General features: G+C 40.6%; 1 protein-coding gene across 1 annotated transcript; it reads right to left on the bottom strand.

The window, feature by feature from the left end:
- Positions 1–40,136: 40,136 nt before the first annotated feature.
- LOC135700058 (uncharacterized) lies at positions 40,137–46,016 on the bottom strand. Its single transcript, XM_065220448.1, has 2 exons — positions 41,905–46,016; positions 40,137–40,857 (listed from the first exon to the last, which is right to left on the bottom strand). Exons 1-2 carry the CDS (start codon positions 46,014–46,016, stop codon positions 40,137–40,139), a joined length of 4,833 nt encoding a protein of 1,610 aa, XP_065076520.1.
- Positions 46,017–68,426: the final 22,410 nt, after the last annotated feature.

Here is a 68,426-nt window from a genome sequence, read left to right as displayed (position 1 = left end):
AACCGCTGATCGGATGCAGTTGCTCGTCGTGATTCTGTGATTGAGGTGTTTTCCCTAATACATATTTCATTTCCACACCGCTATCATCTCCAAGAACATCGAGGACAATTTTCTACAGTAGTGTTCTAAGCTGGCTTCCAAGCTTCCAACCTACCGGTCCTTTAAAGGACCACAAATGACTGATAAAAGAGTTAACTAAAGAGTAAGAGCTTGTATGCAAGACAAACCGTCCAGGACCGTCATGGACATCGATAGAGCACCTCACAAACAGAAATCTCAAATTGCTTCCGAATTTCAACCAATCAACTTTTTCTCTGATAACGAGTTAAGAAATCAATTTAATATATATTATACTTTTGCTGTGACATCAAAAGTACCTTTCGTAATCCTACATCAAATTTACGGTCGTGTCTTGGATATAACCTTTTACTTTTTTTCGTGTTGTACTTCGTACAACCGACTACCGAAAGGTTAAATTTGTCAAGTACCATAAATCTGGAAGTATGGAAAACAAATTATCAATAATTTTTTATTTCTGCAAGCTTTCAACTTTCTCCATCTTCTATTCCAAATAATGGTTATAAAGACTTCCACACAGTTCTCTCATTTGAATTAAACACAACTGGTAACTAATAATCTTCTCCGTATGAATGCGATTGGCACGGTTCCACATTTATTCTACGCTTTGCGCCAACAAAACTGGGACATCCCGTCGTCTAAATTCTTTTATCGATTGCTGTTCCCAAATTTGTACGTTATCGGCATCTTATTCAAAAACGAAGTTTTCCGTTCCCCAGAAGTCAGCGAGAACGTTAATAAAATTCATTTCTCCCAAGCGGCGGAGGGGAGATCGTCGGCGTCTGATAGTCTCAGCCGGATGGAGGAAGGAATTGAATTATAGTAATATTTTTACAGCATCCCGTGATGGTGATGCCTTGTCTGCCAACTATAGAACAGCTACTCAGCCAGAGCAGATAGTGAGAAGAAAAAGAACTGGAGGATTTTTGGCAGTAGACTTTTCGGAGATGAACGCCTATTGAATACTGGTAGGGTAGATAGAGGACAAATAACTAGCGCCAGACTTCTTGACTAGACTTGCTAGTTTGCGACTTGCTGGCGTCACCATAAAAGTGCGGACTCGATTTGTTTTGTTTTGTTTATTCTCAGGAGTTTGAATGGGAATATGGGTATTTTTGGCTAGGGAAGCTCTTGAGAAATCAATAACCCTGGTTTACTCAAGGCATAGCGCGCGCTGGTAGTATTACAATGGCACATGTTTCCAGCTTGAACAAGAAAAAAGATTCTGATTTTATTTGGATCTGACTGTTAATCAATGTATTTTTTTTCATTTAATAAATATGCGTTCACAAATTCTATCTGACATTTGCATAATCGCTTCAAGGGGCGAACTTTTTTCTGAACTGCTTTTGAAGGCGGTGATTACGACCCACAATAAGTATCGCTCTTTATTGCATTTTGCTCTTACTTTGCAAGAAAGCAGAACAGTCAAAAAAAAAGATCCCACATGAAAGGACTCTACCACCCAAGCGCAACCGACAAACTGAGATAACATCCTTCGCGGGGAAAGTTATAATCGGATTTGTCGAAATGATAACTTGCTGGTACTGCACATTCTGGAGCTAACGAGCCAACAGTAGCGGGTCGAGTGGGAAGCCACAAACTTTTCGCATGCTGTTCATAAATTTAAACTCATTTTCTTGCATCTCACCGAAGACCCATGTCGCATTTCCGCAAAGTGGAAAGCGTTGAAAAAAAATGAATGTGATTATGGCTACATTTCGAAATGGAGAATAGGGAGACAAATCTGCGAAACAAAAACTTATGAACCATAACCGCATGGACGACGGTGGCGACGTCCTGGCTTTACTGCGTGATCATAAATTCTATGACGAAGAAGAGTGCTTTTGTTTCATTACCCAGCTCTGTGGTTTGCAAACTGTCAGTGCGGGTTGATTGGAGAAACTGCTCGTGTGTGAAATTGGATCTCCGACGATGGGGCGGAATGATGTCGGGTAGTCTAGTGGAATGAAGTGGTCATGTAGATAAATCAGTGCTATTTTAAAGAATTTTTGAAAGAAAGCATGTACAAGCATTTGACCGGTCCAACAGGATTTCAACATACCATGCACATTGTTTGAGAATATCGCTTAAACTCAGCTCTGAAGCACGATCGCCTGATATTACTACTTAAACAAGACTAATGCAATATGGGACTCTATTAGTTCAGTTTGTAAAGGCACAGCAATAAAACAAGCCTATGCTGGAGGTGGCTGAGTTCAATTCCCAACCTGGGCCAAGATTTTTTCCAACTTCCTTGGGCATTTAGCATGGTTGTATTTGCCACACAATTATACTGATGCAAAAATGGTACTGGCTTAGAAAGCTTAGAATAATAGCCATGGTATTCTCGACAGGATTCGTTGAAATTTGGTAGGAATTCTCTACAAAATTGTCTTGGATGCTCTAATCAGATTTAGCGTCGGTCTTTGTTCCGCAATTGTGAGCCAATCACCAACGAGCGTCGGTTACCAATTTGGTAACTATCACTGACGGCAATCAACGACCAGGGAGGCGACTCACAGTGGTCCAGAACTGTTTAAAGACGGTCAAAAGTCATTATCTCGTGAATCTTGTATTTTAGACACGTCGTGTCTTCGGGATAGTTTCTGGATCTGGAAATAGTGAAAAGTCCGTTCTTTTGAAATTATCAGATCAATGATTAATTCCCGTAGAAGTGAGATCCAATTTTTGTTTTGAAACTTCATATATAAAGTCGGTGTCTTCGGCAAGTATTTGAAAATTTCAAAAAAAAAAAAACTTTGCTGATCTCACTTCGCACTTTGTAGAAATCATTTTAATAAAAGTTTTTACTTTATAGTCATGTTCTGCAAAGTAGTTCAAACCATCAATATACATAAATTTAATGATTATTATAGCACACTAGATCGCAAAATTTGTAATTTATCATTGATTTTTTTCTAAATAAAATATAATTTTTTGCCAATGAATTACGATTTACTACCATTTTCCACCATATCCCCCGTCATAACTAATAGGACTTGAACTTTTTAAGAGTGTTTTCTTCAAAACATTAAACATTTCTTATAGAAACATGTAGTAACATGATGTAAATGTGAAATACTGCATGATATCTCAAGTAATATTGAAAGTTTAATCGAGGTTTTAAAGCATTCTACAAGTCATGGGTTACAGAACCCTCATAAAACCAAAATTGTTACTTGGGATGTGGTGTTTTATTTAAGGAAAACCCCTTAAAAATGATATTTCCCTACATAAAATATAATTTGAACTGCTTTGAAATAGTGCCCAAAATTGTTCAAAATATCAGTAGTCACAAATTTCCGGCAAGTTGGTAGTTGGTCCTTACGTTCCTCCGGGTGGACTGTATTTGGATTAGTTGTGGTGAATACCTTTCTCCAGGTGGACTTGAGTGGGGTTTCCTTTGGTTCTCCTTGGATTCACACACATCACGTTTACAAGCAAACAAAAAATTTATTATATTCAATGTTAAATGCATTTCCTATCATTCTCTGCAGAGAATTATATAGGTTGGCCATGCGATGCCAATGATTTCGACTAAACCGCCAAGCCTTTTATTCATAACATTGTAGAACAACGAACACACTTGCTTCTATTCTCTCCAATTCCTCCAACAGACAAAGCATGTGAAATCAAATTATCGTATCGTATGAGCGCTTCTTATTCGCTTTTAGCCTATCCATGCTCCGAAGCATGGAGAGAGCAGTGGAGAAAGCACAAATCGGACAACCGCAACGTTCGTGGTTCGAGTTCAGTCGACAATTTTTTACCCGTCATAATTAATATCTCTCACTTAAAGGTTGAACACGAAAAAATCCGGACACGAAAATCTTGTTGGGGCTTAAAAATGCGTTTTATTTTTCATAGTTCAATGCAGTGTTGGGAAAATATCAAAAACTCAAATCTCACGTAGACAAAAATCAACAAGCAAACTACTGCGGTTGATTTTGCAAGCTGTGATATCACAGCTCGGAATATCAAAATAACAAAACTCACCAACTGAAAATCTCACCAAACTGTGGTGAGATTTAAACTCAATGATTTTTGCTTTACACCCGAATGCAACCGAAACTTCCATAACGGCTTGTAGCAGTCCCTTCGCGTCTGCCATCGGTGAAGATTAAAAAGAGATAGCAAACTATGCTTTCTCTTTCTAAAAAAAAAAACGATGTGCAATGGAATCATTTTTGTGTCGAGTCAACTCTCAGCTTGATTTTTGCACATTGTGAATAGTCTCGCAATATCAAAGGAGCTTGTAAAATCAATATCAAGCATGATATTTTGTCCCAATATCACGCGTGATATTGCGAGCGCATGAAAATATCAATTATTGTAATTATTGTAAGACCATTGTTTCAGACTTCCTTCTTACCATAGGCCATTGCTCGAACTTTTCTTCGTACACGAGCCCTGTTCCCACTTGTTTGAATGCCAAATTCCATTTCCGCATGAAATCCTTCAGCTCAGTTGCAGCCCCACCCTTTTTCTTCAGTATGTGCTTCACAATTGACCAGTGTTCCTCAATTTTCGCGCAACACGAGAAAAGGGCCTATTATTGTTGATCGATTCTGTACATCGATTTTCTCTTTCGCGAATAACCCGACTGCAAATGAATTTTCCATTCTGTGTGTTTTTTTCAGGCGCAAGCCAACATCATCTTCTGTCGAACTGTGCTAGGAGCTTAGTGAGAAATTCTTCCGGGGAACTCTTCCGGTCAACCAAGCTATAAAATTCCTGCCCAGGAATTTGATCGAAAACTGCCAGGATCGGATAGACCAGGATTTACTTACTTACTTTTCCTGGTCCGACGTCCTTCAGGATTGCACCTGCGTCACTATGTTACCCCAACTAACTCGGATCGTGGCTGCTTGTCTCCAATTTCTTGACCGTCCCACACTTCCTAGATCTTGCTCTACTTGGACTAACCACACGGCCAACCATACCAACTCAGGGAATTTTCTTTCCATACGAAATTTACTCAGATTTGGAAAAAGTGCGGTTACTCATAAGCTATGAGTAATTGCACTTTTTCCAAATCTGAGTAAATTTCGTATGGAAAGATAATTCTCTGAGTCAATTATTCTCAGTCACTGAGTTGGTGTGGTTGGCCGTACACCTTGCTCGCAGTGCTCCTCTCTCAAGTAACAATTTGGGTTTTATGAAGGTTTTGTAGACCATGATTTAGACTTGTAGAATGCTATAAAACCGCGATAAAACCTGCAATGTTACTTGGGTCTGCGTCTTCTACCGGCCGGATTCAAGGCAAACACCATTTTTGCGAGGTTGTTGTCTGGCATTCTTACAACGTGTCCCACCCATCGCTACTTTCTGTATACTGGATTTGTCATAGAGTTGCACCTGCTCGTGGTTCATCCTTCTCCTCCATACACCGTTCTCACATACCCCGCCAAAGATGGTCCTAAGAACTCGTCGTTCGAAAACACCCAGTGTTTGCAGGTCCTCCTCGAGCATCGTCCACGTCTCGTGCCCGTAGAGAACTAACGGTCTTATCAGCGTTTTGTACATGGTACATTTAGTACGGGGGTGAAGTTTACCCTACCTCAGGGTCTTGTGGAGTCCGTAGTAAGCACGACTTCCAGCAATTATGCGTCTACGAATGTCTCTGCTGCAGTTATTATCCGACGTCACCAATGATCCGAGGTACACAAATTCATCCACCACCTCGAACTCATCTCCGTCGATTGTCTCGCTTCTGCCTATGCGAGCCCTATTGCGCTCGCTTCCTCCAGCTAACAGATACTTTGTCTTCGACGTATTCACCTTTAATCCAACCTTCTCTGCTTCATGTTTCAGCCTGGTGTATTGCTCCGCCACGGCCAGAAACGTTCTTCCGACAATGTTCACGTCGTAAGCGAAGCAGATGAACTGGCTAGAGTTATTGAAGATCGTGCCCCGTATGTTAAAGGCCGCACGTTTCATAACACCTTCTAGCGCAATGTTGATCAGGAGGCAGGAAAGACCATCGCCTTGTCGAATTCCTTTGCGAGTTTCAAACAGGTCCGATAACGCACCCCATATCTTCACGCAGCACTGTACACCATCCATCGTAGTCCTGATCAGTCTGGTCAGCTTCCCGGTAAAACCCTTCTCGTCCATAATCTTCCATAGCTTTTCACGGTCATAAGTAGTATCATAATCGGCCTTGAAATCGATGAATAGGTGGTGCGTAGGGACTTGACATTCAGGACAATTTTGGAGGATCTGCCGCAACTTAAAGATTTGATCCGTTGTTGATCGCCCGTCCACAAAACCGGCTTGATAATTTCCCACAAATCTGCTTGCTAGCGGCAATAGCGACGATAGACGGTGAAAGATGATTTGGGAAAGCACTTTGTAGGCCACGTTGAGAATACTCGATGAACATTTCAAATGGTCCTATCTGCTTTGATCGATTCTCTTCATCCTTTCTCTTTTCATAACCACTGCTATGAAAACAGATTTCGCGCTAATTCTACCACATATTTTGATAAAGGAGGTTCTTATCTAGCGTCCAAAACGTGCAATACAACAGGGAAAGGTTTTGCAGCTGAGTTATTGACGAAAGAGAAAGTCGATGAAGATAATGCAGATAGGACTTTTTGACATGTTTATCTAGAATAGTGATCGCTCGATAGTTCTCACATTCTAGCTTGTCACCTTTTTTTATAGATTGGGCATATTACTCCCTCCTTCCATTCATCCAGTAGCTGTTCTGTATCCCAGATCCTGGCTATCAGTCTTTGCCCATTTTAATAAGTTCCGCTCCGATACCATCTATACCACCTGCTTTGTTGTTCTTAGGCTGTCGGATAGCATTCTTAACTTCACCTATCGTGGGAGCTGGCATGTCACCCTAATCCGCTGTACCGACGAAGCCATTCCTCTGCGCCATTCAGATGTTCATCGTAGTGCTGATTCCACCCTTCAACCACCTCACGTTCGTCCGTGAAGATACTTCCTTCCTTATCCCGACACATTTTGGCTCACTGCACAAATGATGCGTTGAGTTTCTCGTAGAACATGCGCGTTTCGTGAGAACGATACAGCTGCTGCATTTCTTCACAGTCCAGCTCTTCCAGGCGGCGCTTCTTCTCCCGGAAAAGATGGTTTTGCTGTCTTTGCTTCTGTTTGTATCGCTCCGCATTTTGACGGGTTCCTGCAGCACCCTCACCCGCACTGCGTTCTTCTCGTCCAAAACCGTCGGTCCGTCGGTGAGCTCTCCTTCATCGGGCAACGCTGCGTCGAGGCATTGCGCGTAATCAGTTGTGACTTCGGGCAGGTTCAGTCGCTCCAGATAGTACCGTGGCGGCCGTCGGTACCGAATGTTATTGGCAATGGAAAGTTTTTGGCGCACCTTAACCATTAGAAGGTAGTGGTTCGAATCGATGTTTGCGCCGCGATTGGTTCTGACATCGATAATGTCCGAGAAGTGCCTTCCGTCGAACAAAATGTGGTTGATTTGCAATTTGGTCTGGTGATCTTCAGGTGTACTGATATTAGAGGCTTTGGTGGAAGTAGGTACTACGTATTGCCATGTTCTTAGAGGCGGCGAAATCGATGAGTCTGAGGCCTTTAGCGTTCGTTAGCTGGTGAGCGTTGCACTTTCATATAACCGGTCTGAATTCCTCCTCCTGGCCGACCTGAGCGTTAAAATCTTCGATAATGATTTTGACGTCATGGCTTGGGCATTCCAGTTCCAACTGCGCGTAAAAAGCTGACATTGAAGAAACGGCCTTTGATCCTCAACTTGCACATTCTGCTATCGATTGGCCACCACCCAATCACGCGCTGCTGCATTTCGCCCATCACGATGAAAGCTGTACCCAGCTCATATGTATTGCGGCAGCTCTGGTTGATGGTTTAACCATCCCTATACGTATGTACCGACGATCCCTTCCAGCAAACCTCCTGCAGCGCTACAATTTAGAACTAGCGAACTCTAAATAAATCGGAAAGAATGCGGGTACTTCCCAAGAAATTGAGAGACGCGCAGTTCCATGTTCCATGTTCCGAGTTTAGAAGTTAGTCCGTTTTCGTTACCTGTGTCTATGCCGATTGTTCCGGTCCGTATTTACATTGCTTGCTTCCTGTACTTTAGTTTTTTTACGGCTGGCATGTACGGCCTGCACCAACCCCCATTGACAGCACTGTTTAGAGTCCCACGCTGGCACCAGGACGTTGATCAGCCGCTCCTAACATGGAGAACAGACGCCGTTTTGAGCCGCGCCTGTATGGTGAACAGACGCTTGAAGACTGCACTCTCCGGAGAGAGGAGTCCCCCCTTCCCTGCCAGCATACGACCAAGGTCCCACCGGGGTTGGCTACCCGATCTTTCCTATGGCTACTCGTACCTCAGCCAGCACCGCGGGGAGGTAGGGATAGAAGTAACTGGACAAGAGGCTAAGTGACCACGCCCACAGAGGTGTTGGGGTCTATTTTAAACCTGTAGACACGCGAAGTATCGATGGTACGCATTGTCCAGCCGTTTACCAGCCAGGATTTATCAGGAAATGTCACTTTTTTTTTATCAGGAAATGTAGAACATTTTGACACTAGTTTCAAACAAAAGCGGAGCATCTAAGATTTAGTTTGGTGGGTGTTTCAGCGATACTGTTTTTAGTATATATTTTGTTCTACCAGAGGCACCGTGGGATTCAAACACGATCACTGAGTATATCTCAGTGAGAGAGTCATTTTTACTCATGTAACCGTTTGGTCACAAATTCATAGGTTTTTGTCATGTATGTTATATATTCAGAACCTTCACGTTTCTTGTGCAAAAACAGCAGTATACCACAGAAGTGATAGGGTTCTGTACCGCTGTGAAAATGTTGTGCCGTTACGTTATGTCCACAATAGAACTACAAACAACCATAGAAAACTAGGATGACGGGATGAAAGAAGATTGGGGAGAAGAACGGCCATTGCCCAAAATCGGCCTCTTTTAATATCAGGCGTCCGTGTGCTAAGACGCAATTGTATTAGCTAAGTGCAGTGGTTGGTGTTTTAGAACGTGAACCAGGACCCCCCCCCTAGCAGCAGCTAGGTGCGCTAGGGCAAGCTAACGTTCAGGACCTCTTTTTTTATATTGGACCTTAAAAAGGTTATCCACAGCCGGCTCGTAAACTTGGAAACAGGTTCCGAGCCCAATTGTCAAGGGCCAAACATTATTATCTGGCCAAACGTAGGCCATAATCGTAAAGGAGTTTTCCCTTCTCGGCTTGACCAAGGTGGCCTTGCCACGGTCGGCCGATCGTGCCAACGAAGGACGACGCCTGCCATCCCACCGTCCAGCAACGCCCGCTGACCTTTCATCCGCTCGCTTCGCCAATCTGGCGAGAGTTCCGGCCGCACAGTAGGACAGGAGTCACTGTGTCGGCCATCCCGATTCACCATCAACGGCAGCAGCGGTATGTACCGGTACAGTAAACAACGCGATTAGGCTACACGACACATATTACACGAAATTATGAACACAGAACAACACGCACACAACACAGAAAGTGGCAAATAAACGCATTTAAAGAAAAGTGAAAGTTCTACGTTTTTGTATCGCGAAACCCTCTGATTACCCGGTAGCTAGCCGACCCTGGGTGTTCCGGAGTTTGCTCTTATCGCCTGAGTCGACCGGGTGCTGTATGTTTGATCTCCGAGTAGGTAGTTGGTGAGTGCTGAGTTCTTACATCAGTTATACTCAGTTGTAAGAGCAATTTTTAAAAACACAAAGTCACTCAGCTCTGACTGACATGGGTTTTAACAAATATCTCATGCAACTGACTAAACATTACTGTCTCACTGAGTTAGTCTCAGTGGCAGTGTACAAGTTTAAGTTAATTGTTATCATCTTCTTGTTTTAGTTTAATCATACAGATTACACCGACGCATCAATGCTCATTTCAAGTCAGTCTGTTCCCACCTCCAAATCCCATCAAACAAATTTACATAAGTCCACAATTGATCCCGGCAGCGCACTTTTGTCTGCTCGTGCATAAATTAAAACAATAAATCCTCATTTTGGATGTTTCAATTTCAACGATTGCATTTTAAACAGGTTCCACCCTCTTACCTACTATCTCCCTCAATTGGACCCGACGACAATGAATGTGATAGGACCACGGTCCAGTCAACAGGCAAGTCGAAAGCAGTCCCACTGACAACAAACAATGTGTTGAGTTTTCCCCATAGGGGAGAGAGAAGGAGAGAGTGTCGTCACTTAATTGAAATTAAAAGCCAGAACATAGAATCTAATGCTTAGCCCTATTTTCATAGCACTGCACCGGGAGAGTGGGGCGCTGTTGGTTCGGTCGGCGTGGCACCAAGATAGAATAGGCCAGAGCAGCCTTTCAATTGGGGAACGAAACGGAAAGTGCAGAGAATCGCTTCGCAGAACAATACAGAAAGCTTATTCAGCACAACAATAAAATCCATTAACATGATTAAATTGCTTCGGTTGTTGAGATTTTTTTGCTTGCTGCCTACTACCGGGAGGGCGGATGATGGGTGCATGGATCTAGAGTTGCTGGTGCTTTGGGATGCTGCAGACAGTGTGTCTGCCAGGGTGCTCATATGGGAGGATGTTCCATCTGTTGTCTAAATTGTACAGTGCAGACTGCTGCGGCATTTAGATAATAACAACGAAAAGGGTTTTGTGGTGGTAATGGCGACAATTATTGCTATGGTTACGGCCAGTTGAGTACAGCTGAAATGGGCGTTAATTTTGATTGTTGGGTAATAATGATTCTTGATCAAGAATTTCTCTTTAGATCAGATAGTAGATTTAGATTTACATTATTCATATGATACTATCTGTCCTGAATTAAATCTTAGCTCTGGATTCAACCCCACGATTCAGAAAAGTAACCCTGGTGAGAACGGCATTCTTTGCCGCAACCGACCATTCAACCGTGGCGTAGTACGTCATTCATTCAGCCACCCATCGAGCCAGTCAGTCAGCTAGTCATTGATACCTTGCTCCTCAGCCAGCGTGTCGTGAGGAGATGGCTCGTTGAATTCTCAACGCTCGGTTTACAGCATCAACCGCTTCATCTCGCTCGGTGTCGCTTCTTCCGCACAAATGCCATCTCATATCTCTACCACTCTGTACTACGTTGCCTTTTTTAATGCTTTTCCACTCGAACGCTCATCGTCCTCCCTCACTTGGGTGTAAAGGACACTTCTGGCGGTGGAGTAGCGCTGCATATTTTTCTTCGCTTTGTGATATGGATCTCCTCTCGGGGAGGTGTGGGATGATGCTTAATTCATCCCTGCTTAGCTACCTTCCTTACATTTTGCCACGCTCTCATTCAAAACGACCACATGCTGCTCCATTCTTCGAACCATCGAACGAACGGCTGTACTGTTGTGCAGAACAGCTTCAGCAATCTTTGATATGATAATCATTCGATAAATGGGAGTAGGGAGCGATTTTAACGGGAAACTGAAACAGCTACCAATCCGACCATGGCGATGGAGAAGGTTGAAGGGAGGTTTTCCATCGTGACGGTTTTTCTTTTGATGTGGTTTTTGGGCTTTAATCAGTGGTTGCAAACGATTTTTGACGGTAAATTAGCAACGTTTGGTGTTCTTTTTCTGGATGAATTGATTTTCTCAATAAGTATCGCTTCTGTTCAGGTAGAGGTGAAGTGATATTTTTCGGTCTGACATACTTAAATGAGAATTAACCCGCTGTACAATGTAACGCCAATTTTGGCGAATAAATAATGATTTTGGTGTTTTCAACGCCAATTTCAATTTTGTTTATGGAGTAATCAAGACCAAAAAATCTTGCCCATACTTTACTTCTTTTCTAGACTTTATACGCTTATTTTGCGAGCGTTTTTTCCACGCTGAAGTAATGTTCTAGATTCACTTCCACATGGATTATTTGAGAGCTTTCTATGTCACCCAATGCATGAAGTTGTATATTGTGTGGCAAGCACAATGATACGCTGTGCTCTGAAAAGTCGAGAAAATTATCAACTCAAACGATTTCCATAACCGGACCGGGAGTTGCACCCACCGCCTCCGGCTTGGTAATACCGTACATTTACTGACTAGGCTATCTGAGCAGGGCTGTCGTGGTGGTTACCAGTGTTGGAAAAGTTCGCGATATTTCTCGAAGTTCTCCAAGGGAAAAGTTTGCGAGTCATAGTGATTTTTTGCGAAATTTTCCATCACTGGTGGTTACTCATGGTTGCTCCAAGAGTAACCAGATCCGAAAACCGTTTATAATTATTCTTATTATTTAATTAATATTTACTGGGCGCAAATATTTCAAACAACTTGCACCCTTTTTATAAAAGCCACTCACTAAAATGTACAAGGTAGTTTTTGGATGCCCATCCAGATTACTATGCACTCATATGAGGAAAATTGCACTACAAACATACGACATGAGAAATGTTCTGACTTCATCCAAATTCAATTTGCACCTTTAAATGTGGAATGACAACTGTGCCTTAAAATATGAGAAATATGAGCGTGTATCAGACATAAATTGTGATTCGTCCACCAGATACAAATTGTTTGGTTTCTTTTGGGTCACCATATGTGCATATATGCTCAAATTTCCAATATTTTCAGAACAGTCCCAAAGATTTCGGGAACATTCTTTTCAGTGAAGACTACTACTTTTATTACAACTAAACCAGGGATCGGGTGCTACTCAAATTTCTGCGAGTAAAATACACGATGTTAGTAGAGAGCACATTTATTTCGAAAGAGATGGTAAACCGGATTAATATTTAAGTGCGTCACGCAGTGTCCAATGCGGTTGATTAACCAGCTTTCATGTACCTCGGGGGTTTCTTAACTTAAAGTTAGTTTGGCGGCTTACATTCTTTAATCGGGTGATTTTAAAATATTCAATCGGAACAAAATCAAAGAATGTTTCGTAATATTTGTAAGATAAATTTGAAGTGAATAATTAAAATTTTCCTCATTAGAATATTTTAAAACCAATAGATTAAGGAATATTGGTACCCATACTAATTTTTTGTCACGAAAAAATGAGTTACATGAAAATTGAATAATCCGCAACTTCGGATACGTGTGCAGGTGAAGTAAACAGCGGAGCTTCAGATAGCCTAGTGAAATTGTGTCAAACAACCTTTAATTTAATTGCTGATACTGTTCTGTATGCAAAACTACAGTTTGACAGCTTTAAAACCGTTCCAACTTCCGAATGGCTTTGGAAATTCTCTACTATTTTATTTACCGCAAGGACCGAAACTAGTTACATAACAAGAATTAAATGAACATTACACATCGACCTTATAAAAATGCAACATTATATGAAACACATAATTTGGAATTTTGTCACACTATTGAACACGATACAGCCACCGCAACATATTTTACATGAGTATCTATATTATGCACCCAGTCTATCGTCCGTAGTCATTCATGTAAGGGATGGTCCATTAATTATGTCACGCAAATTTTGCCCATTTTCAACCCCCTCCCCCCTTTGTCACATTTTTTGTATGAACCTTAATTTTTTTTGTATGGCTCGTCACAGTTTTCAAAACCCCCCCTCCCCCCTAAATGTGTGACATAATTAATGGACGACCCCTAAATCTCTAAACCACGTCTCTCCGATTGAATAGTGCTAATTTCGTCAACACATAGTGCACTACTCGATTGTATTAAGCGCGAGTAACACCCGTGAAGTCCAACTATTCTCACCAAGGTCTGAAATCTCTCTCCTTTGTATCTTTCTCCTACTAAAGATGAGAGAAACGCTTCCGCATTTGAGAGCAGCACTATGCACTCTGAGTTTCTACCCCATCCTTGTACAAAACTCCCTTAAGTTTGACAAAATTTCCTCAACTTCTACGAAATTCTCTGAATTGATTTCAAATTTCACATTTTTTTCCATCCCTCTTAATTCTACTGAACATCTTAGAACTTCTGGAAAGACCCCCATCTTCTACACATATTCTTGAACATTGTAACGATAAGTTTAGAACCCTATAGATTGACTTTAAAGTTTGAATTAGTTTGCGCCTTTGATTAGCCTACAGACGGGATAAGCAACATTCTCCTTGACCGCTTTTTCCCATTTCCTTTACTGCTTGATTTGTTTCAATTTGATTATCACGGGAGTTGATATACTTCTTTATTAATAATCCACAATATTACGACGCAAAATATTTCAAAAGGCCAGCTCAAGGGCATAACCAAATTTATTCATCTAATAAAAATCAGGGTTCTTTGTGAACAAAGAACTATGGCTTGCCTCACTTTTAGTTGAATGTCAGTTCATTAAGACGTGTTTTCAGACAATTTAAAATATTAGAAGAAGTGAGTTCTAGTGAAAAATTTTCATAAAAGATTTGTGCCAAAGCAGTGTGGAATAAGTAAAATCTATTGAAGTTGTGAAAGTGTAAATGTGCATTAGTTTAAATCTTATTTCGTAGATAGTTTATCGATAGCTTTTGGAATTCGAATTATGAGATCGTCATAACTACACAATGCCATGAAATTAGCACTTTTAATGTTCATTGTAACCTGTTGAATTCTAATTTGAATTTTATAGTACGCTAAAGTTAGTTTAGTAATACTCGCTGAAAAGGGCAAACCGCAAACTAAACCTAGTGAAAATCGCAGATAAGAATTCACATAGTAAAACATGCGTCAGTACGGTAAGGCAACATATTTTCACGTTAATAGGAAACCCGTTAATGTGGGTGTCGGTGTCGGCGTCTGGTTCGACGTCGGTGTTGGGAAAAGTGGGACCTTCTTCTTCTTCTTTACTTTATTTAACGTCGGTCTCTGTTTCGAAATCTAGTGCCAATCATTGACGTACATCGATTGCCATCCATTGACGGCAATCAAATGTGCAGGAAGGCAGCTTCCACACCTGCGTAGCATATCGCACCCATTTTAACACACATGGGCCGGGACTGAGACCTTCTTCAACAGACTCTTGTTGGATGAGTTGACATGAGAAGATCTTTCCGTGTACGGTGGGCAGCATACGTATCGAGAAGCCAGCATGGTAGTGGCTGAAACACAAACATTCCTTGCTCGACCGGAGACAACTCTACTCCTGGAATTCGCTTACCACTTCCCCCCCCCCCCTCTCGGAAAATTTCTAGCTCGAATTAGCGTAAATTCGAAGCTAGTCGAGACACCCACCATCCATCCTCGCTAAAGCGTTACGCTCTCGAGCTTGAAACACATTTAAGGTTCAAGCCTCGGAAAGCGGTACAACGGGAACATCGTTACATGCAGGTACTCGGCGGTCGCAATAAGAAAGGTAACGTTACCACACAGCACAGTGGTTCCCCTTAGAACAAACCTCAAAATTGTTGCTAATAGGCAAAAAACAGTTGAAATAGATGTTTTTTAGCTGTACGAAGAAAACTTGACAATCAAGACGTCACAAAAAGGAGTATAGTAGAACCAAAACCAATGCACAATGGTCCCAGCCGTATTTACCTAGGAAGACAAAAATGTTTGCACCCAAACTGTCAGTTTTAGGTATATGGTTTCTTAGGGAAAGTTGCTTCATATTTTTTGTTCAATCTTTTTATGTTCGTAAAATTAGGGTGGTCCATAAAATTGGTGAATTAAAAATACAAACTATTTATTATTTGAAATAGACCAAAGCAGTGTTCTAAACAGTTGTAGAACATTAAATTCAAAGCAACTTTGTAGAGTACGCAACGTTTTTATCTCTTATGGTTCATGAGTTATGATTTTTCAAACAAGCAGGTTAGAGTGGCCACTAAAATCGATTTTTTTTTTAAATATCTTTTCATGCGTTAATTTCTTGCAAACACATTGTTCTGATTACACTTAGAACTTTTGATGACGCATATTTTTGCTCAAGCAATTAGGTTTGATTAGAAAGCTAAAGGCTGTTTTCTTCGAAAAAATAACTCTTTTCAATTATCAATATCTCAAAATGGAGCAAACCGATTTTCAAACATTTAACTTCATTGGAAACATCGGTTTTTATTTATTTTTGGTAAAAAAAACTGCAAGAGCTTTTTGTGTTTATAGCATTTATTTAAATTTAAAAAAAAGTAATATTTTTCAACAAAACTAGTCATAACTTTTCAAATAAAAGAGATAACAACTTAGCAAAAATATGCGTCATAAAAAGTTCTTAAAGTATATGGTATGAAAATTTCACGAGAAATGAACGTATAAAAAGATATTTAAAGAATGCTGATTGTCTAGGGGGCCACCCTAACTGCTTGTTTAAAAAAATCATAACTCATGAACCATAAGAGATAGATATATGGTGCGTGTGTGTATGTGTGTGCGAATTGGTGTGCTTTGAAAAAGGCATTGTGAAGCTTGCTACGGTATACACCGCAGATTATATAACTTAGAAACAGATATTTTCAAAGAACACTTGACTTGTTATTCATAATTTCAACATGTTTCGCAAAAAATCGCAAAAAATCGTAAAACACATTAAAGCTTATCTGAAAGCTAACTTTTCTAGCTATCTTTTGGTTACTAAATGATAGTGGGTGGATGTGTCCGTCATATGTTTTGCTTAGTTTAAATGCGAAAAAAATATATTTTTGCTAATTTTTATATCAGAAACTGTCACTAAAACACTAAGACACTCTTTTTCACTATCCATTTGACGTGAAATAAGCCGAGGAACATTTCTTCTGAAGCAACCAAGTTTATAAACACATTATTTTTTGCTATATTTGAGCAAAACAGTAACAAGAAACATTCCGTTTTTTTTTAAAAAATTTGATATCTCTACACTATAACAGCCATAAAAAAAATTAATCAACAGAACTGCACAAATCATTCAATTTAAGATACTCTTAACACGTAAAAATGATAAAAAAATATTGAAATAAAAAAATATCAACTTTAATTTTTGTGGTTTTAGCCAGCCAGGAACCACTGTGCACAAGTTAGTGCACACCTGGTGTTAGGGTAAGAACTTTTCACCCTGAAAAGATAATGAGCTCGAAGATAAATAGATCTAACTCTCTTAAGCTGAAATTCGCTAGGACTTAATTCTTTATCAGTCGATAAATCTTTCCTTTACGATGAAAGGTTTTGTTTTTACTTTCCACTAAGGGTAACTCAAGTAAGTCGGTTAACTTTTTAATTTACGTCGTGTTTGAATAGGTCCACAAATTGATTTTGAACTGGACTCAAGATTTTTGTACGTTGTAGAATTCGGTTTGGTAACAACAATAACTCGCCTTGAGAATCAGAGTTTCAGGTCGGGCATCCCTGAAACAAACATTCCTCAAAAGACCTCCAAATCGGAGTGGCGCTTAAGTCGTTTGTAGACTAACATAGGTTAAACCAAATTTCAACGGCAGGGACTAAGACAATGTAACGCTCAAATCGGATTTCTTGAGTAAAAGCTAAGCATTACAACATCTAAAAAGTTTCTTGCAATTTAACGAAGTTCCCAAAATTTCCAAGTTCATTGAGCTTTTTCGAAGAAAGATCTCTGACAAATTGCAACGAAGTTCTCTAAACTGAAGCGAGGATTCCTGAAGGTCTTAGAAGTTTGCTGAATTATTTTTAGATCTTCTACAACACTCCCCGAACGGTTTCTAAATTCCGTACACTTATATGAAGTTTTATTCAGCTCCTCAAAATGCTTCGAAATTCAAAAACTTCTACAAAGTTTTCTGTACTTCTAACTTTTCTCGTTGATTTTCCGCGAAATTCCACGAATAAACTTTATTGAACTTTTACGTAATACCCAGAACCATTCTAGGCTCACAAGGCGTCAAAAAAGTGTCCTGAAATTATATGAAGATTCCTGGACAATAATGAGGATCCCTGAAATTAAATGATGTTTAACTTCTAAGAAGATCCCAAAGATAAAATAAAGTTCCCACTTCTACGCAGTTCTCTGAACTTTTCCAAAGCTCCCTGAGTTTCTTCAAATTTGCATGAAGCTCTTAAAAGTTCCCAGAGTATCTACTAAGTTTGTTTATTTTTTTACGATGTTCCCTGAAAATTTTAGAAGTCCTTGAAGTTTTACGAAGTTGCCTGAGGTTAAAGTAAAATCTCTGAACTCTTAATCAATTTGTAGAGCCTGAAGACGTCTCATTATGCTATCGATTAAATGTCAATATAAAATAACTTGATAAAGTTCAGCTGTTCAGATTTCGGTAAAAATTACCGAAGTCGGCGATAATTTCTAAGTGTGTAAAGATGCTTTGAAGGACTGGCAATTTTTGTGTAATATTAGATTAGATAAAAGATAGAAATTAAGTAAATTGGGAATCGGATCAAACGGCAGCTCGAACCAAATTGAAATAAGTTTAAAGACAGGGTAGACCCAAATAACTGACGCACTTTTTTGCTTCAGTGTAATAATTCTTCTGGATTATGCGAGAGATCCACACTAACTAACACATGAAAGAGTGACTGATTAAAATGTAATCAAACTATTGTGCGCTATATTACATTAACACTGTTATTGTTATTATTAATATTAAATAGCGCACAGTAATTTGTTTACAGTTTAATCAGTCTCTCTTTCATGTGTTAGCCACCAGATAGCTCTCGCATAATCCAGAAGAACTTTACACTGAATCCGATTCCTAATTTACTTAATTTCTAACTCTAGCTCTTGAAAGCATCATTGGCGTAGCTAATGGGGGTGCCAGGCCCCCTCCAGAATTATTTAGCCACTCCCCCGAGGAATTTTGGGTGTTTTTGGGGAAGTGCCTTAGATAGCGATGGATTTCAAAAGAAAAAGGATTTTGCAGTTGCATTTGAAGGGTAGCGTCCTAACCAGATATTGGCTGAGACAGGAAGGAAGACATATGTCGCACATTAATCGACCGGACGTTGAGAAGATGGAGGACGGAGGAGACCATCGTTCTGAAGAAAAAAAAACTGGTCGTCTGCGCAGCGTACGCACTAAACAGCTTGTGAAAGTAGCACGAGAACGGATTCGACGAAATCCTTATCGTTCATCATATAAACTGGCTCAGGATCTGGCGGTTTCCAGGAAAAATATCAGATCAGTTCTCAAAGACGATTTGGGATTGCTGCCGTACAAGAAAAGAAGAATTCATGGACTTTCAGAAGCCAACAAGAAGAACCGAATTATTCGCTGTCGTGAACTGCTTCGCCAGCATGGTGTTTCCTAGATCGTATTTTTGGACGAAAATAACTTCGTATGGCAGCAAAGTTTCAACGCTCAAAACGACAGGGTCTATGCAGCGACGATTCAGGATATCCCTTCTTCAAGTCGCGCAGTTCAACGATTCCAAATCATACTTCTGTCATGGTTTGGAAAGCGATTTCTGCAGACTAGCGACTACCACTGCCTTCTTTTGACAAAGGAGTGAAAATCAACGCGGCTCACTATGTAAGAGAGGTTCTGGAAAACCATTTGAAGGAGCATGCTTCAACGATGTTCAGTACAGGGGTTGAAACTGTCGACGTTTTTTAATACACTCGCTTCGTTGTCATGCGCGACAGTCTGTTTTTATTCCTACACTCATGCTCTACCGTCGTCTCTCTCACACAACACAACCGGTAGAATAACATTCGAGAGAAAAGAAAATGATCAAATAACTATCATATGACATGAGTAATTTCGTTCTAATTCCTCAATTTGGTGTAAATTAAACCATTTCTGATCAGAAATGTTATTCCTAGGACATCATTGCTTGCTATTTTCAGAATTCACACAGGCACAACATCAGCAGCTCTTATTATGAGAAAAACTAAAATACATACATTCGTGACGGTCTTCGGCGAAAGTTTCATATGACAGAGCCTGTCGTATGACATTTGAGTTTGGTACTGTACTATGATAGCTTGTTTTCCAAGTGTCGGAGGCAAAAGCAGTCGATTATCACAGAAAATGTGTCGACTACCGTGACCGCTTACAAGACTGGTTCAGTAACCACAAATGGGTGTTCCAGCAGGATTCTGCCCGGTCCCATGCAGCAAAAATTACCCAAGCATGGTACAGAGCAAATTTGCCAGATTTCATTCCTAAGAAGTTATGACCAGCTTCTTCGCCAGATGCAAACCCTCTGGATTTCTCTATTTGGGGAAACATGGAAGCACATTTTGGGGATCTTAAACCAATGGGTGTAGAAAAATTCAAGGCTACTATACAGCTTGCGTGCCGCTTGTAGTATTTTTTTTACAGTTTAACGTATAGTATTCTTTTACAGTTTAACGTAGAAAATCCGAGATCCGATCAGTCGTAAGCCAAAGAGCGGATTTTTGATCTCACGCTACTCATTAGTTTCAGAACAGATTCCTTTCCAATAATTTTGGATACTTTTTCTCAGTCTTTCGCATACTTTGTAACGGAATCCGCTGCCTTTACCTGTTTCCGCAAATATGCTTTGGTCAGGACGAAAAAAGTTTCGATTGACCTGGCCTGGGGACAGTTTGGCGGATTCATCTCCTTGGGTACGAATTGGACCTTGTCGGTTTTATACCAGGCTACCGTGTCCTTGGAGTAATGTTCCGACGCCAAATCCGGCCAAAACAGGCGTCGTGTTTGCGGATCATGGGTAACATACGCTTGTTTAAATACTTACGCACGGAAACATCGGTTGTCTTTGTCTCCGCTGTCACAAACGGTTTGGAAAGCATACCACACTCACAAGTGGCTTGCCAACCCATAGTCTTTTAACCGAATTTTTCGGTAAAAATCGACTTATCCGCGTCGTCAACAAGAGTGTTGTAGTCAAATTTAACGTATGATTCATCGTGATTCATCGTCCATAATCATGCCGATTTTCCGCACAGCAATTGGTCGTATAACTTCCAAGCCCTCGGTTTGCGGGTGCGGCTTGTTTTTCATTCCGCTTCGGCTTCTTTTGCTTTGTATACGTCTTTAGACCCATTCTTGCCTTGGCCCGCTGGACGTTACTCTTCGAGGATCCCACTTTTTCAGCCACGTCTCGAACCGAAGCACTTTTCTTGCAAGTGAAAGCTTGCACGATTTTCCGGTCCAGATTTCGGTCAACAGGGTTCGGTTAACGTCCAGATTTTTGCTTGTCCTGGAAAGTTGCTTCATCACCATACTTCCGAATCGCGTTTTGAATGGCTTCGATGCGTACACCTTCCAATTTCGCTAATTGACTCAGAGAAATGTTGGGGATAGTACACCATTTGAACACGATCTGTTTGCGCTTTTCCGGAGAAATGGTTCGCATTGTCATGGAAATGTAAAGAACCGATACTTGCGATACACGAAACTGTTGGTCGAAATGTAAACAATGATTCAGCGTGATAATCAGCTGTTTAAACGTCATCTGAAACAAGCAGGGGTGTTCCAAAGTCGTGCTTAGATATTCTGGGACACCCTTTACAGTACTTGTTCGCTAACTGGGCTAAGAGTGAAGGCCAGTTAGCGAATTACACTCGCTAACTGTGCTGACTTCTCAAACGTCAAAAAAACACTTAGGGGAACTGCAATGAATTGTTTGAGCGAAGTTAAACAATTTTATGTGTATTTAATCGAAACAGTGTAAAGTTTGATATTTTTACTTTCACAGTATTCAATTTTGCGAGTTTAGAAAGGCTTGACGCTTTCGCTAAAAACACATTCAAGTCCAGATTTCCGTGTGAAATAAAAATGATTTCAAGTTTATTTATATTAACAGTTTAAATTCCATTCAATTGCCCCTCACCAATTTTAACAACAAAATGAAAATTTAATTGTGACGGCATTTTTTTTTTCGTAAGACTGCTTAACGAACACCCAGTTAAAAAGCAGCTCAGTTAAAGAACGCCCAGTTAGCGAACAAGTACCTACAACTTGCAGACTTCATCTGTAGTGAAACTATGTCAATCTGGTTGCTAATGGCAACATTAGTTTGCCAAATTTTTCACATTTGCCAAACTTTTCAATTTTATCAAAACCCCAATTAGTAAACAATACTGAAGCCCTTAAAAATATCTATGTGTGAATACTATCTCTTACTATCGTTTACCTATTTGGTCAGCGAAAAACATAGCTCCTGCAAATTTAAGAAAAATCGATTGCTTTCTTGCCAAGTCCGAGCACGCTCCAGACAAGTGGCTTAGCACTTTTGCCACACTGTAACTGGGTGTCGGTCGTGGAATGCGATGACGCCACGCGCTTCCACCATTCATAAAGTCGCGACCACATCAGCCACCCCCTTCTTCCCTCAGCCAATTGTGCCTCAATGGACCGGGAAATGCACGTGCCATCGAGGCCAAGTCGAGATTTCCCTCCACAGAGTCACTGAACGAAAATACTGGCTGGCTGGAGAAAGTGTAACAACATTCTTTCCCAGATCTCTTCTTTCCGGTCGAAGGTGATGGTGTTTTTTTTTCGGTAGTGAAGGACAACCCCACCGACCGGCAAGGGAAAGTCTGCCCGTACGCGAGAAATGACCGAACGATGGGATTTACCTAAATTAGAGTGTATTTACAAACATTCGAGACGATGCTCTCCGATGTTTGCTGGTTCTCGTGTGCGGTGCGGGCTGAAGACACATTTACAAAGTGAGGAAAAGTGTCCTGCATACCAAAGATGACGACGCCGGTCGTCGGTGCAAATGAGGCCAACTAGGGTAGGGGGCAAATATTTTCTGCCAACTTCCTCGACAATTTTGTCTGGGAAAACTGAGAACTCGGTCGCACAAGTACTTTACCGGGAGCACAACGAACAAGGGCAGACTGCGGCTGGTGGTGTCTAATGTCACTTGTGTGGTGAGTTCTTTGAAGGCATCATACTCTGTTGGCAGACGGGCAGCATCAGTAAGTAGGACGAGGGAGCATCGGCAAAGGTCGTACATCATGATTGCTATTGATTTCTTCATTAGCGGGTGGATCAAGTCATATTTATGGGAAAATTTAGGTCATCGATCGGGGAAAAGAAATTTTTCGACTGCTCCGGAAGCTAGACAAGTTTTTGCCGATTGAACATCTCTCCCTATTTTGCAATTGTTTTGAGCAATTCCATGTTGACAGTAAATTGTAAATCTTCTTTAGTAATTTATTTCAACTGCCGTTTAGATACGAAAGGTCATCAGGATCGACAGCGCGTGTCCCTCGACACCAATCAAGATCCGACCGAGGTAGATAACAGGACTGTCATCACGGTCGGACCAGATTCAGCCCGAAGAGGGTGGGTAAATAAGATGTCAACCGACGAATGCTGCCGGTGGCAAAGCGCATGACCTGTCACTTGTAGAAGCAGTTGATAAATAAACAAAAGTGCTGAAATCACAGGAAATTGCTTCCTTCTGGTGGCCCTGCAGCGCCGTTTGCTGCCCAACTCGAGAGGGGGGAAAACTTGAATATGCATTAGCGGAAGCAGAAGAGAGCGTATCACAATAAAAAAGGTGACAATGAGAGCCAAACGGTCGCTCGAGATAAGCAGCATAAAATTGAAATAATGACTAAATTATTCCGAGTGTTCATTTCGGAGACGATAGACGATCTTAATTCCCTCACTGGGGTGAGAAGATCCGTTGAGTCAGTTTTAAGAAAGAATGTAAGTACCCGGCGAGTTGATGCAGTTTTTATGTAATTACCTCTTGTTGACTTCGACATGGGAAGGGGGAATACTCCAATTCAATCCATCTTAATGTAATTATAGTGACTTGACTTAACCCCTTTGCTGATATGTAACTGTTTCCGTCAAATCAAAGTCAAAACGACGACGTGGAAATCGCTGGTGGAAAATGTGATTATATGGAAAGATTCGCCCACTACAGGCGGGAAACTCAATCACCGTGGAATGATTGATGATAGAGGTTTGAGTAAAACAACAAATGTGTTTTCTTCTTCGAATAGGGAAAGATTATCGGATGGAATGGCGAAAGATTGTGGGTGGGTTAGAGCTACGGTGACGTGATGATTTTTCCTTTTCAAATAAGTTGGGTGGTAAATGTGTGAGGCTGAAAAAAAAGTGACAGGAAATCGGTTTTTCATCAATTGAAGAGGTGTATCCATGCGTAATGTCATTGATATGGGACGTATTGTTCGAAAACGTTTGGGGACAGTACACACGGGGATATGCCAAGTAGGTGTTTAGTAAAACAATGTGATGATACTGAAAGAGAATCCAACAGCTATATCAATCAATCGCATAGCTTTAACGCTGAGCGAAAGACGGTACAACTTTATTTGCTCTGAATATGATCATGTTTAAAAGCTGAATCTTCGAACATAAAACATACTTAAATAAAGTAATGGCTCAGCCCCCGTTTTGAAAATCTTTTCAAATGTTCTACGAAACCCGTGCTCTTATTTCATCAAAGTATACCTTAAATATGCACCTTAAAAATGAATGAGAACGACTTGGAATAACGACTTGGAATAACGACTTGGAACGACTTGTGAAATTATTAAAAGATAAAAGTCTTATACGCGGAGAGGCTGACAAAATCTGGTCATTACTGTATAAGAATACTTTTTTACTTCAGCAAAAAAAAAATCCCTCAACAACTGATTTGATCTTAATTGATTCTGATCACCTTTCAGTAACTTTTTAAATATCTCAAGAAATAATTTCTTACCACAACAGTTCTACTTTCAATTACCATAGAGCTGATTTGGATCAATATCGAACATTTATGAAATATGTTTTGGATTCTAATGTTCCTTTGCAAACCAAAGATGATATTAATAATGATCTTTAATATCTGACTACTTCTATAGCTGAAGCAAGAGGAGCTGCCTCAGTTCTCATGGGAGGTTAAATTTAATTTAATTATAATTCAGCTCTTGATCCGTCTGAAAAATGTCCGTAGGAGGTAATATCAAAGAACATGCGATCCCGCCATGGAAGTTATCAGGTGGGATTTGCAAAAACTAATTTTGAAGCGATTCTCTGCACTGAGTAACAAAATTTTTGATGTGATGTGAATTTTTAAGTTTGAAAATTAAACCCGACCTCCAAACTAGCAATGGGCGATCTTGGATCGAAACACAAAAGATCGATTATTTTGGTTTGTCGAATAGATTTTTTTAATCGATCACAAACACTACTAGATCTTTGTTAAAAAAAATCAGTACTTTTGCATTTGCAATTTAAAATTGATTTTTTCTTGTCTTCACCTCTGCACATCAATTACCTTGAACATAGATTCTGCAAACAAGCAGTGTGGCAGTTCAGTAGGTAAGAACGAGAAAGAGAAAGTTTAGGGCTCCAGAGGCGATTATAGACCTTTTTGATGGTTAATTGTCTTTCTCTATCTAGCACACATGGATGAACGGACGGTATGTTTTCTCTCAAATCTGTTTCTCTCTTACTCGCGCTTATTCGATTTAAATGGTACAGTTTGGGGGCAGCCAGCTGTGTCAGGATAAATATATTTGTACGGAGTAAAATAAAGTTACTCTATATTACTCAAAGTTGATCTAAGTAGTTTAAAAATAATCGCCAGGATCATAAAAAATTAATGGAAAGTAGCAACAAGCGATCTGTCAGTGACAAATTATTGGGTTCTTGTTTACTATACAAATTCTAAATTTTATTACTATACAACGATAATTTTTAGCTTCAGAACATAAAGGCACAAATTAGCTGTACAAACTAATTTTTCTCTGTCCAAGCCGTTTTGCAACTAAAATTATTACTTGGGTGAACCATGTCTTAATACCTACACGATATGCTACATAGCTTAGTTCTAATGTTGGCCCTACTAAGCCCTACAATGTTTTCACTGCAGATGACTTTTAAATTTATTAACCTTTCCGTACGTGCCGTAAGATTTGATAAAGAGAATTAAATTGTTGATATTGTTAAAAATCTAACACTGCTTCTTGACTCCAAACTTGGCCTACGGATTCTATATTCGGCCTAACGCATTGAAACGCCATTCAAACACCTTTGAATACACTTCGGCCTATGTAATTAAAATAAAAATTGATTCCGTCGGAGCGCTTCTTTTGTTTTTGAGAATAATGGGTGTAAACATTCATATCACGCCTTCTTATTGACTTCGTTCGATAGCTTTTTACCTAAAGTGTTGTACCAAATGCATAATTGACTGATTAACTCTGAAATCGTGGATTTATTTGAAGTTTTCTGCTCGATAGGCCCAAAATGATCGATTAGGCCGAAGTAGTTTTCTACCCTACAAATTGTAACCTCAACTCGTTATAATCTTCCGCTGTGTAATTAGTGATTGTAGATGATACGATATTCCAAATCAAATTAATGAGGTGAAGCAAATGTTCTAATCTTAACGGACAGTTTCAATCATCGGTCCTATTATATAAGCCGAGTCGTGGCGATCATTGTGGTTACAAGTCTAATTTGGTTTTTATTCTGTGATATCAACATAGACCAGTGACCAGAAGTGAAGCTCGACTCGACTTACATAATAGGATCCCATTTTACTATATATCGTTATTATTGTTTTCCTACCAGCAAATCTGGTTCGATCAAATTTTGGAATTGGGATGATGGAATGAATCACATGGGCTTACCAAATTAAAAGGAAAGAGTTTCACGCTCAATTTGAGTATTCAGTATTTACAAGACGTTCTATTAGCACCTAATAGATTTTTGATGTACTAAATTAACCACACAAAGCAATCTACTATTGCCTTTATTTTAATAATAATATTAAACTTAACACAAGAAAGATTGATAAGATTAAAGTCCTAAACTGGATCACCATTCCATAAAATAGATGAATTGCTTATTAAGCTTTAGCGTCTGGTCTGAACTTCTTCTACCGCCAATATACTTTGGAACTAATGGATGAAGTATTGAACATCCTCGGTAGCCAAACAAAAAGCATTGCCAGTCTTTCCTTTTGAGTGACTTTCATTGTGTATTTTGGGTTTTGATGTATCAGCAATACCGAAGTAACAATTGTGGTTTTATGAGGGTTCTGTAGACCATGATATTTACTCAAAAATCCAAAGCTGTCTTACCCCTAGAGTGCAACAGTGTGCTTCGATTAAACATCAAAAAGCTCTATAATCGTCTCTATGTGCTGCTCTCGTATTGAAAAATCTAAGTGACGATTGACTCACAGTAGTATGGTAATGGCGTTTTGATATCTGTCAAATTGGTGTCCGGCCATTTGAATGGCGTTTGGCCGAATAAGTCGTTTGACCGAATGGCGGAATACTTGAAAAGAGATTTCCAATTTTTGAACACTACTTGAACCATAATGGCAGCCCTGTGGACTTTTTTTTTACTTTCCACAATCATGGTTTTTTGACATTTTAAATATGGAATTGTTGATTAAATTGTATATTGTATAAAACTGAAATTTTATAATGTCGAAGAATTCATTGTTTTTTTTAAAGATGAGCTTTTACTTATGTAATTAGTATTTTTTAGCCACCCTTTTTAACATGAGCAGTTATTTGGAGTTTTAATACTCTTAATATTTGTTACACAGTGAACGCAGCTTGTCATAAAATTAAGAAAAATAAGAATTTAATATAAACGGCGCTGGTGGTGTAGTGGTAAGCGTGATTACCTCTCACCCCAGCAGGCCTGGATTCAATCCCAGTCGGCGCCGCCGGGATGTTCTGAGGCATAACATCTCTGATCACTGATTCCCTTCACCTTCGGAAGGGAAGTAAAGTCGTTGGTCCCCGGTTCATGAGTTGATGGGTCGATAGGTAGGGTCCAGGTGTGGGAGCTGCCTTCCTGGCACGTCGGTAGCATTGGTGCTCAGCACGGAAAACAAGATCGACGGAAAACAAATCAAGGAAAAAAAAAAGAATTTAATAAAAATAGGAGATTTTTCCTTCTTTAAAACATGAGTAGTTCTTTGGAGTTTTGTTGTTCGGCATTCGGACAAACGGTATTAGACTAAACAACCATTCCGGCCAAATGGCATTCGGCCAAATGATTCGGAACCGTCAAATTGCATGACATTTTGTTTAGTATGGGAAATGGATGTAATGTCGGCTTAAAAGCTCCTAATTTCGGCCCATATGTACAAAGATTCAGCAATCGACTAAATTTGCAATAGCGACCAAAATTGTCCATTAGTACCATCCCAATCACGCGTTCATCTAGATAAAATTGAAAAATAGCAGATTTTTAGCGATGGTCCCATCTTAGAGTCATTTGCCCTTTCATCATCATTTTTGTAATTGTGGATCTTAAAACTATATATCGCATGACCAGTTTTGACTTTACTTTAATTCGCCAATAGTACTTCACATTCTCTTCCACTTCTGTCTTTTACACGAGAAAGTCCCACGTCTTGCTCTGTCAAGAAAAATAAACGATCGAACGGTACTGGAACAAACGACTGTTAAATCACTCACCTAATCAAGTATCCTGAGCAAAAACTTCCACATGTAAAATGAATTCAAAATAGTAATTTACTATAATTCTTATCATGTATGTATGTTTCATTCACAACTTTTACTGCATACGTACTGCAAAATTTATTTCTAAATGATATCAATCACCACACTAAATGACTATTATAAATGAAATGTCATAACAAGATAGCTTATGTAACGTAATATAAACTTTAGACTGAACTTGGCGTTAATCTGCACCAACTTTCCTATGATCCATTATATTTGAAATATTTTGGTGCCATTTTGAAAAATGAATCGATTTGAAAGATCGATTCAAAATGATTGATTGAATTGGTGAATCGATTATTTAAAAAAGAAAAAGCCGATTGACTAAGCTCGATTCTTGCCTCAAGATCGCCCAATGCTACTCCAAGCCGACTTCAATAATTGGTGGGGTTGTGTACAAACACGACTGCATGGTTGACGTGGACTACGTTGTGATAATCAGCGAACTTCTCGTGCATTTTTATAAACTGATTTAAAATACAGTAGAAGTAACTTATTTCCTCGATTCACTCCATTTTCTCTCCTTGACATGTCAATTTCCTTACCCTTATTAGTTATTTTTCTGACTGTTTTTGGACTTTCCGTAAGGGATATTTCCGCATATGAAACAATTGTCAGTAATCCTCCGTTATAAAATATATTCCCCGTGCACACTTCAATGCCCATCCTATCTTCGTTGAACATTTTTTATGGATAACACGTTTAGCCAAACGCTTGATCGCAGTGGGATACCTCCGGTGGGATATCGTACACAAGCACTTATTGCACATGCCAGCCCAAGTAACATTGTATGTTTTATTAAGTTTTTAAAGTACTCTACAAGTTAAAATCATGGTCTAAAGTACACTTATAAAACACAAATTGTTACTTGGGAGGTAACCAGCAAGCCCGCTAATTTGGATTGATTTTGTTATATAAAGCTAACATACGACTAATATAGGGGCTTAGCGCATTATTAGTCGGATTATTACTAAGCAGGTTCGTTGGTTACTTGGGATTGCCCCCTTATTTTCTTTCCATCAGCATAATTGAAAATTTGATATTCAGAGTTGTGCTTTCACAAAATTAGAAAGTTTGGTCCATGTGACCCTGAGTTCAATATTTAATCATAATTTGCTACTTCAAGCAATCAAAAGGTCGTCAATCCAAGCAGGATCATAATTCCAAATGTTCATTGGATATCTAAACGTCCAAATTTATCCGCCTCTCAAGCACATAATGAGGAACTAGAACTACAAGTATTCAGAAATATATCTCTTAACTTTTTGCCATTCTTGCATTTACACAAAGGCGTGCCAACCCATTTTCAGAAGTAGACTTTCTAAGACCCGCCCCTGACAGGATTTCCCACCGTTCTTTTAATGAATGGGAAGGGACAGAAAATATCTTTGAAGCAGAATATGTAAAAAGCGATGGACTTAAGATGTTGCATACAAATTACAGATGAATTACTGTAAGAGCTGTCAAAATCCTTATGAATTAACGCGCTAGTGTTCGTGATATTCTGCTTAGCGAACTGAATTTTGATGATTTTGGGCCGTCTCTGTGTTGAAGTGGGATTCATAGGGAGGGTAAAAATTCATTTATACCTTTAAATCGAGCTTTACATTGTTGTTTGTTACAAAATTCATGCACCAAGTGGATTAGCGCGTTTCTGGGTGGTGCCGTGCTTAGTTCGGTCCAACAAAAATTAAACCTCTAATTGCATATAAAGAGGTACCAGACATGTTTTACACTATTTTGTAGCTTGTAGCAGCAACTCTCAACTTGAATTTTTGGCTCTTTGACGGGTGAAAAAATTAACGTCAATTCTTTTTAGGTTGTCGTTATAGGAGGATGGGGGGGTTTGTTATATAAAAATAACATTCGTCGCGTTTCATATTATTTGAACGGGACCGAAAACAGTCTCAATAACTCTTTCTGTTGAAGTTTTGATTGCCAAATTGCAACAGTTAAATTTTCCACTCTAATTTATGAAATTAGTTCAAACTTTATTTAACTGACAGAGCTCTGCCGGTAAATTATCAAAATTCCAAATCTGAACGACTACCTGTTGGAGCCGGAGTTCTTCAGGGTAGCATTTTTGGGCCGATATTATAGAACATTTTTATTTCGGACCTCCCTAATTTGCCTCAGGGTTGCCACAAATATTTGTTCACCGATGTCACAGGCATTTCCACTAAAGGAAGAAGTCATCGAGTTATTTTCAGCAGACAGCAGAAAAGTTTAGATATGTCTCTTCTTATTTACAAAAATTGAAGATTTCCCCCAACGGTTTCAAAACTCAGCTTATAATATTCCCACATAAGCCGAGAGCTTCCTGGGAAACCTAGAAACCTAGTAGTAGTCACACAGTCACTATGAACGGAGTTCCATTTTCCTGGTCAAGTCAAGTGAAATATCTTGGATTAGTTCCAGTCCGCATCGTGCTCTCTTGCCGTGCGGATCTATTTGCTTTTTGCTTAAGGAAGTGTTACTACTACCTAAAGCTACAACAAATTTAAACAGCACTTTTCAGTGCTAAACCTGTAAAAATTTTCTACCTTGTTCCACTCCTCTTATTCCTCTTCGATCCTTGTTTGGACCCTACCCGAGGTAATCCTTCTTGGATATCGATTTGGAAAATTCCTCTTCGATCCTTCAGATTCTTATAGTAATCTGCTTGGAAGTCGATTTGGATAAAAATTTACTGCCGCCATGGCGCCTAAACGCAAAAGAAAGGGGCAAACTCTTGACCCCCCTTCTGATGAAATTAATTTGAGTAATCAATTTGATTTACTCACGGATGATGAGAATGATCCATCATCCAAGAAAAATTCTAGTAAACTTTCCCGGCTTAATGCCAAGAAGGAAAAGATTCCCCCTATTGTGATAACCACTACCGATTTCCATGCTCTTCGCATGGAACTTTTGAATTTCGTGAAAGTTAAGTTTTCACTACAAATTGGACGTCGGTTTGAATGCCGTGTATTGGCTGAAACCTTGGACGGATTTAAATGTCTTCTCAAGTATCTTACTGAGAAGAAGCACAAATTTTTTACTTACGACACCAAAACTGAACGTGTGTTCAAGGTTGTCATGAAAGGACTGCCCAGTGGTGAATCCCTGGATCAGATCAAAGATGAACTGGCAAAATTACTTGGAGTTGTGCCACTCCAAGTAATCAAAATGAAAATGAAATCCCGTCCTGGCGATTCGCGCAACGGGATTTCTAATGATTTTTATTTAGTTCACTTCAAGTCTAGTGAACTAAACAACCTTAAGGCCTTAGAAAAAGCTAGCCTTATGCTCCATGTCCGAGTGAAGTGGGAACACTTCAGGAAGACTGGAGGAAATTTCCAAAACCTCACTCAGTGCCGTAAGTGCCAGGGATGGGGTCACGGAACTAAAAATTGCTACATGCCAGCTAAATGCATGAATTGTGGTGATTCCTCTCACGCAAAGGACGACTGTCCTGTGAAGGAAGATCCTAAGAAATTTAAATGTTCAAATTGTGGTGAAAACCACAAATCCAATTTTTGGGAATGTAAGACTCGCAAAGCGATCCTACAATCTCGTTCTAACCATCAGGTAGGAAACGCTCCACGTTTCCGACCAGGTACAAATTCCTCTGCTGTTAACAACGGTCAGCGAGGAACAAATTCTACATTCGTACCCGTAGGTACAAATATCTCCCCTGCTTCAAATGTTTCATCTGTACCTACTCCCCTCGCTGCTAACAATGTTCAGCGAGTTAATGGAGCTACCTATGCTGCTATTGCAACGGGTAGAAATCAAAATACTAACCACCGTTCTAACGGAAATTTTGGCAATTTTGACTTAGGAAGCATTACTGCTCCTAAAATGGAATTTTTACAGAATTCATTAATTGACATGATTTCTGACATGCTTAAATCTAACTCCATGTTTGATGCTATTCAAACTGGAGTAAAATTTGCTAATAATATTGTCATGACTTTAAAATTCAGTAATGGATTTTAAAGCATTAAACATTTTAAATTGGAATGCTCGATCTCTTAAAGATAATGAAGACGAGCTATTTAATTTTTTAAGAGTTCATAACGTGCATATTGCCGTTATAACTGAAACGTTCCTTAAACCTGGCCATAAGGTTAAGAAGGACTCAAATTATTTAATTTATAGAAATGATCGTCTTGATGGACCCTGTGGTGGCGTTGCCATCATTATTCATAGACGAATCAAACACAAAATACTTTCTTCATTTGAAACCAAAGTTTTTGAAACTTTGGGAGTTTCTGTTGAAACAAAATTTGGACAACTTACGTTTATAGCTGCCTATTTGCCATTCCAATGCGTAGGCCAGCAAAAGAATTTTCTCAAGGGTGACCTTCAGAAACTTACCCGTCATAGGTCTAAATTCTTCATTATTGGTGATTTTAATGCAAAACACCGCTCATGGAATAATGCTCAAAGCAATTCCAATGGTAATATTCTGTTTGATGATTGTTCTGCAGGTTATTACACTATTCAATATCCAAACAGCCCAACATGCTTTTCTTCTGCAAGAAATCCCTCAACTATTGATTTGGCCTTAACTGATTCATGTCATCTTTGTAGCCAATTGGTTACCCATGCTGACTTCGGTTCTGATCACCTTCCAGTAACTTTTGAAATATCCCAAGAAATAATTTCTAATCCCAACAGCTTTACTTTCAATTACCATAGGGCTGATTGGGAGCAATATCGAACATTTATGGAATATAACTTCGATCCAAACATTCCTTTGCAAACCAAAGATGAAATTAATTATGCTCTTGAATCTCTGACTACTTCTATAGTTGAAGCAAGAGCTGCCTCAGTACCAAAATGCGAGGTTAAATTCGATTCAATTATAATAGACGATGATCTTCAGCTCTTGATCCGTCTTAAAAATGTCCGTAGGAGACAATTTCAAAGAACACGCGATCCTGCCATGAAAGTTATCTGGCGGGATTTGCAAAAACAAATTAAAAAGCGATTCTCTGCCCTGAGGAACAAAACTTTTGAAAATAATGTTTCTTAATTAGACCCGAGTTCCAAACCCTTTTGGAAACTCACAAAAATTTTGAAAAAACCTCAAAAGCCAATTCCAGCGCTTAAAGAAGGTGGTAAAATTTTGATCACAAATTTGGAAAAAGCTCAGAAACTTGCTAAGCAATTCGAGAGTTCCCATAATTTCAGTTTGGGTCTTACTAGTCCTATTGAGAATCAGGTTGCTGGGGATTTTCTGAATATTTTCTCTCGGGAAAATATTTTTGATGATTCCTGGGGGACTGATTTGGACGAAGTAAGGTCTATAACTAAAAAGTTTCAAAATATGAAAGCTCCAGGTGATGATGGAATTTTCTATATTCTCATCAAAAAACTCCCAGAGAGTACCTTGTCTTTCTTGGTAAAATTATTTAACAGATGTTTCCATTTGGCATACTTTCCTGATAAATGGAAAAATGCAAAAGTTGTTCCAATTTTGAAGCCGGATAAAAATCCAGCTGAAGCTTCTAGCTACCGTCCAATAAGTTTGCTTTCTTCAATAAGTAAACTTTTTGAAAAAATAATTTTGAATAGAATGATGCTTCACATCAATACGAACTCAATTTTTGCAGATGAGCAGTTTGGATTTCGCCATGGGCATTCAACTACTCATCAACTCTTGAGAGTTACCAATTTAATTCGTTCAAACAAATCTGAAGGCCACTCAACTGGAGTTGCTCTTCTAGACATAGAAAAAGCATTCGACAGTGTTTGGCATGAAGGTTTGATTGCTAAATTGAAAAAGTTTAATTTTCCACTTTACATTATGAAATTAGTTCAAAATTATTTAACTGACAGAACTCTGCAGGTAAATTATCAAAATTCCAAATCTAATCGACTACCTGTTAAAGCAGGAGTTCCTCAGGGTAGCATTCTTGGGCCTATATTGTATAACATTTTCACTTCGGACCTCCCTGATTTGCCTCAGGGTTGCCACAAATCTTTGTTCGCTGATGACACAGGCATTTCCGCTAAAGGAAGAAGTCTTCGTGTTATTTGCAGCAGACTTCAGAAAAGTTTAGATATTTTCTCTTCTTATTTACAAAAATGGAAGATTTCCCCCAACGCTTCCAAAACTCAACTTATAATATTTCCACATAAGCCTAGAGCTTCGTTTTTGAAACCTAGTAGTAGTCACATAGTCACTATGAACGGAGTTCCAATTTCCTGGTCAAACCAAGTAAAATATCTTGGATTAATACTTGACCAAAAATTAACTTTTAAAGATCACATTGAGGGCATTCAAGCCAAATGTAACAAATATATAAAATGTTTGTATCCTCTTATAAACAGGAAATCCAAACTTTGCCTGACGAATAAACTTCTAATATTTAAACAAGTTTTTAGACCGGCCATGCTTTACGCTGTGCCAATATGGTCTAGTTGTTGCACTACCAGGAAAAAAGCACTTCAAAGGATTCAGAACAAAATTCTGAAGATGATTTTGAAGTTGCCTCCCTGGTACAGTACTACCGAAGTACATAGAATTTCGAATGTTGAGACTTTAGCACAAATGTCCAACAAAATAATTAATAATTTCCGGCAAAAATCGTTACAATCCTCAATTGCAACGATTAATTCCCTTTATACTTAGATAAGATTTAGTTTTAGTTATTTAGTTTTAAGCTATCAATTGTTATACTGACATGCAGGTTTAAAAAACCTGTTTAAAATACTGAATTGCCAAGACAGGAACAATGTAAAAACACTTAGATATATATCATAACAATTAAGGCTGGTAAGTTACTGTAGTAACTGGAGCACCTAGGTTAAAAATGAAATGTAATTTATTTTGAATTTGGAACAAATAAAGAGTTAAAAAAAAAAAAAAAAAATCTTGGATTAGTACATGACCAAGAATTAACTTTCAAAGATCACATTGAGGGTATTCAAGAAAAATTTAACAAATATATAAAATGTTTGTATCCTTTTATTAACAAGAAATCCAAACTTTGCCTGAAATATAAGCTTCAGACATTTAAACAAGTAGGGTTACGGTATGTAATGTGGGTCTAGTCCTTTCATTCGGCCTATCACGCAAATAAATAATTAATTAAGGAATATTACACAAAAAATAAGGAAAATATTGATCACTGATGATTGATAAATGTGTACCACACACAAATCAATTTATATCACAACATTTCAATACATTTTCAGCTCTCGTAAGTAATAAAACTGGTTGAGAATATCACTCTGTTCGGAGTTTTTAGCCGCCATGACTTCTAAGGTTAAGATGGGAAGGTTGCACTGACGATCATCAAATGGCCTGATTATGGCATTTATTGAATGGAATTACCTGATAATACACACTAGACGTAAAACTCACAGTTACTGTTTGAATATTTTATGTTTATTTTAATTGTTTAACAACGTTTTCACAAGTAAATCATGGACCCAACTTTAGGGACACATTTCTTTTCTATGTTCCTAACTTTGGCCCATGAAATTCATTTGACAGCATATAGCAATAAGAGTAACGTCAACAATGTGGTTTGCATTTGGATGATAAGGAACGAACAGGAAGGGAGATTTTTTCTGCCAAATCTGTATAATGAACATCACAATGTTTTGATTTAGATATTCTGCGGTCGAAAGACGATAAGCGAAATTTTTAATTTTTAATTTTTAACTTGAGTGATTTAATGTAGTTTTCGTAAAATTTTCTCTAAGAAATGTTTTGAGGAATGAAGAGTATTAAGTTAACAGTGATAGTGATAAAAAAAAATACATAAGAAAACGTTACCAAGAGCGTTTTTTTTGAGAATCAAACAGGATAGGACGAAGTTGCATCCATAAATAGACCCAATTTGGGGACAATAGACCGATATTACATACATTTCCCTGGTGAGTTTTTGTCTTAAAAAAAGTAAGTTTTTCAACTTTTTGCGGTTCCTGATAGCAAACGACATGATAAGCATATCTAAGCATACCATTTAGCAGTAGAATATCGTTTGCAGGTAAATTAATTGATGAGTTATGATTAAAAACGTAATCTATGGCTGCATATTAGACCGAGGTTAGGGACGTATACCCTAGTTAGTCCGGCCATGCTTTATGCTGCACCAATATGGTCAAGTTGTTGCATTACCAGGAAAAAAGCATTTCAAAGGATTCAGAACTTTGTTGCCAGCTCAACCAACTAGCACAAATTTCAGTTGCTCCTGAACTCTCATGCCGGTAGATGCTGATGCCCTGTTTAAATAATGCTGGCTACGATCCACACAGATGTAATCACCACATAACAGTCATAATAAAGAAATCTGTAAAATGCTTATCGAAGCTGTAAACAAACTCGCTTTCTTGGCTTGTCACAGCATCGTCACGCATTTTGCAGGCCCGGTATTAGACAGTTATATATTATTTTCCTTTGCTCTGATTATTTCAAACTGAATTGTGGAGAGGCATATTTTAAAATGAATATTTTAACAATTTATTTGTCGATCTGATGTTATCATATTTGCGATATGGTTCAGCAATATCCATAAGAGGGTTTGATGTCCCAAAGGACTAATACACAATGCGGTTTAAAGGGCATATGTAACAGATACCTGCCAAGATTAAATCCGCCTCTCAACAACAGGAATGAGGGTAAAAATCCAGCGTTTTTTATGATTTCAAGTCCCTCCAAAACAAATGATTGATGTTGATTCAAACAAAGTAAAACCTTTTCTTATAATTAGATCAAATTTTCGTGTTTCCAATTCCGTTCGGCTTTGCATTAAAATCTAATTCACTCCCTTGAACACCCTCTTAGCAAGCATTTCTCCAAAACTGGGGCTTGTTCATTGCAAAAATCTTGACTCTAATGATAATTAATATCGTTAGCACTCGCTCACTTCCAGACGCAGGAAACCCGTCAACATTAAAACAAAACATCTCTGCTTAAATACCGTAAAGATTGTCATCGCTCCACGTGCTGCAACTTTTAGTCCTCGCCGTCGTCGTCGTCGTCGTCAATCAAACAATAGGTAGCAGAGCGTTCCCTTAAAAGCCATCCCCGGTTCGGGAAGCTGAAAACAAATACTTTTATCTTAATCAGCATCCTTTTCTGGGAAACCGGGGGGAAAACTTGTCATTGTCACCACCACCACCACCAACGCCAACCGATTGAATGACGCTAAGTTTTAAAGGACATGAAGTGCGTAACCACTTCTCTTTTCGTGCCAGACCGCTGCTGCCGCGCTCAGTGAATTGAGTTAGGGTGTTCTCTTGCGCCATTGTCTTTGGTGGTTGGTTGCGAGAGGGGGTGGAATGGAAGGGGCTGGTTTTTCCGTACACATCAGCAAATATTTCCACTCATTAACGCCGGAGCGTGATTCAGGGATAAAGAAGATGTCTCACTTTGTTTAGGTTGACGAGCATGAACGGCAGTAGATGAGAGTGAAAAGTGCTAGCTAAATTACTCTTGATGTGGAACGTGATACAGTTGATGTGTGATGCCCTAGGGCTATCGGATCTCCGATGATGGGTTAGGAGCTGATGGCTGGCTGATCTGATTAGAAGTTAAATGGTTTTAAGTATCACATTAAAATTTTGTTTGGAATATTACAGTGCTGTCGTTGAGAGTAGACGCGGTTAGTCGACGACTAACTAGCATTTTGAGGAAATCGAAATCTTTGTTTTTTTTTTCATAATTGTTGTGCCCTTATATTTTATATAGCGAATAAGTAGTTCGAATTTCATGAATACAACGCTGAATATTACAGTATGTAATCAATGTTGATCAAAAAGTTTACAAAGATAAGAATTCACATTGAGAAAACCTAAAAAGTGAAAATATGAAATCGAGGATTTTTTTATTTATGGAATCGATATATCAAGACCAACAATTGAAAAGGCCTCAACTCCATTTTGTAAACAATCCTTGTAAGGCAATTTTCTCACAAACCAAAACCTAAATTCGCAATCCTAAAACACCATCGGGTAGAGGAGAATTTCCCCTACTTGGTCATTTTTTTTTGGTTTGCTTTGGCGGACTTCGGTTCGAGACAAAAAGCCTTACAACGATTGTTTACAAAATGGAGTTGAGGCCTTTTCAATTGTTGGTCTTGATTAGGGGTTTGTACCATTCTGTCATAAAAAATAACACACACAATAACTACATTTCAATCAATTCATCTCAATGTGCCAAATGGACCGCTCCTTCTCCCCGGCCCCTCATTACTCGGTGTCATCTTCGTTAGAAGGTGATTTTCGCTGCCATCATTATATGCGGCTTAAATGATTTCCCTCGGGGCATATGAATAATACCTTTCCCGAACGTCCCGGATCGCACCTCGCCTGCATCCAAGGAGCAAGAGTTGCAAACAGCTCGAATCTGTTGACAATACTCTTCAGACCATGCTAAAAGGCATTCTGCTAGCTTGCCTGATGCCGATTTGATACGGTATTACAGAAAGTATGTGAGTGATTTTATGAGCAGATCCCCACCACCATATCAATCCATATAGGGAGCACAAAATCAGAGCACATAGCAAGCGGAAGGAAAAAAATGTTATAAAACTCATATAAGTAAGTACCATTGAGAGAGAAAGAGGACCTCATCAGCTTCTTTTATGTGAAGGGGGGTTTCGGGCAGGGGATCGGATTCTAGAACTGTAAAATCCCTTCGGTCTTTTGTGGTGTGTGATACCGCAACAACAAGGGAAAAAAGCAAAAGCGAGCATATCCAGATAACAACTACATTACAAAGCAGGATCGACAACCAGGACGGCATGGGACGTGAAGTTTGAAACCGTGACGAACACACGTTTCGATCCAGATGAGATTGATGCATGTGACTTTCAGTTTCCTTTTATTCTAAAGCTTTCAATGCGATTAGAGTAGTTCAATTTTTCTAAGCCGTATTACCGATGTTATTCGATTTCGAAGAAGTTAAAGGAGGTGGGTATGGAGTGAAAAATAATAAAGTCTCCATTCGATGAGTTCAAAGGGTTTAAAGGCAATTTACCGGCTATACTGTTTGGAAGTTTCTTCTTAAGTTATCAAATTTAATATATTGTTTGACCAGCAAATTCGGTTTACTTAGGAAGAATATGTTTGTTGGCCGAGCCAACTGGAGGGAGATTTCCGAAACAATGAACCACCACAGGAATTTTAGGTTGGTTAAAATTTCCTTTAATAAAGAATTAATTAGTTTTTAGAATACGGGTATATAAATTTGCTTACGTTTAGTGCCTCCTAACCTCCTTTACCACGATTTCACTGAGCCAGATCTCCCAATTTAGGTTAAGCTGCATGAATAGGTATACATTTTAGGATAAGCTTTTTACTAATTCGTTTAGTTAGTTTAGGATTCAATTCTTACCTTTGTTCAAACTAGTATTACTAAATTATAGAATAAACAACTTGTAGGATAACCAATTGTAGGGTAATAAATTCTAGGGTAACCAATTCTAGAATAATCAATAAACCAACTGTAGGATAAATAATAATAGGAATTTATAAATCGTATGCAACTAGTAATCCATCACTTCACAACTAACCACTTTTAATCGTAACTGCTTATAATTTTAACTGACTAAGCTCAAAAAACATCTAAATGCACTAGATTAAATTATTGCCTTACTACGATGCCGTGGCCTTTGCATGAATCAGCAGTTTGCTTGTTCTCTCTCCCTGTCAAATTCCTTTCATCGTCCCTAACGCCAGTCATGCCAACGGTCGATGAAGACAAGGTGTTGTTAAGGTAGGTGCGTACCGTCCGAGGGACGTGACACTCCCCCCCGTACGTGGACCCGGTCCACCGGTCCAGCTTACTCCGTCTCGCGCCTGACATCCAACACTGCCAGCTTCACCGTTGGCCGCTCGTAGATCCCGCTGATAGTCTGCACGGTAGCCTTACGAGTTTGTCCTCCGCTGGTTACCACTCCGATGACCCGCCCTTTGGGCCAACAGTTTCTGGGGTTCTCGTGGTCCGCAATGACCACAATTTCTCCTACCTGCAAAGGTTTCATCTTCATGTGCCACTTCGAGCGCCGTGTTATATCGGGAAGGTAATCCCTAATCCAGCGTTTCCAGAACAGGTTTGCTAACCACTGGGACGTTGGGAACCCTCGTTGTAACACCGCAGTATCCGCATCGATCGTCGTCAACGGCTTAGATCCATCAGATGAGCCCAAAAGGAAGTGGTTGGGAGTTAAAGCTGGTGCGGCTTCGTCGTCGATGGGCACGTGAGTAAGAGGGCGCGCGTTGAGTACACCTTCTATTTCCGTTAGAGCGTTCCTTAACTCTTCATCGCTTGGTCGTCGTACACGTAGAACTTCCACCAGATTGCGCTTGACCGATTGGACTAGACGCTCCCAACTACCGCCCATGTGGGGCGACGCTGGTGGGTTGAAGTGCCAAGCCGTGGATGAAGTAACGAACTCGTTCATTAGTTGATTTTGGTCGATTACCCGATGGATCTCCTGTAGCACCCGGTTGGCACCCACAAAGTTGGTTCCTCGGTCGCTATAAAAGGCTACAGGTGTACCTCTTCGAGCGATAAAGTTTTTTAAAGCCATAATGCAAGAGCTTGTTGTGAGAGTGTTGGCTACCTCAATATGGACGGCTCTTATCGTCAGGCAAGTCAGTAGAACACCCCATCTTTTTTCGACCCTTCGACCCACAGATACCTCAATTGGGCCAAAATAATCGACCCCCACATGTGCGAATGGCCTTGTGTATGCGGACAGCCTTGCTGCTGGAAGATCGGCCATTTCTGGTGGCCGAGGAAGAGCGTCACGGTTTTTGCACCACTGGCAGTTCTTGCGAATTTTGCCTAGAGTCTGTCTCAAACGGAAAATGCTAAATTTTTGACGGACTTCATTGACAACGATCTCGTAGTTGCGATGCAAATATTTTTCGTGGTAATGTGCAAGTATTAACGATGTCACTGGGTGAACTGGTGGTAGAATAACAGGGTTCTTCGCGTCACTATGTAAATAGGAGCACACTCCGGTTCTGCCTTTCATTCTCATGACACCCAAGTCATCTACAAATGGACTCAATTTATAGATAGAGCTGGTCTTCGGAATCTGCTTAACTGTTGCCACTTTTGCATCCAATGTTGCGACTTCATCCTGGTATACATCCCGTTGCGCTTGTCGAAAATGGTATGCTTCAGCTTTTCGTAGCTCCTCGGATGACAGAGGCCCAGAAACAGGTGAAACTTTGCAATGACGACGTCGGAGATTCGAGCAAAATCGGAGTACGTATCCAGTTACCGCTAACAGCCGCCGCCAACTTGAAAATCTGCAAACGTCGATTGCCGGTTCCGGAGCTTTGTAGTGAAGAAGTATACTGGGTCTCATGTCTTCCTCAGTGGAAAGAGATTTCAGTGGAAGCTCGGGCCATGTCTCCTCTGTTTGCATCAGGAACTCAGGACCCCTAAACCACCTGCTTCTGGATGATAAATCGAGATGGTCCCGCCATCGTGTTCCATCGTCAGCCACGTTCATTCGGGTTGGTACCCATCTCCACTCTTGGAGGTTTGTTGACTCCAAAATTTCGCTAACTCTTGATCCTACGAATGCGCTGTACCGTTTGTGGTCGGCTCGTAGCCAACAAAGTACATTCCGAGAATCGGTCCAGAATGTGCGTTTGGAGATTTTCATTGTCAGGTTTTGTGTAACGCTAGCCGCCAGTCTGCAGCCGAGAACAGCAGCCTGGAGCTCCAGCCGTGGAATTGAAGTGTACTTGATAGGTGCTACCCGTGTCTTGGCAGCCACCAGCGCGCATTCCACGTTACCGCCTTCCGTTAATCGCAGGTATACGACCGCCGCCATGGCGCTTTCGCTCGCATCTACAAAAACGTGCATTTCGATAGTAGCAGCTTCCGTTGACGTCACAATTTGCCGGTAGCATCTAGGAATCCGCAGTTGTTCTAACTCTGGCAGCAAACGTACCCAATCACGCCATCTCTCGAACAAATTCTCAGGAATACTCTCGTCCCATTGAACATTAGCGCGCCATACTTCTTGCAGGAGGATTTTCAGCAGGATCAGGAAATGATCGATGAGACCTAGTGGATCGTAAATTGTCATTAGCGTCCGGAGAATCTCCCTTTTTGTAGGGCAACGACTTCCATTGAGCAACGCTTGATCAAATCTCGTCCAGCAAATCTTGTACTTGAAGACATCATCTCGCGTATCCCACCACATTCCCAGTATTTTCTGGTTTGCTAGCTCGGTAGTAATATTTAAGTCCTTTTCAACCGCCTTCTCTCCGTTCATTTTGAGTTGTACCAATGACGAGTTCGATACCCAATTACGGATCTCAAATCCACCTTGCATGTGTATGAACCGTACTGCTTCAGCCAGCTCAACCGCTTTCTGTTCCGTTTCTACGCTTATCACCATGTCGTCCACATAGTGCCCTTCTTTGATGACGGCTACCGCTTCCGGAAATTCTTCCTCGAATCTGTCGGCGTTCCTGTTCTTCACATACTGGGCCGTGGCTGGGGAACAGCTCGCTCCGAAGGTCATAACTTGCATTATGTATGTGCTCGGCCCGTCTTCATCACGATCACCCCACAGGAAACGCTGGCAATGCTGGTATTCGGGAATTATCCCCATCTGGTGGAACATCTCTCGAATGTCCGCACACACACCGATCCGATACTCCCGAAACCGATATAGTATGCCAACCAACGATGCTAGTAGATCTGGACCAGTGAGGAGTGCCGAGTTCAAGGATATTCCATACGCTTGTGCGGCAGCGTCCCAGACAATCCGCACTTTTCCGGGTTTATTTGGGTTGAATACCGGGAAAATAGGCAAATACCAAACCCGATCGTACTTTGCTGCAAGCTCCTCCGATGTCAACTTACGGATGTAGTTTTTCGTCCTATATTCCGCAATCTTCTCGTTCATGGTATTCGCCAGATCCTCATCCTTTTCCATGCGCTTCTCCAAACATCTCCAACGACGAACTGCTACAGCTTCATTATCCGGCAAACGAATTTTATCAGAACGCCACAGCAGTCCCGTTTCGTAGCGGACTCCGTTGAAGTGTGTACGAGATTCAAGCAGTGACATGGCACGTTCGTCATCTTTAGACATTCGGAGCTGGTTCGGCTTGACTACCAAACTGTCGATGGAAAAGTAGTCTTTTACCATTTGGTTGAGATATGTTTCGCTTTGCTCGTTGCAGGTACAGATATGATAAGTGTGACTGGTGTTGTTTAACGAGTTCTCCATGGTCCAACCACCATACACCGTCCAGCCGAGATTTGTTTTCACGGCAATCGGTTCACCTATCGTTCCCTCGCGGCTCCGACGAACTAACATGAGATTGGCGTGCCGTAGACCTATCAGTATTCGCGGGCGGACGTTTGAATAAGATTCAACCGGCAATCCACGTAAGTATGTGTGCTTCTCCGCGAGATGAGCCATATCCAAAGATTGGAAAGGTAACTGCAACTCTTCAACCGTTCTTACGTCCTGAAGCCACGTTCGTTTCCCTCCGTGTCCGCTGATCTCAATGTTTACACTCCTTGAATTGGACTCGTACCGGTGTGTGCCACCCGTCCACTTTAGACAAAGTGGAAGGACATCTCCAGACAGATTTAACTCCTCGGCTAATTCCTGGTCGATTAGAGTGAGCTCTGATCCGTCGTCCAAAAAGGCGTGACACTTTGCCTGCACTCCATTTCCAAACAGAGTTACTGGCAAGTAGCGAAAAGAACCGGGACCCATACCAGACTGGTGTGTATTCACATTGCGTTCTTCATTCTGACTTTGCGGTTCACGTGTGTTAAATGCGCCTCTGCTCGGTCCTGCTGGAACAGACATATCCTTATGGAGTAATACATGATGCTTGAAGGTGCAACCATTCTTTCCGCAAACAACAGAGTTGCAACCACCTTTGTGCTGTCGTAAACACTTGCGGCAAAAGTTGAATCCACGAACTGTCGCCCATCTCGCTTCGTACGATAGCTCCTGGAATCGCTTGCATTTCCCGAGATTTTTGCAATCACCCTTGCATGCCGGGCAAGGTTTGCTGTCTCCGGTCACTGTGCTGCTTGGAGCCGAATGCTGTTGCTGATGTTTGTCCTTGGCAATGACCTCTGAGTGAGTATTCACGTACTTTTCCTTTCGAACTCGTTGAAATTCCTGATTCTTGCTCCCTCGGCACTGAGGCTCGAACACCACGTTCACATCTTCCGCCAAATTGTAGATCCATTGGCTGAAGGTGGTCAGTTGCACCTTGGAAAGCTTCCTTTTGTACCGCGCCCAGTCCAGTCGTATTTGCGGGGGCATTTTCTTGACGAACTCCTTCAGCAGCGTCATATCAAACATGTACTCTTGTGCTCCACAAGATTCTACAGTGGCACACAGATTTTGTACCTCTAGAGCAAAATCCACAAGCTTGTCCATAGCGTCAGGCTTAATACTCGGCATCGACACAATTTTGTCCTTCAGGTACTCGATTATTGTCTCCGGCCTTCCGAAACGCAATTTCAATGCACTGATCGCTCTTTCCACAGTTTCAGGTCGCATTAAGAAACTTCGAACGGCATTGAATGCGTCCCCCTTCAAACAGTTTCTCAAACGAATCATGTTTTCGGCTTCGGTATACCCGCACATCTTCGTAGTATCCTCATACGTAGACAGGAACATTGGCCATTCCTCAGGATTACCGTTAAATTTAGGTAACTCGCGGGGAACGACCTGGCGCGCTGCTAGTTCGTTTTTGGAGAGTTGGTTGTTGCGTACGGGCCTGCTGGCGTCTTTCCGTATTTTCCTGGTTGGTTTCATCGTCGATCTCCTGCGTCGCCTGTCATCGTCATAACGATCCGTTTCACTGACAGATGTTGGCTCTTCTCCGGAACCCTCGCTCGAATCTTCGCTGGAATCGTCATCCTCCCACGAATCTTCAGTCTCGCTTTCGTTTTCCGAATCAACGCTGGAATCTTCGATCGACGTACGCTTCTCGTCTCGATGCTTCAACCAATCCACCACTTTCTTACGGGAAATCTGCAGATCAGGAACAGACTCACCACTGCCTTCCAAATCAGCCATCTCCTTCAGGACGTCAAATTTCTTCTTCACTAATTTCCGCTTACGACGTATCTCTTCCTGCATCAATGCTTCTTCTGCCTCAATCCGCTTAAGTTCCACATCCAAACGCGCCTTGGCTGATGCTGCCGATGCAACTGAACCTCGAACTGAACCGGCTTTGCGCACTATCGACTGTACTGCCGCCTTCACACGCTCCTTGTTTCCGCTCGTTGTAGCAACTGGAACTGCTCCACGTTGCCCATCCGAAACACCAACACCATCGGCCCGCTTCGCTGTAGCGGTCACCTTCTTCGCACATTTCGCATTACTTGGCCGAACCACCTTCTTGATGAACGATTTTTTCTGCACTGGTTTCTTCCTTCGGGATTTCACACATTTGGTTGCTTTCGCGGTAGCGCATTTCAAGCAAACCCAACTATGGTCCATGACGTCCGCGGAAACACCCACACACGAGAAATGGTGCCACACATCGCAAGTGTCGCATTGCACCATATCATCATCGTCCAGCTGATCGCAATTCGCACAAGTACTCTGAACCACCGGTGTGGCTTTATGCACTGGATTGGCACGATTTGGAGATTTGGGGGTCGAGCTCGCGACTGCGTCGCTATGAGGACTTTTATCCGACATCGTTCCTTGGTAAACGAAATTTTAATTTGTTGGCCGAGCCAACTGGAGGGAGATTTCCGAAACAATGAACCACCACAGGAATTTTAGGTTGGTTAAAATTTCCTTTAATAAAGAATTAATTAGTTTTTAGAATACGGGTATATAAATTTGCTTACGTTTAGTGCCTCCTAACCTCCTTTACCACGATTTCACTGAGCCAGATCTCCCAATTTAGGTTAAGCTGCATGAATAGGTATACATTTTAGGATAAGCTTTTTACTAATTCGTTTAGTTAGTTTAGGATTCAATTCTTACCTTTGTTCAAACTAGTATTACTAAATTATAGAATAAACAACTTGTAGGATAACCAATTGTAGGGTAATAAATTCTAGGGTAACCAATTCTAGAATAATCAATAAACCAACTGTAGGATAAATAATAATAGGAATTTATAAATCGTATGCAACTAGTAATCCATCACTTCACAACTAACCACTTTTAATCGTAACTGCTTATAATTTTAACTGACTAAGCTCAAAAAACATCTAAATGCACTAGATTAAATTATTGCCTTACTACGATGCCGTGGCCTTTGCATGAATCAGCAGTTTGCTTGTTCTCTCTCCCTGTCAAATTCCTTTCATCGTCCCTAACGCCAGTCATGCCAACGGTCGATGAAGACAAGGTGTTGTTAAGGTAGGTGCGTACCGTCCGAGGGACGTGACAATGTTAGAAGAACTTTGTTCTCATATTTTAATATAGCGGTATTTTATCAGAAAGATGTAGCTCTAATCTCAATCAAATGCTTATGGCGGTAAGCTCTAACTCGGATTAACTTTTAATACCGTCTATTAATCTAAACAGGATGCTCTGCAAAGTGTTTGCTTAGAGCCGTGTTGATTTTTTTTTAACTTTATTAGAGAGATTTTTAGCCGTTGGCTAGTTCATGTTGATTAGCTCTGATGTCGACATCAAAACAGCCGGACATTTTTTATCGAGATTTAATCCGAGGTTAATACCGGTTGGAGCCTACCACCATTAATGTCTTTCTCCAACTCTTAATAATGTTATAATAATCGCTAAAAAATCTTAACAATTCGGAGGACAACATTACAATATATCCAATGCAAACTGGTTTTTATTTTTATTTACATTATCTGATAACATAGCGCTGCCAAATTGATATGGTGTCCAAAGCAAACATAGATTTAACTTGTTGTAAAAATGTACTATAGGCTTAAAACGAAGGAAGTGCATCTTGCCCCAACGGTGCATGTTACCCCAGGTACCCCTAATCGTTTCAAAGCGTTAGTGCGGCCGCGAATGAAACATTCACGCTTTTCTCAGCAAAATTCGAAACAGCCTGACAGCTTCGAATATTTTCTCCAGCACTTCAATTTTACAAAGTAATCATTGATTGTAGACAGTGATGGCATAATCATTAGCAAGTGGATATTAGTCCGCTCTCATCCGCTCTCAATATCAGCGATATTGGAGCAAAATATCATGCTCATACGAGACTATTCACATCGTGAAAAGTTGAAGCTAAGAATTGAATCGAGACAAAAATGAGTCCGTTGCACCTCGTTTTTTTTTAGAGAGAGAAGTTTAATAATGTTATCTCTTTTATCTCTTCACCGGTGGTAGACACGAAGCGACTGCTGCGATCCGTTATGGCAGTTTCGGTTGCATTTGGGTGTAAAGCAAAAATCATTAAACTCAATCTCACCACAGTTTGGTGTGACATGCAGCTGATGAGTTTTGTTAGTTTGTTTTTTTTTTTTGTTAATTACTTTATTTGTACAGGCTCAATCGAATAAACTTTACAGAGCCAAGTTATCATTTTCTTTATACATTATAAATGTCTTAAATCTAAAATTAAAGGATTGGAACCGATTACTCGCGGTCTTCTCGAGGTTAGTGGATGACAATTGTTTGGATCGGGAGAGGGAAAAGGAGATTTGGAATATGATTTATGATTAAAAAATGTCACTATTTCTAAAACATATACTTAATCCTATCGACGTTATATCAAATCTGTAATTATACAATTATTATAGAAACAAATCTACAAAAAAAATACACACACACATACAAAACACAAACTAAACACAAGGTTAATCAAACTTACAATCTATGATTAATATTCTTCAAGAAAACATATATGAGTTGCATAAACTCCAGATCGCGTCTAGCCAAAATATCCCGAATTGGAACATTAGGTTGTCTACCTCGAGCCCGAAGGGAATCGTACAACTCGGATCTGACTCCACGGTGCTCAGCACATGACCAAATAATGTGATCTGCGTCCTGGTAACCTTGTCCACATTCACAGAGATTACTGTCCCCCAGCTCAACACGGAACAAGTGAGCGTTTAACGAGTAGTGATTGGACATGAGGCGAGACATCATACGAATGAAGTCTCGACCCACATCCAACCCCTTGAACCAAGGACACTTCGACACCTTAGGGATGATTGAATATAACCATCGTCCCAAACTCCCTTCACTCCATTTATTTTGCCAGCTGGCGAGTGACTGTTGACGATAAATGAAGAAAAATTCGTCGTAGGCGATTTGTCGATCGTAAATATCGCCTTCCATAGCGCCCACCTTTGCAAGCGAGTCCGCCTTCTCATTGCCCGGAATCGAGCAATGAGATGGGACCCATGCAAAGGTGATGACAAAAGATCTTAAAGATAAAGCACTTAGAAGCTCTCGTATTTTCATGAGAAAATACGAGGAGTGCTTTACCGGCCTCATGGAGCGAATAGCCTCGACAGAACTGAGACTATCCGTAAAAATAAAATAATGATCTGGTGCAAGTGAGGCGATCGTTTCTAGCGTATAATGTATTGCCGCCAGTTCAGCAACATATACGGAACAAGGAGCATGAAGCATTCGAGAGGCGCTATGAAATTCGTTATAAATACCAAAACCTGCGGACGCCTCTATTAGTGATCCATCTGTGAAGAACGATCTTGCGGAATCAACTTGGCCAAACTTTGCAGCGAAAATTAACGGAGCAATCATGGAACGATGATGCTCTGGGATTCCGCGAATCTCTTGCGTCATGGATAAATCAAAATGAACAGAACTGTCGAAGTCGGAGAAGCAAACACGATAGGGATTATGCTGCGAAGGGCTGACATCCTGTGTTATGTACACGTAGTACAATGACATAAAACGAGTTTGAGGGTTTAGCTCAAGAAGCTTCTCAAAGTTTTCGATTACCAGTGGGTTCATAACTTCACAACGGGTGAGGAGCCTGAGGGATAATTCCGAAAACCGATCCGATAGTGGCAACATGCCCGCCAACACTTCGAGACTCATCGTATGAGTCGAGTGCATGCATCCTAACGCGATACGAAGACAACGATACTGGATACGTTCCAGTTTGATGATGTGAGTTTTAGCCGCCGATTGGAAGCAAAAACTACCGTACTCTAAAACCGATAAAATCGTTGTCCGGTACAACGTTAGAAGATCTTGCGGATGGGCTCCCCACCACGTTCCGGTAATTGTTCGGAGAAAATTGATCCTTTGTTGGCATTTCCGCTTCAGATACTCAATGTGGGATCTCCAGGTGCATTTGGAATCGAACCAGACCCCAAGATATTTGAAAGACATGGAATGAGTGATCGGCTTACCCAAAAGTTGAAGCTTCGGTTGTGCTGGGCTATGCTTCCTAGAAAAAACGACTAACTCAGTTTTCTCCGTGGAGAATTCGATACCTAGCTGAATAGCCCAAGTAGACAAATTGTCTAAGGTATCCTGTAAGGGTCCTTGCAGGTCGGCCTCTCTGGGTCCTGTCATAGACACTACTCCGTCATCTGCAAGTTGTCTCAACGTGCAGTTGTCCCTTAGACAATTGTCAATTTCTCTGACGTAGAAATTATACAGAAGGGGGCTTAAACATGAGCCCTGGGGGAGGCCCATGTAGCTAAATCGTGAAGCTGTAGAGTTTCCATGAGAAAAGCTCATATGTTTCTCTGACAGCAAATTGTACAAAAAGTTATTAATTAATGGAGAAAGGCCACAAGCGTGGAGTTTGTCTGAAAGGACTTCAACCGATACTGAATCAAAAGCCCCCTTAATATCCAAGAAGACAGAAGCCATTTGCTCTTTATTAGCAAAAGCCAACTGAATTTCAGTGGAAAGCAACGCGAGACAGTCGTTCGTTCCCTTGCCCCTACGGAAACCAAATTGAGTATCTGAGAGTAGGTGGTTCAACTCAACCCATTTGTCCAGGCGAAAAAGGATCATTTTCTCCAACAATTTTCGAATACACGATAACATCGCAATGGGACGATACGAGTTGTGATCTGACGCGGGTTTTCCAGGCTTTTTAATGGCTATAACTCTCACCCGCCTCCAATCATCCGGAACAATATTAAGCTCCAAGAACTGACCAAACAAGTTCAACATGCGCCTCTTAGCGACGTCTGGGAGGTTCTTCAACAAGTTGAACTTGATTCTATCAGCCCCCGGAGCCGAATTGCCACACGAAAGAAGCGCGAGTGAGAGCTCCAGCATTGAAAAAGGCTGGCTGATCTCGTCTACCGAATTCGTCGTTTCGCGAGGAATCATTTGTGCCGGCACAGAATCAGGACATACTTTTCGCGCGAACTTGAGAATCCAACTATTCGAGTACTCCTCACTCTCGTTGTGTGAAGACCGGTTACGCATCCTTCGCGCCGCATTCCAAAGCGTATTCATCGACGTTTCGCGCGATAATCCGTCCACGAATTGCCGCCAGTATCCGCGTTTCTTGGCTTTGATGAGGCTCTTGAGTTCGCGTTCAAGAGCCGAGTACGCTTCGAAATGTACGGGTGTTCCACGTTTCCGGAAAAGCTTAAACGCGTCGGACTTTTTACGATAAACCTCAGTGCATTGCTGGTCCCACCAAGGGGAAGGAGGTTTCCTACGGAAAGACGTTCCTGGAACCGGCCGAGTTTGAGCTTGAAGCGCGCTGTCCAAGATCAGATTGGAGAGGAAGTTATATTCCTCCAACGGTGGAAGCCCTTCTACCGACGTAAGGGCATCTTCTATCACATTTTTGAACTTTGTCCAATCGATATTACGGGTAAGATCGTACGCGACGTTAACGGGTTCCGACGGATTGAACTCACTGGCAACTGAAACTTTGATCGGCAAGTGATCACTACCGTGGGGATCTTGGATCACATTCCACGTGCAATCCAACGATAATGAGTTAGAGCAAAGTGTGAGGTCTAATCTACTTCCATTCGAAGATGGGCCAGCCAAACGTGTTACTTCTCCATTGTTAAGAATTGTCATATTAAAGCTGTCGCAGAGGTCATATATCAAAGTAGAACGGTTGTCATCATCAGTGCTGTAAATTTTCATATCATTCGATTGAAGATGAACCACTACAACCATTCAATCAATTCTGTGTAAACGAATTCTCATATGACCATAATTTGAAGAGCCCCTTTCTCATTCGAAGCTCATTGTCACTGTCAATTGAGTCACTCAGTATCATTTGATATACGACAGTGGAGTATGGAAGAAATCCAGGAAAATGGTCCCGAACAGACAAGTCGACCTGATGTCGGATCAATGTAAGGCTAATTTAAGGTCGATGTCGACCCAATGTCGTGTTAATGTCGGGTCAATTTTGGGTTTATGTCGGGTCAATGTCGGGTCAACATCGGGTTGGGGTTTGATAGAAGTCAGGTTGGTGTCGGGTTGGCTTAGCTTTTTCGCCGGAATGACGACCAGAGCTCCGTTTGTGTGTAGGTTACACTCAATCGAATGATATATAGCGTTTCTCAAATGAGAATGATCCATGCCTTCGTCAAATGACTAAGCAACTGATATCACCCATTCGGAGGAGGTCCCCTTTGATAGCGAATAGCTACTTTTCTCATTTTCATCAAAAATGTTCAAATGATTTTGAGAATTTACAGCACTGGTCATCATACAGTTCCCCCCAGCCTGTACCGTGGGAATTAAAATCTCCCATAATCAACCGTGGAGCAGGAAGTACCGAACAGATATCTGAAAGTTGTTTTCGATTAACAATGGCTCTAGGAGGAATATAAACAGAAGCAATACAAAGGCTCTTACCTTTAATAATAGCCTGACATGCGACAACTTCAATACCTGGAAATTGTGGAAGATTCACTCTATAGAAGGAATGGCACTTTTTAATCCCCAAAAGTACTCCTCCTCCACGCGAATCCTCACGATCCAGTCGAATAATGTTAAAATCATAAAAAGGAAGATCGATATCTGAAGAGAGCCAAGTTTCACAAACAGCAAATGCGTCACAATCATTATTGTGAACTAAAAACTTAAAAGAATCTAATTTAGGAATGAGACTTCGACAATTCCACTGTAGAACAGTGATCAAATCCCCGACCTCGTTTGGAAAATTATCCATCGAAGGAAATGATTGCTGCAATGAGGGGCCACTTCAATGTCAATTGCTTCAAGAGGGTCTTCACAGAAGGAAGCATTGCCAGAACAATGCTTTTGAGAGGATCAGAAATATTGAGGTACTTGAGAATATCGTCCACAATTTTATCAAATGAGAACATCCCGGATGAAGAAGGGGCTTCTGTTCTTAAAAATGGTCCATCAGGGGTTTTTGATGTCCCCGGGAGAGATGGAAAGTTCTGGTTATAGTCAGTTCTGCGGAAACCAGGAGGAGTTGAAACTTCCTTTTTTCCATCACTCCTTGATTTGGGCAAGCTGATTTGGGGTTCCTTATCTGCAACTTTCCGCGAACGGATGCATTTTCGTTTCCGTGCAGAACCTTCCGGAAAACTGAAAGAAACTCCCTCCTCAGCCAAATCAGAGTCAGACTCGTCATCAGACAAAACAGCAAAGGGATTTTTGTCGTTGGTTGATGGTGTGGCTGTCTTTAGCATTGCTGCAAAAGACTGCCTGGAACGCTCCTTAAGAGAGCGTTCTAGTTTCTCCCCGCGTTGTTTGTACACCGGGCACGACGAGAGACCATGAGGAGTTCCCTTACAGTACACGCATTTTGGTGCAGTGACTGTGCAGGCGCCATCCTCGTGCTTCTCCCCGCATTTGGAACAGCGTGCCTTGCTGCCACAGTGAGAGGCCGTATGTCCCAACTGTTTGCAGTTTTGGCAGTTCATGACCCGAGGAACAAACAAACGCACAGGTAGCCGAAGTTTTCCCAACTCGATGTAGTGAGGAAGGGCTGAACCAGAAAAGGTCACCCGAAACGAGTCTGTGGGGGTAAAGCTCTTTTTACCCTCGTTGAAAGATATTGAGTTCAGCTTCTGGACTTCCAGTATCTCAACCGTGGGAAGCAAGGGGTTCTTGAAACGGCCAACCGCTTGCTTCGCCAAGATCTCGGGGGTCAGACTCGCTTCGGTGACCACACCTTCGATCTCCACATTACGAGCTGGGATGTACACTCTATACTCGAGTGTAAAGAGCTGGGAGGCAGCAATCTCGTTAGCTTGTTTCAGGTTAGAGAAGACAACGCGAAGTTTATTGTACCTCACCTTCGAGATTTCGTTCACGGCCGAAAACCGCTTCGTCAGATCATTAGTAATTTGCATTACATTCAAAGGTTTGTTTCTGGGCTGAAAGTAGACAACCAATGGGCCAGTCGAGTCATCTGGATAGGCTCGCGATCGGGGGTTTATCTGAGCCTGTCCTTTGCCAGACTGAGATGACGAAGCAGGGATTGCATCATCTGATTTCTGGGATGACAGACGTTTTCGACCCTTCTTGCTATCGCGTGGCAAAGTGGTGTCATCTTCCGACAAAACGTCCATTTCGTCTTCCGACAAAATGTCCATTTTGCCGTACTAGTGGGAGCGAAAAACGCTCTACCACTGCAACGATAATCAAAATTACTCGGACACAATACACGAAGAAAAAAAAAATACTAACACAGAAACACAAACTTAAAATTCAATAGATGGCAGAAAGAAAGAAACAAGAACAAAAACTTATCTGATAATCCTATACTACTATCACCGAGCGTTTACACAGCAGCAGCGGAGCGACGCGCAGCTTCGATGATCTTCGATCCGCGTGTGCAGGCGGTCTTCGTTGATGTGTGCTTGTATGAAGCTCGGCACTCAGCTGCACACACGATGATGGATGAGCGGTTTGAATGTGGAGGCAGATGCTGACACTCGATGACGATGATCCGTGTGCACAGGTATGCGTGACCACGCACCGATGGTGCGCAAAATGATGGGCGAATTGCCAATCGCAAAAACAATTTTCGATGATGCCGAAAACACACTTTCTTCTCAGAAAAAAACTCACTTTTTGATAAATTTATCGGGAATTATGCCAGGAATCACTAAGCGAGAAAAACTGATTATTTACGTCAGATAATAGCGAGAAAACTTCCAAATTAACGGAGCGCGTAACAAGTCGACCGTAATTCTAGCTAGGACGACTTTTTTTGAGTTTTGTTAGTTTGATTGACACAGCTTGCAATATCAACCACAGTTGTTTGCTTGTCGATCTTTGTGTACGAAAATAAAGTGTGATCGTGATATATGGTACGATATGATTTTTTTATATTTTCCCAACACTGATTGTAGAGATTCAATAAAATATGGCTTGTGGGTTTGATGCTGCGAGGAAGAAGAGACATTAGGGGTCTTTTATGAACCAATTTTCTGTCAAACGCGAACCAGCGCCTGATTGGTCGGGCGAACGTATAGAAAAGCGAGAATTTTTACAACAGGGAATCTATTTCCAGTATTTTGACAGTCGACTGTGTCGCCCATAGTAAAATAGTTTTTGCACGGTCCTTTCCGCGAGAGAAGAAGAACACGTCACAGACAAAAAGAAGCCAGTTGTCTCCTCTTCTTCTTAGGTTTGAAGCTTTGTTACAGCATGTCCTAACAATGCACAGTGGTCTAAAAGTGCCCAAACGTGCGTTTTTGACGTAGAACTACGTCTTTGTCGACTGTACTGGGGTGCAAATTAAAAAATATGTATGGTGAAATAGTGTTAGGTTTTGAACGCTTGTAACTTTGTCATTTATAGATTAAATTAAAATCCAAGTACGCCAATCGATAGGATATTAATTCACAAATCTGCTGTCGACCGACTCGAGGGGACACGGGTGGGGTGGGTGCTGCTACTGTACCTTCCGACCAATGACTGTAATTGATGGTATGCTCCCATCCAGAGTTATATACTTTGACTATATGTTTAGTATTACTTCTGCGTGAAGTCAACGATTTACATAGTTGAAGATGCTAACAGGAGCACATACCGTGGTAGGGGTAACAATAGCTGCAATTTTCAATAGCCAGTGGTGGCAGGGGGGGGGGGGCACCCCTCACCATCCCTCTCCAAAGGCGGAGTTTGGTAAAGAGAGGTGATAATGTATTTTGATGATGAGATGATCTGTTATTTAAAATTAGCATCTTCAACTATGTTATAAGTAGTTTTCTTTTTCAATTTACAACAAACCAATCCCACCAAGGTGGTCATTCTGTAAACAAGGCTTGATAGGACTAGGAACTGTAATTAATAATTAAAATCTCAAATGTACTAAAGTTGCAAAGACGCATCTGTGTCACTTGAAAATTCATACATGTAAACCACACAAACACAAGAAATATAGATTATTTAAAGTCAAAAAAAGAAGGAAGTGGATCCGGTAGATGTATCTCTTAGCTGAAATGAATAATCACTGAGATTATTTCTAATATAGTAGTTTTCGGTAGTACACGTACCGTTACAACTTGCCCCGATGTACCTTAAATATGATGTTTACTATCAAAGCATTGAACAGGTGGAGAACTTGTATACGAGCTTTTGTTCTGACTTTGAAATTCAATAGCTGAATCCACCCAATTTTTAATTTATGTTGTTATAAGCACTTTCTTATTGGAAACCAAACGTTTGATTTGAGAAAAGTCACAGTATTCAATTTTGCATCATTCTACGAACACGCTGTAAAGTACGTAATGATGATGCATGATAATTTTATGTTAGGATTGTCCTTCAAATTGGAGAACAAAAAAGGTGCTTAATGTATGTATGATTGTTTTACCCCTTCCTCCTCTACTTCGCTGACATATGAACCAATATTTTGTTCAATTTTGAAAGTACCCTCTTCTGATAGGGAAAACAACTACCTGTTGCGTTATCATAAAATGCAACCTTCACTCTCTTCTCTGCCCTAATTTATAATAAATGATGGAGCTACTGAAAAAAGGCGCATTTTTTGGGAATCGTTTTATTCCACAAAATGCATGATGTTTTTGTGTACTATACTGAGGTGCAAATCAACAAAAATGTGTGACAAAATAGTATCAGTTTCTATTGTAGTCGATGTCGATGTCGAATTCAGTGCACATTGATCACAGCAAAATAGCTCAAAATTCAACAACTAAAGGTAGGGAAAATTCTATTAATTCTTAACCATTACATAACATTTAAACACGTTATCTTATGCGTAATATGAACGATGATCTGATTATGCTAACATGAATTGTCGCGAGTTTTGAACCATAACTGGAACATTGAAATCAGTGGCGTTTCCTTAACCTCAATTTACCTGTTCACCAAAATTTTACTTGCAATGGATACATATCGTGTAACCTAGAAAATGAAGTGTATTTTTCAGAGTTGGCTGATAATGCTAACATGAAGCTTTATAGCGAATTTGTTTATTATTCAGTTCCAACCTGGACCGGGTATCAAGATCGACTTTGCTTGTTTTCTAACAAACGTCAGTTTGATCGTTTGTTTTTTAAACCAACCTCAGGTTCAGGTTCGCACTGACAAAAAGTTCGGTTTCACACTGGATTGGAACTGGTTCCAAACCCGATAATAAACAAATTCGCTATTAGTGTGATAATTTATTAGCTAGAAAATGATCTTTAGAAGAGGGTAGGTGGACAGATAGAAGTTGAAAATGAGCGAAGGGCCATTAATACAACAGTTTTTTTTTAAAGTCAAACGCACATCTTTTGCCTAACCCGTACGATGGACGCGGAGACTTGAAGTATGTCTTCAAGTCTACAGGCAAAAGATGTGCGTCCTTCTTTTGCTCATTATTGACTGCGGCTGTGGAATAGTTCTAGCGACATTTCACCACTACCTAAAGCCCCACGTTTGGTAGTGATGAAACGTGCCACTCCTGTATGTATAACTCATTGGCTTGAGCCATTAGTTTGCATGACATGTATGTTAGTGGGGGTCAAATTAAAAACGGTTAGATTACTGGGGATCTAGGGTACCTGCTGAATGGGTGACATGACAATCGGTAATTTGACAGCAGTAGTGGCCAGGCATGGGAAAATTCATTCACTCGCGCGAGCACCACCGAATCTAAATAGCCACAAACAGATAGCTGAACGAGAGAAATTCTTCCAACCAAGTGACTCTACAGTTCGACTCAGAACTGACAGCAGTAGGAGGAGAGAAGGATAAACTGAAAGGCAGCTGAACAATTTTCTCTACCGAGTAAGAACCAGATTGAATGCGTAAAATCCGAATACTAACGATTTAAATAGGCGATTCAGATAGTTTTTGGCTCACTGATTTAAATAAGTTGAATTGGCCACAGCAGTTTTACGGTTTTCGCGTGGTGTTTATGTTTAAGTGTTATAGTATAACAGTTTTCTCCATATTAATAGCAATTTAAATGTGTCAAGGTATGTTTAAAGTAAGAAAATAAAAAGTGATTCTTTCTGCAAAATTCTCATTCAGCTCACTCAGCAGAATGCAATCGTAAAAGGCTCAGCATGGAAAAAATAATAAGTGAGGAATCATCCACACTACTACACGCAGAATCATTCATGTTACACTCAGCTATCTGTGTTGCTCAATTCTGCGTTCATCGAAGAAAATAGAAGCAATGCGAATACGAACGAAATCAGTACGGCTCGTACAAGCTGCTGTTCGTTTCTGAAATGAAACGATTTTTAACATGCTTGGTAGTGGCTCCATTTGTTAGAGCTGTTCGTGGTTCATGTGTCATTCTCGTAGTGAGCCGCCACTCAATTTTGGAAGCGAATGTTCATGTGAGAGCCGCGGTTCAATTTCATAGAGCCATGGCTTGTTCGCTCTTTATGCCGGACCGGTCAAAAAAGTGGCTCGTGAACGTTTGCCCATCTCCAGTTTGGTGGGCACGTGACAATAATATGCACTGCCTATAATCCCATATCAGTCCCATATGGAAAAAGTTGAAGTTAAGAAGTGCAATTTCGATGTAAATATAAAAACATCGTAGTAAATTAAGCTATATTTTTATCAAGTTAAAATTAGTAGCAATGCAGCTTGCATGGTTTGATACATCAGCGAAAAATATGGCAATCTAAAGAGCGGAAGTGTAGCTTAACTTCTGGACGATTTAATTTCAGTATGGGACTGATATGCGGTTACTTTGCATGATGGGACAAACTGACTTGATGCTGAACATGATTACAGTTCTTAGTTTTATCACGTAATATGAAAGTAGATGCCAATTGATGGTGGAAGGCGATATAATCTTAAAATTTATAAAAAAAACCCGAATTTATCCACCTATGGTGTGATCAGACCCTTCTTACTTATTCAAGTTTATTTGAAGATGCTAATTTCAAATAACAGACTGTAGTGGTAATTTTTATACGATAGATGGAGTAGATGAAAGCATAGAGTTGATAGTTCCGTTAGAGTACGGCAGGGTGAAGATTGCATATAGATATTAGAATAGCGAGCTAGAACAACTTTTAAGGAAGGTACAAATCGGTTTTTTCTCTCTTTACCAAACTCCCCCTTTGGAGAGGGATGGTGAGGGGTGTCCCCCCCAAAGGGGGAGTTTGGTAAAGAGAGATGAAAAAACCGATTTGTACCTTCCTTAAAAGTTGTTCTAGCTCGCTATTCTAATATCTATATGCAATCTTCACACTGCCGTACTCTAACGGAACTATCAACTCTATGCTTTCATATACTCCATCTATCGTATAAAAATTACCACTACAGTCTGTTATTTGAAATTAGCATCTTCAACTATGTAAATCGTTGACTTCACGTAGAAGTAATACTAAAAACATATAGTCAAAGTACAAGTTTATTTATTTTATTGTCATTATCAGTGACCAAGCCCCCCACCCCCGTGTCATCCAGTGACGCTACGCCACTGCCTGGGGGTACCCGGAATATATCCGGGTGTAGTCTATTTGGTGAGGCTACCAATCACCTTATCATCATATTTTAATGTGATTTAATTCAATTCATATTCAAGCAACTTCCCCGGGGTACCCGGAACATGTCCACGTGTGTCCAATGTGGTCTGGAACACTTAACACGACTTGCATTGATCTTATTTTTGAATTCTGTAGTAATTTGATGTGTCGCATGATGGTTTTGATACGTTTTTCGTTAAATCCAGCGTGAAGGCCCATATTAACCGGATCTTATTCCGGCCATATCTCCGGAACCGGTTCACCGATTCCAAAACCGTTGAATAGCGTTCAATGGGACCTTAAGACCTATCATTTGGCGCCGAGTTTGTCCAAATCGGTTAAGCGGTTGCTGAGAAACGTGAGCGCATTCATTTCGTTACATACACACACACATACACACATACACACGTACACACACACACACACACACACACACACACACACACACACACACACACACACACACACACACAGACATGTTCCGATCTCGTCGAGCTGAGTCGAATGGTATATGACACTCGGATCGATAGTCGGTTTTTCAAGTGATATCTATACCCTTCTTTGTAAGAAGGGTAAAAATCATGTGGGACTGATATGCGATTATAGGCAGGCTGCATTTCAAACTTGCATTTCATTTACTGTACATCATTTCCGCATTCACCATCTTCAGCTAACACTTCTGAAATGAGTGAGTTTGATAGAACCACCAGCACCAAATTGTCGGTGTACACTGGCAATATATTGGAGTTGTAAAGTTGTTCCCTGGTTGGTTTCACTTTAGTCCAGTTCATATGCTAAATGACTTTGGAGCAATTTTTAGTTTGAACGGCGTGCAGTTTAAATAGATTAAAAACAGTCAGCTTACCGGGGGTCCACGGTATTATATATTACGTATTACAATAGTTCAATAGTTTTGTATACCGTGATATCAATTCGAGGCAACAGGGGTAATTTAGGTAAAATAATCCAATAACTGCAGCGCAATAGTTTTAATATGGAAATGTTTCCCAGATATTTATCATTCATGTAATGCTTTAAATTTCCAATCAATTTGAGAAGCGGAACATTATACGAGGATTTTTTTTTTCATATACCAGGATTTTGTTTTCATATTAACAGTAAATTTAGCGAAAATGATACAGAAATGTGGGAAAACTCCTTTCTGGCACCATTTGTTGCAAATAGCGTCATTTGTTATATTCATGCCACAACACGAACCACTCAACCAGTTTACATCTTTTGCACCCTTATTCTGCTAAACCGGTAGACAACAGATTCACGACCATCATGTTTACCTTATCATCCCTCGAAATACCGCAAATCGCTAGTAGGACGACGACGGGTAAAAGCATACTTCATCTCCGGACGATTTTAATAACAGTTTTAATTTTAAACTCGACGTCGGAGTATTTTGTTTGCTTAATCTTGCTTTTAGCCGTTGTAGGCAAACAAACCCAGTTCCATCCTCCGACCGATAAATTTTCATCGGAACAGATCCAGAAGAGTGGTGAAATCTTCCCGAGGTAGTCAATCGGTAGTCGTTGAAGGGGAATATTATCGGAAAGTTAATATTTGACTGTGGATGGGTCGGTGAATATGAATTCGGTTCACTTGGAGGAAGTCGGGTCCGTACGCACACGTAACATAGACGGATGTCAATAAAAAGATAATTAATTTCTTCGAAGAGTGAACCACTTGCCGATCTCTAATGGAGACGGTACGTATGTTTTTGGGATTCCGTGGGTATGGGTTTCGCTTAAACAGATCTTCTCAAGGTGCTTTATTTTCGTTAATTAGTTTTCCCGAACTGATATGGGTTCCACGATGATGATGAAAATGTAATCAACGATGTAAATATCGTGTCGTCGATTGAACAGCCGCAATTCCAGCAATTGCTTCCATTGAAACGTGCTGAGCATTGCAAAACATCAGCTTACCAACCGACCAGCTCAAGTTGTTTATTACCCTGGATTAAATCCCACTGCGACTCAAAGGATCTGCACAAAGCTGTTTACGACAAAGCTCCCTCTTCAATTCCCTTACCTCTCGGTAGGCTGGCTTTAAATTTACACAATCATCATCATCCCTTTGCCCCATCGTTAGCTTGCTTCATGCGAAGGATGCGTCGAACGAAATCCACCGAATTAACAGATAATTCTCCGAAGAGTTGTAAATGATATTTACGGGAATTAGATTTCAATAAAACCTCGATCGCATCGTCCCCTTACCCTGTTTTCCCAAAACCCAACCCCATTAGACTTTGCAGGAAGGAAGTGAAAGTCTACTAATGCACGTTCACCGAGCTCTGGTAGCATCGATAAAGGTAGACAACGACGGTGGAGACAACACCAAGGAGATTATGTTCCGTCTGCTCTCCTCCCGGTCTCGACGAACCGAACGGTATGCAAACCCGGAGAAGCAGAGTAAGCATCGATCCAATCGTTTGAAGTGCTGACAAATTTAAATTAAAAATGCTTGAAAACGATTTCATTAATTTTGCACTTGAAGCGGGAGATTGGAGGACACGGAAGAAGCACTACAATATAACCCAGCTCAGTTGCTCTCACTCCGCCGCCGGCCGTGTCAAGGAAGCAAGGCACATGCGAAGAGACACGTGCTCTAGTGAGCTAAATTGATATTTATGCGCTTGGAGACTCCATGGTTTCTGGTGTGACAAAGCCAAAGCTACTGGGTACTACTGTCTGTCTAGTGGTGGGTGTCTGCAAACACCTTTTTCATTAGCATTCTGGGCAGCACGAGCATTTGGCCGGAGAGCACATGCTGCACGACGAGAGGTTGTTGCATTCGGAAGCGGTAGTGCTGGGATGGCTTGTGTCATAAATATTGATTATCGGAATCAAGAGCCGATGAGTGCCAGGATGATCGGTTGATATTGCATTTTGAATAATAATAATAGAAAAAAACTATCGATTTCTACGTTAAATTTTGTTTGTGAAATTATGTGATCACATTGAAATGTCGGAATGATTTAACTGTTGATAACCACTAAAAAAAATCATTTCTGAATGCTATTAGCCAAGTGAATTTAGATTATAAACTGCATTTTTTGTATGATCACCATTTTTGCTGATAAGATAAAAGTTGAAGCATTCCATCATCTGCGCTATTTATTTTCCTATTCCATTTTTATTTGTACTAGATATACTCAACACAAATAATCATCATATTGTATGTAAATACATCAAACTGCAAAGCAGTCACGTTTTCTCTTCTTTCTTTTTTCGATCATGCTCAAAATCTTCAGAATTCAATTTGATTGAAGCTTTCAACCAACGATGAAAAAAATAGAACTCAGGATCGAAATCCAATACCGCTTTTTATGAAATTCATGATTTTCTTCCCGCAGCTCCCAACAATCCATCTGCCTGTTGGAAAACGTTCTTGGATTTCGGTTGAGAAATTGCCGTAATTTGAAATTCGCGTCATCCTCTTGAAACGAGTGCCGACGCGACGCCAAGAGGAAAGAGTGCGAATTGAATTTCAACGCGGTGGATTTGTTCCAATTTCCACGATGACGACCGCGGTGACGCCGTCTAGAAGCTGATGCCTTTGGTTGAAAGACATAAATCACTTGCTACCAACCAACCCTTTCCGTGTTGCTGGTTGGGTGCAGATTTGAAGTTACTTTAAAAAATGACTTTAAATGATGTCATCAGACGAAGAATGGTTGAAAGGCATCATCGAAATAAAATCGCAATCCATAAACCGGAGAACGGCTCGAAGAGCGGGAATCCCTTCGGTCTTTTTTTTTTAAATCCCCTGGCATTAGGAGGATATTGTGTTTATTCGGTAAGGATTGCGGAAGAGGTGCAACATGTTTGTAAGAGTGTTGTTGAGAATAGAGAGAGAGAGAGAAAAGGGCCAGGATTAGGTGGAACGAGCTGTAGCCAAATCTCTTTGCTGACAGACAGCCTTGCCAAGGGGATGGAAAAAAAGTAACATTCAAACGGTGAGGGTTACGATAAGTGTTCCCACTGTGAGGGGGATTGGGAAAAGGTCGAAGGGAAATCAATCCTGCCAATTCATTTGATTGCTGTTTTTCTTTCCTCCCTCTATTTCATCTTACAGTTCATATGACTGTTTTATTACATTTTACTGTTGGCGTAACTTCCGTCTGATTGCGGTGTGTTACTTTCAATCTGGAAATACAAGTGATACACAGTGAACTGGTGTAGCTTATGGTCATCGTGATCGGTTTTAAGTTAAATTTTAAGCATATAAATGTGCCATGTCAGCTAATTTAGATAATTTGACATCATGCCAAAAACTGTCGAATGCTTTTTCTATGTATAGAAGAGCAACTCCAGTTGAGTAGCCTTCAGATTTGTTTGAACGAATTAACTTTGTAACTCTTAAGTGTTGATGAGTTGTTGAATGCCTATGGCGAAAACCAAACTCTTCATCTGCAAAAATTGAGTTCATATTGCTGTGAAGCATTTTCAAAAAGTTTACTTATTGAAGAAAGCAAAATTATTGGCCGGTAGCTAGAAGCTTCAGTTGGATTTTTATCCGGCTTCAAAGTTGGAACAACTTTTGCATTTTTCTATTTATCGGGAAAGTTTGCCAAACGGAAACATCTGTTAAATAATTTTAACAAGAAAAAGGTACTCTCTGGAAATTTTTTGATGAGGATTTAGAGAATTCCAGCTTTCATTTTATAAAACTTTTCAGTTATAGATCATACTTCGCCCAAATTAGTCCCCCAGGTATCATTAAAAATAATTCAGATAATCCCGAGCAACCTGATTCTCAATAGGACTAGTGAGACCCAAACTGAAATTATGGGAAATCTCGAATTGCTTAGCAAGTTTCTGAGATTTTTTCCCGAATTTGTAATCAAAATTTTTTCACCTTCTTTAAGCGCTGGAATAGGCTTTAGAGGTTTTTTGAATTTTTTAGTGATTTTCCAGAAACGTTTTAACTCTGGTCTAATTTCTAAACATTATTTTCAAAAGTTTTGTTCCTCAGCTCAGAGAATCGTTTTTGAATTTGTTTTTGCAAATCCCGCCAGATAACTTTCATGGCAGGATCGCGTGTGCTTTGATATTGCCTCTTACGGACATTTTTAAGACGGATCAAGAGCTGAAGATCGTCGTGTATTGGCGTGAGGCTGCACTTGCTTCAAGTATAGAGTAGTCAGAGATTCAAGAGCATTATGTTGAATCTTGTTGAAATACAGCATTTGGCTTCGGACAGTACTGTTATTTGATCCACGGAAGAACATACTTACTTAAAATCCCAATGTAGACCTCCGTGTTGACCTTGTCGCCTTCTGAAATGAACACCGGGTCCATTTTTTTTTGCCATCGGAAGCCACCAATCCAAACACAATAACGCTAGCAGGATGCTTGGTCAGATACACGTTCTTGTGCTCGTCGGCCACGTCTTTTACCGGGAGAGAACTAATACACCGGTTGGTTCTGGAAGTGGATACGGGATCGACGGTAAACATGCTCTCGTCGGTGAACAGGATTACCGGATTTTTTCGCTTAAGGAAGTTCCAGATTTTCGGTTGGTAATCATGTGAGTTTTTTTTTTCGTGCCCTCGACTTCGCCTTGCAAGCTTCCTTTACGATTTTCCGTGCCGTAAAGTCACTGATCCCGTGTTCCTTTACCATTTTCCTTATTGAACGCGCTGGATTCACCCGAATCTTCCTTTTGATAGCAGCGATAACCCTCGGAACCCGAGCTGACCTCGGACGACCGGTGGCCATCTTCGCGAATAGTTGTCCTTTCTTTTCTCGGTCTAAAACCCTTTTGACGGTCCACCGGGACACTCCCACGGCGATTGAAATGTCTTTTTGCTGCTAGAGTTCATTATTATTAGGTCGAATGTGTAACAGTTGATAAAAAAAATAAGAAAGGTAAAGAATAAGTTATGTCCATCTTACTGTAAATTTCAACCTTCATTTTTTAAAAGTTAAAAATATCTCTTTATCATACAATATTGAGACTATCACTACATTTTTATTCAATTTGCCAATATTATCGACCTACCACCTCCTAGGACACCCCTTTCTATGCAGAAAATAATTATGCGCCTAGCCACCAAGACCAATATGTCAAGTCTTCTTTCCTTTATTTAACGTCAGTCTCTGTTCCGCAATCTAGTGCCAATCACCGACGGACATCGATTGCCATCCATTGATGGCAATCGAATGTGCAGGAAGGCAGCTTCCACACCTGCGTAGGATATCGCACCCATTCAACACACATGGGCCGGGACCAACGGCTTTACTTCCCTTCCTAAGGAAGACGTGACCAGAGATTTTTATGCCTTAGAAAAATCCCACCGACCTCGTAGTACCGAGTCATCATAGTAGTTAATTGATTCAACATCACACTTTGTACACTTTGGTTACATACGACCTGTCCAAAAGTGATTCCAGAGCTCAAACCTCCAGGTACACGATAAGAAAAAAGATCCCAAAGTGACTCATTTTCGCAAATCTCGGCACTATATTGCAGGAAGCCAAAAGTAGGTAATGTGGATCGAAGAATTTTCATTTGATTGTGTTCAATTAGTATAGAATTAACAATTTGCTTCTACCCAAAAATAGTTAGTTGTACCCAAAAGTAGTTGAAAGTACCCAAAAGAAGGCAAAAATGAACTGGCCGCTGGATATTTTTTCTTATCGTGTATGTTTTTGTTTTTGAATCATCCTTTTGCCGCCTTTTGCATATCAGCTGATGGCTTCGAACAGTGAAACCAGAACGACACATATGTTTTTTATAGAAGATTTCTAGGTTCATTTACTTTCATTTTTTGTCTTTAAGAAATATAAGAAATTGTTTTAAACATTTATGGTTTCTAAATTGAATACAGTTTAAGCACCTTAAAAAACAATTAAAGCATTGGTTTTACACACTTTGATTCAATTAAATCGACAACACTGGATACGATGATAGATAATTCGTAAACACACCTTCGTAATGCGTTGATTGTTCCGGAAGTGATGGAGGGAGCGTTTATTTCACCACATCCGCAAATCACCTGCCAGATCAGGAACTTCTTTGCAAATTTCGATTTTTTTTTCTTTCGAACATCATCCGGAACATCGAACTTAGACTCGGCAACAAAATATTCTTGTCCAGAAAGTTGACGGAAGTCGGCCTTGACGTAAGTTTCATCATCCATCACGATGCAAGACGATTAGGTGAGCAACTTCGTGTAAAGTTTCCGGGCGCAGGTTTTCGCAGTGATGTTTTCAAAATTTTTTCACGGGTATTTATTGTTTTGGTGACATGACTGGAACTACTGTATGAATAACTATGAAACTAAGGTGTAAACAATACACTATGAATAAGATTTACTCAAATTTTCAGGTGTTTTACGGTTCAAAAGTTACAGAAAATTTTCGGAGCGCCATTTTTGTCGAATACACGTTTTAACTATACATTACTTCAAATCTCTCTCCCTTTACTTTAATTACCAGCCACATTTGTCACAAAATTTACCACAGCTGGCAGGCATCCTTTAGTTCTACCACTTAAGAAGTCCTGGCGATGCGTCTAAGCTCTGATATTGAACGGATTTTGCAAGCAATTCCTTCGTACCCCTATAATGATATTTGTTGTAAAGGGTGTCCACGATGAAATTGCCACACTATGAAATTGCTCTAACTTTTTAACCGTTGGGTAGAATTTAATGAAAATTTGGGTGGATTTAGTTCATAGTGCATTATTTACATCCTGCAAGTTTTAAAGTCCTGTGATCAAAACTCGCGGAAATTGAGTCGAAAGAACAGCTCGTGCGTGATAAAATCTTGCGCATTCATCACGAGAACAAGGATCTCTCGCATCGTTCCATCGCTAAAACGTTGGGAATCGCGAATTCCACGGTGTCGCGAGTGATTAAGCGGTTCGAGGAACGGTTGACCACCGATCGGAAGCCCAGAAGTGAAGGAAAAAGTATTCCGTACAACACCAAAAATCACAACCGCGTAGTTAGGGCCTTCAACCCAAATCCGAACGCCTCCGTTAGGGATGTGGCTAAGAAGCTGCACCTAAGCCGAAGTTTTGTCCAGAAGGCCAAAACTAAGGCTGGGCTTCGAACGTTCAAGGTACAAAAGGCCCCTAATCGCGACGAGAAGCAGAACAAGTCCGCCAAAACCGTGCCAGGAAGTTGTACCTCAACATGCTGACGAAAGTTGAATGCTGCATCATGGACGACGAAACATATGTGAAGGCCGACTTCAAACAGATCCCCGGCAACCTGTTTTTCACGGCCAAGGATAAGTTCAGCGTTCCGGAGCATGTCCGCACTCAGAAGATGTCCAAATTTTCGAAGAAATTCCTGGTTTGGCAAGCCATCTGCACGTGCGGGAAGCGGAGTGCACCTTTCGTGACCCAGGACACGATGAACGGACAGGTGTACATAAAAGAGTGCCTCCAGAAGCGGCTGCTTCCTCTCCTGAAGGCCCACAACGTCCCAACAATCTTCTGGCCGGATTTGGCCTCATGCCACTACTCCAAGGACGTGCTGAAGTGGTATGCGGACAATAAGGTCAATTTCGTGCCGAAAATGTTCAACCCTCCCAACACTCCGGAGCTCCGCCCCATCGAGAAGTACTGGGCGATTATGAAGCAGCACCTTCTTAAACGACCTAAGGTAGTGAAGACAGTCGAGGAACTGAAGAAAGTATGGGTTTACATGTAAAAAACGGTTGATTCACAGGTTGTGCAGAATCTTATGGCCGGGGTTAAGGCCAAGGTGCGGGCATTTGCGTATGGACTGTAAATAAAATACGAGTAAAATGGCAAAATGAAGTTTAATAGTTATTTCTCAATCCCTGAAAATTTGATGGCAATCGGATGAAAACTCGAATTTTACGAATAATTTTGTGTGTGGCAATTTCATCGTGGACACCCTTTACACATTTTAAAACAAAAATACTTGAACCTTTACCGATTTTACCCATTTAGAATTGCATATTTGTTCAATTGGTAACAATTATTCTGAATTTTTAATGAATACAATGACTGGATGGAAACAAACTTCAATTTAGTCAATTATTCCAATTGGTTCAACCAACCGGGGGATGTAAGATTCGCATATAATTATGTGGGATTCATCATCAGAGGATGTTAGTGGAGACCACATGAGCCGAGGATGCGATATACCTAGCTGCAGTCCACTGCAAGAAAATGGAAAAAGAAAAAAATGTGGTGTGTATTAGTGAGTGAAATGAATCATGTCGAAAAAAAGATTGCAGGCGGAGTGAGGGACTCGAACCGTGATCGTTTC

This window comes from Ochlerotatus camptorhynchus, unplaced genomic scaffold, assembly GCF_037179485.1.
Source record: "Ochlerotatus camptorhynchus isolate MF236.1 unplaced genomic scaffold, CSIRO-AGI_Acam_v1.1 ptg000127l, whole genome shotgun sequence".
Taxonomy (NCBI): Eukaryota; Metazoa; Arthropoda; class Insecta; order Diptera; family Culicidae; genus Ochlerotatus; species Ochlerotatus camptorhynchus.
Note: the sequence above shows the minus strand (reverse complement) of the source record. Positions and strands in the feature narration are given on the sequence as shown.

Bases quoted from the DNA above. Each gene is read 5' to 3' on its own strand.
- LOC135700058 (XM_065220448.1), bottom strand. From the start codon at position 46,016: ATGTCGGATAAAAGTCCTCATAGCGACGCAGTCGCGAGCTCGACCCCC. The intron at 40,858-41,904 runs GTACAGCGCATT...TATCGCTCGAAG, and splicing joins CTACGAGCCGACCACAAACG to AGGTACACCTGTAGCCTTTT.